Genomic DNA, 63100 nt, shown 5'->3' with positions numbered 1-63100 from the left:
TGATCAATAAAACTACATTGTACTAATAAAAGCGAGGAAAGGTCGCTGGCTATGGTAGCATTACCTGAGAGAAAAGGTGGTAGCACATATCAAGCATAAAGTTACTAGTCAATCACGTCGCGAGAAATACATATCACTAGTTCACAACAATTGTACCTATTGGCTCACTATAATTCAAGAAAATAAATCAAATACACAGTATTAAGCTACACTAATATTGATTGAAATCGAATAAACCTTAATTGGGAATTTTGGGATCATATCAGTCGATCAAACGATGGCATATGCATGAAGCACGGCTGAACCGTACATATGTTCATTAGGATCTCAACAATACTGAATAATAAATAGGCTAGTTATCAGTTTAATTTCTATAATTACATACGAGTTCCGTTCTAATTTCTATATAGGGAATTAAAAAACTTAAAACTCATGACTTGGATCGACTTGTAGTGAGCTCGCCTCGGACCAATTTTAACTTGTAGTAAGCCAAGCTAGACGTTTTGCTCGTGAGCTTAACGAGCTAGCTCACGATCGAGCTTCACGTTTAGATCGTTAATACAAAAGATCATCATTTCTTCGTCTAAGTATGGCTGATGCATAACTAGTGCTTTATTTACATCCAAACTAGTTGTATTTAGTGAATCTCCATTAGTTAATGTTTATTATTAAGTTTATATATGAATACTAAATTAAAAATTGAATGTGGTATCAATGCATTAACAAATTACCTAACGAGTTTAACAAACCAGCTCGCAAGTCAAACAGAGCTAGGCTTTTAACGAGTCGAACCTAAGAGCACCCGCAATGGTAAAGTAAGGTGCTATCTATAAAACATGTATACCTCAACAATAGACTAGATTAATAGTAAACCACTTCAATGGTATGTCTACATGAGTATCTATAGCTCTCTAATCCATTGCCTCGTTTTTCTCTATAGACTATCTCCATGTTAGTAGATAGCTTTGCTCTCTCTCTTCATTTAATCTCTTCCAAGTAGGAAAATATGCTGACATGGATCTCTTGTAGAGAGCTTATAGATAATCATTGTAGGTGCCCTAACTAGCTCGTTAAGATAAGCTCGATCGAGCGACTTATTTCCTTAAAAAGAGTCTCTTTATCCACCCCTATTTGTACACATGTTTGTGCATGAATTTCTTGTGTGGTCAACGCAAAGCAACAAACAAAGAGTACAGTAGACAGGCTACATGTGACAAAGGGTGTATGGACCGGGTTCCTGCAGGTGCATCAGCAATCAGCTGGTGTGATTCGATCAGTGGAGGAGATCCCACGCGGGCGGTGCCCAATGGACGGCGCCGATGCACTCTCTCACTACCCTCTCTCCAATGCACATGTCCTCACCTCATAGGGTCCCAAACATTGTAAAATTTATACCATTTTATATATATGTATGTATATTTGTGCGTGCCACATATATATATATATGTACAGTGCACATCATCTCTGACCCACTTTGTTTTTCTTCTACTCCATTATTCTAGTCACCACACATATCATCCTTCCCTATTTTTTTTATTTGGACCAATTGGATTGTGCCACCTGTCCATGCCTTGTACTGTACAGCATTGCCTTGTTTTATGGGCACAGATTATATGTGATGGTCTTCATTATTGTGTTTAAGGAACTGAGCTAGAGCTTATTATTGGGCATGGGTTTATATATTACTTTCATAGTTGAGTAGAGGAGGGATGTGTGTACAATAATTAAGTTACTACATTAATTATATTTATGCGTGGTAATCGGGATGCATATTTTACTATAATGATTTACCACATTAATTATAAGTTACAATATTAATTAAATTGTGATACAGACAAAATGGTACTAGAAGGAGATATGTGCAATAATATACTACATTAATTATATTTATGCATGGTAACCGGAATATACATTTACTATATTAATTTACTACATTGATTAGTATAAGTTTCTATATTAATTATATTAATTGTGATACAAACAAAATGGTACTAGGAGAGATGTGCAATAATATACTACTTACATTAATTATATTTATGCATGGTAACCAGAATATACATTTTACTATATTACTTCTTTCGTCTCGTTTTAAGTGCATTTGTGGGTTTTTGTGTTCAACGTTTGACCATATGTCTTATTTGAAAAAAAATTTTAAAAAATAAGCCATGCATAAAGTGCTATTCATGTTTTATGATCTAATAACAATAAAAATATTAATTATAAAAAAATTAAATAAGACGGACGGTCAAACGCTATACGCAGAACCCACAATTACACTTAAAATGGAATGGAGGGAGTAATTTACTACATTGATTATACTATATTAATTATATTAATTGTGATACAGATAAAATGGTACTCCCTCCGTTTCATATTGTAAAACTTTTTGGTCTTATCTAGATTCATCCATCGATCAGTGTGTATGTTTTGTATATGTGTTTAGATTCATTAACATTTATATGAATTTGGGTATTTCTAGAAAGTCTTACATTGTGGAACGGAGGAAGTACTAGAAGGTGAGATGTGTGCAACAAGTTACCATAGATTGATTACTGGCAATAATAGTAAAAGATGTGTTTGATCAAGTATATTTATGTATATGGTACCAGCTGAATGTATATAATAAACAGTATGGTAAAACATTTGTTTGGATATTAATAAATGGATGAAGATGAACTAAATAATTGTAAAAAAATTTAATTAACATGCTGTTCGAGTATTACTAACAAGTGGTAAATGATATAGCAGTTCCGCCCAAGCAATATATATATAAGGTGCGGATGACTACAAAGACTACCGATTAAGATGTCGATATCGAGAATCTCATATGATGGAACTAAAAACATTTAAAGAAATACAAAATGGAGTAGGATGACCAATCCTAGAATACCATCAAACTTATTAGTATTGCAGTAATATAATGAATTTATCTAGGCAATGTTGACAAAAGAATGAAACGCTCCAATCCCAGAAATGAATACCCAAGGGCGATTAATTGCATTGAAATCCTAATAAGATCATCTAATCCCAAAAGGCAATCAACCCCTAGCTTATTATTCCTCCAATCATATAGAGACATGTACTCTGGACATATCGATATGGTCTTCAAAATACCACATTGTACACTAGCTTTGATTATCACATATATTAGAAAAAAATCAAAAAATTGAAATTAAATTTATCATGAAAGTGCATTTTTTATATAAGTACTAACACAAATGACTCTCATGTATCCAATGAAGCAAAATGTTTGAGAACATATCGGTATGAAATTGTACAAGAGTTTGATCAAAGTCATATTCAAATTAATGAATATTATTTATGGGCTATGGCTAGAAAGAACATTATTATATACACTAAAAGCCCTCATTCATGCTAATTATCAATAGATTTATTGACATGTTAATTAATAAGAGATTCTACATGAAAAAAATAAGCTCTCTTCTTAATCATATTTTGTACCACAAGGTGAGTTCCGACCTAATTGAATCTCTAGCTATAAACCAGAATTGCTGCTTAATTAATTTGTGCACCATGTCTAATTCAACAATTGAACAGAGAGCTATCTAGCTATAGCTATATACATTGAATTACTAGTGATCCATGCCATGAAATAATTTTTCAGCACTAACCTTTTACTGTTTAATTAGATGACAGCACATCCACCGTCCTCAATATATATATTTTATTCCTTTTGAAAAGTCTCAAGAGACATGTCATCAAGATAGGTTTTGGATCCATGTCAACAAGTTAAATTGCAACAAACAGAGATCACAATGCCCCTCTTGCAGTTATATCAATTAATATATGAAAAAGGAGAGGGACCCCTGCCAATATGATAACAATAAAGCAAGAAACGATAGAGACTTGCCTCCCATTTATCCTGAATATATCTCATGTAAATTATTCATCCATTTGCTAATTGTTTATCCTTGAATCCACTCATCCCTACGAGCCTACTCGAGCTAAGAGTTGACTAGTTAGCTAGAAACATTATTTGCTTTGTTAATCCCCATACACACATCATGATGTAAAGAAAGGGATGCACATAATTAAACAATAGTAATACATCTTGTTTGTTCTTGCGTCACATATGTGTGCATCATGAAATATACTGTTATTAGGTGCGTAAGGCCCCTACCTAAGCAACGATTTACAAGCATGCCGGAGTTGGTTATAAGTTAAGTACGAGAACTGTGCGTGTGATGTGGACACGGTACCATTTAATGATAGTTGCAACTTACAAACTTAGAGGAAAAAGAAAAGAAACAAGATATAATTAGGCTGGCTTTAATTTGCAGTGGCATCTTAAATGTGTTTATGAATAAATTAAAATTGGATCATCTATATACCCCCGTACAAGTTATAAGCAAAAAGAAATTGTGGGTAAAACCTTTTATATATTTCAAAGACAATGCTGAAAAATAAACTGTGATAAGAAAATCTCAAAATCAACTTCAAAATTTAGTTTTAAATTCAAAATTTGGCATCGGCGATCATGAGGCTTTAAAGTGTATGGTAGGTTTTTTTATTCTCGTTGAAACGTACAAGCATTAAGCATTTAGCTAGTAGTACGTAAGATCTTAGTGAAGTGATGCATACACAAATATATATATCAAACTCAAATGATATCTAGCTACAGTCTTACAGATTGATGGAAAAAGAAACATTATAAGTCAAAGGCAAATATATTTTTTATAGAGTTGATTAAACATTAATAAAACATATTTACCACGCATTAAATTAAACATATTAAACACCAGTAAGTAAAACCTGAGATTTTCCACTATTATGGCCAAACTCCAAAAGCTAGCACAGAGAAATTAAAGAGAGAGATAAAGAGCACTGAGAAACTTGGAAGCCATGGATGGATTTGATTAATTTACTTTAGTTTTTCTCTGCGGGTCACAGAAAGTGACACCGGCTGTCACGAGAGAAAAGGAAATGAAGACGAAAGAAAGCAACAGGTCACTGTACAGGAAGACATATGACACGGCTGCACAAATTAATACTACTAGTTTAATATTTAAAACAACAAAAAAAATTAAGCTTATGAATTATTATCACTCCCTCTGTCCCACTGAATAAGATGCAGCCAAACATGCCACGGTTTCCAAAATTAGTACATAACTATATAAATTTCTCATATATTACAATGCTCGTAAGTTAATTTGGAAACTTAAGATGCCGCTTAAGATCAAGATCTTTATGTGGTATTTGCTTAATGGAGTTGTGCTAACCAAGGATAATTTAGCAAGACGGAATTGGAATGGTAATTTAAGATGTTGCTTTTGTACGAAAAATGAGTCTATCCAATATTTGTTCATTGATTGTCATTTTGCAAAGTTTATTTGGAGAGTATTTCAGTTTTCTTTTGGTTTATATATTCCTACTAGCATATCTCATATTTTTTATGATTGGCGTCAGAGAGTCGTAAATAAAAAGAGCAAACTGATACTTGTTGGAGCTTTTGCCTTGTGTTGGGCTTTATGGTTGAGTAGGAATGATAGGGTTTTGACAAATCACCTACAGTTACTTATATGTAGGTCATTTTCAAGGCAACATATTTGCTTCGTCTATGGGCACAGTTATAAAAATGTGATGAAGATGGAGATTTCCTAATTGTTGCATGTCGTAAGCTTGAAACGACGGTTATGCAACTGTTTACCAATCATGGATGGATATTTACCAATATACTGAAATAATGTTATTTTGTCTAGTTTGGTTTCCTTTTTTACAAAGTGCTAGTTTGTAATAATTGGCTATAACTCTTTTGAGTAAAGGCCGAGATGTTATTTTATTCCAATATCTAAAAAAATATATCACAATGCTTGTTGCAACAAAATCATAATTATAGGAAAGGACATTCAAATGCTAATTCAATGATATTATTTTCATCAAATAAAATTTAACTTGTAATAAAATAATTATTGGTCAAATATTTAAAGTGATAAATATTAAATTGCCGATGCGTCTTATTCAGTGGGACAGTGGACAGAGGAAGTATTACTCATCATGATACAGTATGCAAAAACAACAAAACTGTGTGCTTGGAATTCAGGGTGTTCTTCCGGTATCTGGGCATGGGGCTCTCTAGTTGCCGTGCAACTTGTTTGACCCACTGTGTCATCACTGAATAGAAACAAATTGCATGCAGGAATAGAGGAGCATATTATATACTCCCTCCTTCTCTGAATGTTTGACATCGTTGACTTTTTTAAACATGTTTGACCGTACGTTTTATTCAAAAACTTTTGTGATATGTGTAAAACTATATGTATACATAAAAGTATATTTAAAGAAAAAGAATTAACAATTACTTAAATTTTTTGAATAAGACGAACGGTCAAACATTTTTAAAAAAGTCAACGGCGTTAAACATTTTGGGATGGAGGTAGTATTTGTGTACATGTGGTCTTGGATTTTTCTCTGCTATTTATGTGTCTATATATATATCTAGCTGAATGTTAACGTTTTTAGATATTTGCGTGGCCATAAGTTAATAAATTAATACCGGTTAGTTGGCGTGTGTGTGTATATATATACTAGTCTCTTTTGCTCTTACAACATGTCACAGCTCACATGGCTGCTATATATCAATATATGGTCAACTATTTTTATTTCTTGTGAGAACTATTTTTGTGTTTTTGTAAATATTTCTTATGGAATGTTGTTTTTGCAAATAATTTGTTTTCATTGATTTTTTTTTGTTCAAACTTATGATGATGAGTAAATTTCACATACCCCGTTATATGCCCGCTTGTAAAAAAAAACATATATCTCTCAAAAATCCTGCCTTTCACATACATAATCAAGTTGTTTTCTCGCCTAGCTGAGCACGCCAACTTGCTATTCCACCATACCACCATCGTTGGTTGCCTACTCCGCTAGGTTTTAGTGTGCATGATGGCAGCTGGGGCGGTTCCCCCTCATCGAAAATGGAAACCCACACCACGAGCAAGGTAGGGCGAGCATGGTGAGGGAAGGGTACTCACAAGGTCACAAGGTAGCTGTTGACAGAAAACACGAGGCCTGGGAGATCTGCTTAACTCCAGTGCAGGTCCAAAGCTCGTCTTCGAATGTATGAGCGTGACAGTTGATTTGATCCTGTAATCAACAAGAAATAGAGACAAAGAATTCGTGGTTAAATCTATAAATGATAGCCGATCTGCTAGGTGCCGATGACATATCATTTATCTTTGAGCCGATGCCATATATGAATCGATCGCGGTTATAAATAGACAGTAAGGAACTAAATCTATTCGATCGGCTGTAGATATTAACGATATATAGTTCTTATATTAATATATACTTAAATCAAGTGATTGGGATAGATCGATCAGCATGCCGAGACAATATAAATCACTTAGATCGAAATATATATTAATAATAGGATTATATATGTTTATAGCATAGCCGATCAGATAGATCTAGCATGTATCGGCTAATACCCCGATACTACTCTATATAAAGATATCAAAACAAGTATAATATACCAAACAAAAGCTTAATATACTTAAATACAATAAGATCTTGAAATAAAGGGCAGATTTTACATGTCACTGAAGCATATAGATCGAATATGGTTAAATCAGATAAGATCGGCTGAAACTCCGATACTACCCTAATCGACAACCAGAGGACAGGCTAAAGATTGATATTCTAAGTACGACTTAATAGATCAAACTCAACTGATACAGCATTAAGTATGAAAAGAAGAACAATATCTATACAATCAAGCCGCTGGATGTTTCATAAAGTGGTAGATATCTTATATAATATAGGACAACGTCTCTATTTAACCTAATCGGCTGCCTTCTATTAACAGATGTTAGCCGATTGTAGGTTAGATGACGATATTGCCAAAGATTATGTAAGATATATGATAACTCGACGAATTATATAGACAAGATTAGAGTGTCATAAAGATGGAAGCACTAATCTCGAGAACACAAGTCGTCATAACAAGTTTTACCTCTTGTTGAAGATTGAAACCGATGCAGCTCAACCCGAAAGCAAGAACTCGTCGAAACAAAACTAAAGCAAAAAGGTGGCGATGCGCCGAAATTGTATTGAACGTGTGTGTTAAAAATTACATAGGGTTCGGGGTCTATTTATACCCGAGGATTACAAGATATGTCCATACCGGACACGACCACCATCTCTAACAAACTCTAAGATACCATAAGTCTTTGCGGCAGACTTTTGCCCAAACATATCTCTAAGGAAGTTACATAAAACATCCTAATTAATAGATACAATTGCCTTCTCAGGACTCTATCCATGTGCGGCAATCATCTTGAAGCACCTCAATTCAACCCGATGTCATACACCAAATTATACTGTCGGAATCGGCTGCATCGGCTTACCTAGTCCGACTCAGACCCAGCCGATCCTAATCGTAGCCGATCTAGACTTCAGCCGATTCTTGCTCTGTTCTCGGATCAATCTCCGCCTTCGACTCCACCTCGATCTAATCTGCTTTTCCGATGTTGATATTACCAAATTTGGTCGTTAACACATGCCCCCCAAGTCCGGGATATTTGATAATGTTCCGGATTTGCCGTGTACCGACTCCGAGCAAGTTTCGCACTCTGCTGTTTTTCGACCGTTATTCTATGTCACGTCCCAAAACGATCCTAAAATATATCCTCTAAATTATGCCTAGAATAATTAAAATCCGTGTGAAAGCCTCCAACAATTAAAATGTGCAAAGTTAAAAGTCAATTAAGGCTTAGAGGATTTTTGTATATTTCCTAAAAGCCTAAAATACGTAAATAAATTTTAGTGAAATTTTCAGAGCACAAATAATAATTGTTAAGGAATAAACGAAGTTAAAAAGGTTTTATAAAAAGAAAAAAAAACCCTAAAAAGTCCCCCTTCCCTCCCTTGGGCCGGCCCGGCCCATCTCTCCTCCCTCCCCTCTCTCTCTTCTCTCCCCGCGGCCCATCCGGCCTCTCCCCGCGCGAGCGCCGCTGACGGGCGGGCCCGCCCGCCACCCTCACTGACGGGTGGGGCCCACCCGTCATCCCCTTCCTCCCGCCGCTCCCGCCACCTCGCCCGCGCCCTAGCGCCGCCGCCGCCGCGAATCCCGCCGCCTCCCGTCGTCCCCGCGTGCAATAAAGCGGGGGGAAATATTCCCCGTGATCCCCTCTCCCTTTCCCCCCATTTTTCCCTCCCTCTCTCCCTTGGATTCGTTTGGAAACCCTCCCCTAATCCCGCCGGCGCCATTGATGGAGCCCGAGAACGCCGCGCCGGTTTCCTTCCCCTCCGGCCGCCCTCTCCCCCTTCCAACCCTATTTAAACCCTCCCCGCACCTCCTCCGTCCGTTTCCGCCTCTTGCCGCCCTTCCTCCTCGCCGGAATCGAGCTCGCACCGTCGCTCTCTCTCTCCGCCGTCGCCGCCGAGCTCCGGTCCGCCGCCGTCGTCACCCCGGACCGCCTCCCACCTCGGCGCCGCCTCCTTCAGCTTCGCCGCATCCTCGCCGACCTCGTCCACCTCTCCGTTTCGGTCGCCGACCGCCGGAACACCGTCGACCCCGTCGACCCGAGCCGCGCCGCCGCCTCCCTCCGCTCTGGCCGCCCCCTCCGTCGCCGCTGTCGCCCCGGGGTGAGCCGTGGACCGTCGCCTCCTTTCCCCCTTCCCTCCCCTCTCTCGGCCGCCGCTCCGCCGCGCTGGTGGTCGCCGGCGGCGACCATCGGGGCGCGGGCGCGCCGCCTCCCGCCGACCGCGCCGGCGTGGCCGCCCTCGTGCGCGCCGAGTGGCTGCCGCGTGGGGCCCGGCCGTCAGCCGCCCGCGCCCTCGGGTGCGGCTGACATGTGGGGCCCACGGCGCCGGCCGGTGCGAGCCGGGTGCGCCCGGTCCACCGTGGACCGTGAGGCTGCCGCGTGGGCCCCACTCCCGTGGACCCGGTCCGCGCGCCCCTCCCCCTTGGCTGACGCAATAAACCCTTTCTAAATTAAAATTTAAATGAAGAAATTCGCAAATATTCATTTAAAGAGCATATAAACTTCAAATGGCCATAACTTGGCCATTTGAACTCGAAATTGGACCGTTCAAGTCTCTAATTTTTCCTTAAGAAGTCAAGAACCCATTTTTGTGCTTGCTTGTTATATGGAGTTTATTAGAGTAAAAGCCTTTTCTTTTCCGTTGGTCGTGTAGACGCTGCAGCTTCGGAAGATCCGCTCTCCGTGGAGGTTGAAGCCGACGTTTGGGAAAGCGAGCAAGGCAAGTCACATCATCCTTGAACATATTGAATCCCAGTTTATAAAATTATTTTGATTTAAATTATTGCATTATCGCTTTACTTAAATGCCCACGTTATCACTGTTTTATTTAGCCATGCCTATTTACCTTTGTTATGACCTTATTATTATTATTATTGTTATTGATATTATTACCTTGTTCACCCTAGATTAAACAAAACCCCAACTAGTGGACACTCTACTCATGGTACCACTAGTATGATTTTAGGTAGATGCTTCGCTGGTTAATTAGGCAACATTAGGTGGTTTTACAACTCTAGACTTTGGGAATATTCTCATCACCTGGACACTATGGAATGGTTGGATTATTGTGGAATTGGATTCACACCTCCCTCTCTATTCAAAATCCTCAAAATGGTTTTAGGCTGGGCTCGGGGTGCATGGTTTTGATAGTAGCACCTCGGCCATATAAGGACCGGTCTTCAGGCCTCTGTTGCAAAGCACTATCGTACTTCCACATGTCTAGTGGGTAAGGCTTAGTTTGTGGCTCAGTCTGGTTATAAACAAAAGTACACGGATGGAGATGGACGAAGTCGGGGGTCGATGGACATCTCTAGGACAAATGAAGGCTACACGAGCTGCGGCCCGGTAGTCGAGATGTCATGGCACAGGGCCGGTGTCCTGCTGCTAGGGGCTCAGTCCTGCCTACCTGTCCCGGGGGTTCCGGCCGTAGGTGGAGTTGGGTCGGTACTCTTGTCTATGGCTAGGATGGGTTGGAAACTATGTCACGTCTTCCGTCCGTATACCGTGGTGGTATGTGGCACGTGGTTACACGTGAGGAAGATGTGTCTTGTGGGTAAAGATGTACACCTCTGATCAGAGTATAATCTATTCGAATAGCCGCGCCCTCGGTTATGGGCAAGCCGAGCAATGTACCCAAGTTAGTGTTTTTAATTCTTAAAACCTGCCTAACAACTAAAATGTGGAATGGTTGGCCTGGGTTGGCTTGGGATGAGCTGGGACCCAGGGTTGGGTTGCCAGTTCGGTCTGAATCATAGTAGGCCTTGGGTTAAGGCAGGTTCGTGTGGGTTCACGGCCTTGATTAATAATCTTGTATAGCTCTAGGATCGTATTTACAAAATAGCTTTGAGCAACTAAGTGTCTTTTAATGCTGTTTACTGCAAACCCTAACACCCTATATTATGGCTCCCTTGTACTCCCTTGCATTTATTCTGCACTTGTGGGTGTGTCTTATTGAGTACGGTGGTTGTACTCAGTCTTGCTCAATTTTTCCCAAACCCATAAGAGGAGTTCCTGGAAGATGAAGGCTTTGGTGTCTAGCTCGTGCCTACCGTCAAGCGCCTGTGGTCGTCGCCCTAGTCTTCCGCTGTTTTTCGTTTGTCTTCTTGTGTACTGGGCCTTCGCCGCCCATGTAATAAATTAATTAATTACGCTTCCGCTTGTTAAACTCTGAATTGTATCAACTTTTGGTGTACCTTGCCTCCTGGGACAAGGAGTAATACACGCACGTAAGGAACGCCCGTTGGGTTATTGCCAGTCGTGACGTTCTATCGCTTTAAATACCAACCGTTGCCCTCGAGAAACCTCACACCGTGACTTCTATTTTCACCGCTCAAGCGAAACTTTGTCCTTTCTCTCTCCGGCGATTCCTCCGACGCAAAAGCGATCCCCAGGCGATTTCGCTTTTGATCAGATCTCCGCGTGCGGCGATGTCGTCTTCCACTAGCCCGTCTACTGCGCCATCGGCCGAGTACGCTGAGGTAAGTTCTCACCGGCTAGATCCCTTTTCCTCGCATGAAATCGATTTCTCCTTTTCTCATTATGTTTTCTGCTTCCCGATTCCTTTGGATTTGCAGCACCTTTCCAACCTAGTTGCGATTCCCAGCCTATCGCACAAAAACCACTATTTTCTTGGCCCAATCGGCAATCTTGACCCCACTGATTTCATTATTGGTGAAACCAACAGAATCCCCTTTAGACTAGCCAACCCTAACCTGGGTCACTGGAAGAATACCTTCAAGTCTTGGCCATCTCTTGAAAAGCCTACCCCTGATAAGAGCTGGACCATCTGGTACCAACACATATCGGCTAGTAAGAAAGTCCACTAGAATGAGATTGGGATCGGCCAAGCGCTTGCTCTCACCATAGCCAATTCTGCTAAGAATGAACCTCTGATGGCTGCCGCCACCTATTTCTGGTCCAACACCATCAATGCCTTCTTATTTAACGAAGGGCCGATGACTCCAACTTTGATCGACATCATCATGATTACTAGATTAGATGTAACTTTATCGGGTAACCGTATGAGTATGAACACCAAGAACCACTTCAAGACCAAAAGCATAGGAGGGTGGTCTGGTTATGTAGCGGCATACATGGGCAAATGGCCTGTCACTCCTCGGGAGCACGTAGCTTTCTTGCTAATGTGGCTAGAAAAGTTTCTCTTCTGTGGATCCAGCTGTGGTCCCACAACCAATTGGCAATTTGTAGTCGAAGCCTTAGGATCATAGAAACAATTCCCCTTGGGCAAAATCCTTCTCGGCTATCTATACCAAATGTTGAACAATGCATCGGCTAAGATAGCCGTCGGCTCAATAGTTGGAGCAGGTGGACCATGGTGGCTATTGCAGACCTGGCTAAACCTGGTAGTCATGAAAGTTGTCAATCGATCATCTGTAATAGAAGCTGAATTCCCAAGGTTGGAGCCAATTGTAGAAGACAATGGAGAAGAACATGCATCCACACCAGCCGATGCTGGGGCAAAACTATCGGCTGAGCTGCTCAAAGATTGGTTCTACAACTTTTATGAAGGCTTCCAGAAAGATGCCCGGGTTTGGTTTCTTTATGAAGACTCAGCAGACCTTGAGCTCCCATCAGACTTCAGATTTGAAGACATCAATCATGAAAGATATCAAACGTCCAGGGAAGTCTTTACAGCTGCAATCAGCCCATGCATCCTACTTGTCGGTATTCACCAAGGAAGAAATATCCAAGTCTCCTACGAATTCTATCACCCTATAAGTTCAGCTAGACAGCTTGGATTAGGCCAACTCCCAATCGGCTTATTCTTTGCTGACAAGATCCAATGCCGAGGAGAAATTTCTTCAACTCAAATGATGGATCGACTGCTTAACCTCCAAGGACCTCCCTTAGGCAGTATCGACAATATTGAGTTAGCAGGATTCAGGAGCAGGAACTTTGACATATGGTGGGGTGAATGGAAGTTGCATCTATTTCATCAATCGGCCACAATGTACATGACAGATCTATTCCCTGATGTCATACCCCAGGTAAACTTTGTCATCACTAAATTTCATAACGGTTAGCCGATTCATTACTTGACTAATCTTTTGTTCCTGTTTCGCAGACAATAGAGTCCTCCCCTCCACATCAGAGCAATAGTGGTAGGAACATTGAATATGCCCCATGTCTGATTCCTAATGGAGGCGGATTGTCTCCCCCTGTCATCGGCTATCATGCCCCCAAGGTCTCAACCCTCCTCCAAGGCGCCATCAGGGAACCAACCGATGTAACCATGAAAAGAAAAACTAGATCATCGGCTGTGAGCACCTTGACTCTAGCTCCAAAGAAAAAGGCCAAGTCTAAGAAAACCAAGCCAACCGACGACCTGCCTGCTTTGCATCCATCCATTGAACAAGCTCTGGATGAAGAAGATATTAAGGATGATGTTGATCAGGCTGCAGCCGAAGTAAGTGATACTGAAAAAACACCATCGGCTTCGCCTATGCAGATACCTCCAACTCCTTCTGCCCCCACTCACTTCTTCAGAGTAAAACATCTTTCCTTGCAAACCCTTTTATAATCATTATTTTTCAGCCGACTACTCATAGGCTTTGTAGTTGCAAAAGAAGAAAACTACTATAAAGAAGAAATCGGCAGCACCAATTCTCAAACCAGCTCCACCAGTAAGACACTCTCAATTTTACTAGTTGATTCCAGCCGATTTTGTCTAACACTTGTCTTTTTACAGCCTCCTCCTCCTCCTTCTTCCCCTGTACAACAATCATCGAGTGACCGAACTCCATCGGCCATGGGGAGTCATCATATTGTGGAAGAAGAACAACCAGCTGCTCTTGCTATCCCAGTAAGTTTTCCTTTGATGCAAGAATTTAGATCGGCTATATTGACTTAGCTCTCAAACTTTCTGAACTTATACCTGCAGGTTCTAGCCGATCTCTTCTCTTTTGATATCAAAGATTATCTTGATGAGGCAGAAGAAGATACTTCAAGCAAAGCTCTAGCTCCCTTATCTGACGATGCAAAGAAAACACTTGAAGATATCTCGCGTCGGCTAGAGGCCTCTTCTCTGGATAGCTTAGTGGTCGACTGTGGATCGATTAGGACACGATTACACGAAGTTCAAGCTCTAATTCCTGAAGAACTGGCCGATGTCTTAATTCCAGCCGCTTATCTTGAGCAACATCAATTTAAACTAGAAAAAGCCAAGCTAAGATTAGCCGAACGCCGTGAGCGCAAGGAGATTGAAGCCACAATCCAGGTCAATCGACAGCTTGTGCATGAAGAAAAAGTCAAACTCGATCAGCTATCCGAAGGTCCGATCAAATCCAATATCGATCGCCTTGAAGCCCGCAAGATCGATCTCTTGGCACAGCTTGAAGAATGCAATGCTGAATTGGATATGGAGCACAAAAAGCTAGCCGATTTCCCAAAAAGCTATCAAGAATGTTGTTGACCTAACCAAGTCCCTGAAGGTTATTTCTGGAACTGATGCTCAAGATGCCCAAGCCATTGAAGAAGTCGAACAAATTAGGCAAAGAGCTATTTCGGCTATCCAGCAGTACTTGTCTCAATAACTTTTGTGTAATAGGACTTAGAAATTCTTGTAATCGGCTAAGATACCTTAATACCCTGCTGTTTTAACAATCCTTTGTGCCGATTAACATAACTTCTAATTTTCACTTTCATTTTTTTGTATATATGTGCCCCCCAATTTTATAATGTCAACAGCATTGATAAAATTAGAAAAACAACTAAGGGCGATATAACAATATCGGCCGTTATATATCGGCAAACCATAACCGATTACAATTGGAAAAACGACTAAGGGCGATATAGCGATATTGGCCGTTATATATCGGCAAATCATAACCAATTATAATTAGAAAAACGACTAAGGGCGATATAACAATATTGGCCATCTCAAGACGATGTAAAACACATCGGCTGTCATGCATCAGCAACATTAGCCGATCATGAGTCAACCCAAACACTTGGGTAATACTTCTTCAAGTATTTGCCATTGAGCGTCTGTCCATAAACCTCACCATCAAGCCCTTGCAACATATATGTCCCTTTAGACACAACCTTGTAGATTTGAAACGGTCCTTCCCAATTTGGTGACCACTTGCCGAACTTGTTATCCCGAGTTCCAATCGGCAAAATCAACTTCCATACAAGTTCACCTTCCAAAAAATCCTTAGGCACTACTTTCTTGTTATAATGCCTAGCAACTCGTTCCTTATCTTTGGTAACTTTAGCAAGGACTCGTAAACACGATTGAACCAAGTCCTCCCTCTCATCGGCCATAAGGTTATAATACTCATCGGCTGTCAAACCGTCTTGCAATTCTATCCTTCTAGAGCTGATTCTAACTTCCCATGGCAAAACAGCTTCATGTCCATAAACAAGCTTATAAGGAGGAACTTGAATTGATCCATGACAAGCCATCCGATAAGACAATAATGCTTCGGCCAACCGGGTATGCCATTGCCAAGGATAATCAGAAATCTTCCTCTTAATTAATTTGATCAAGCTCTTGTTAGATGCCTCGACCTGCCCATTAGCTTGTGCATAATATGGTGAAGAATTCAACAATTTGATACCCACGCTATCGGCAAACTGAACAAACTCATCGGACACGAAGATTGAACCTTGATCAGTTGTAATAGTTTGAGGAATACCAAATCAGTAGATTATATGTTCTCGAACAAATTGAATTGCATCCCCAGAATCAACTTTCTTCAAAGGAATAGCCTCCACCCACTTGGTGAAATAATCAGTCGCCACCAATATAAACTTATGCCCTTTACTTGATGGTGGGTTTATCATACCGATCATATCAATTCCCCAACCTCTAAATGGCCACGGTTTAATAATAGGATTCATAGCCAACGCCGGCGCTCGTTGAATTGCCCCAAACTTCTGACAATCTTGACACCCCTTATAATATCTGAAGCAATCCTCCAGCATTGTCGGCCAAAAATACCCTGCACGCCGAAGTAACCACTTCATCTTATGGGCCGATTGGTGAGTGCCACAAATTCCTTCATGAACCTCGCCGATTGCAACTTTAGACTGATCGGCACTCAAACACTTAAGTAACACACCATCAATCGTCCGATAATAAAGCTCATCATCCAATAGAGTGTACTTCAACACCTTATATCTTAATTTCCTAGAAGCCGATTGAGATAGATTATGTAAATATTGATGCACATCATACCTCGAATCATCGGCTGTTATTGCTGCAATTTCAACCTTAACATCTTTGATCATCGGCTTATACCCCGATGCCCCTTGAGCCAAATCATTAGCTTCAATATTTTGTTCTCGAGATACATGCTTTAAAGTAACCAGCCGAAATTCCTTCATCAGTTCTTGGCACTTCTCATTATAAACCATTAATGTATCATTCTTGCATTCATACTCCCCTGCCAATTGACTGATTACCAGCAAAGAATCCCCCATGATTTCAATAGCATCGGCTTCAACTTCCTTGAGCAATTGCAACCCTTTAAGCACTGCTTCATACTCAGCTTGATTATTAGTCGCATAAGGTTTAATAGCATAAGCAACCTCGAAACATGTCCCCCTAGGGGAAATTATAACTAGGCCGATACCACAACCATGAGTATACACCGATCCATCAAAGAATAAAGTCCATGGAACCATTTCAACCGAGCCGATTGAATCATCATGATGTTCCACAATAAAATCGGCTATAGCTTGTCCCTTAATCACCTTCGGTGACTCATACCGAAGATCAAACTCAGTTAAGGAAAATATCCTCTTTCCAACCCTTCCTTTCAATATTGGAGCCGATAACATGTATCTAACAACGTCAGCCTTGCATATAATAGTACATTCATTAGACAGTAAATAATGCCTTAACCTCGTGCATGAAAAATATAAACAAAAGCATAACTTCTCCACAGGAAAATATCTAGTCTCTACATCCAAGAGCCGACGACTGAGATAAAATACAACTCGTTCTTTTCCATCCAATTCCTGAATCAAGACTGAGCCGATTGATTTCTCACCGGCCGACAGATACAATCTAAAAGGTATCCCTTTCTATGGAGAAATCAAAACAGGAGGGGAACTCAGGTATCCTTTAATATTATCCAAAGCCTTTTGCTGCTCTGCCCCCCAAGTAAACTGCTGATCGGCCTTCAATCTCAACAATGGTGTAAAAGGTTCTAATTTTTCGGAAAAATTAGAAATAAACCTTCGAACAAAATTAATCTCGCCGATCATCTCCTACAATTCGGTCTTGTTTTCCGGGGGCTTAATCTTTTTGATTGCATTGATACTTCTCTGAGTAATCTCAATTCCCCTCTCATGGACAAGAAATCCCAAGAACTGGCCAGCCGATACACCAAAAGCATACTTTGTCGGATTCATCTTCAAGCCATATTTCCTGGTCCTCTCGAAAACTTTTCTTAAATCGGCTATGTGGTCTTTTATTTCCTTAGATTTAACAACCACATCATCAATATAGACTTCAACCAGCCAGCCGATTAGATCATGATAAATATAATTCATGGCCCGTTGATATGTAGCTCCAGCACTCTTCAAGCCGAAAGTCATAACAACCCATTCAAATAAGCCGATTGCACCAGGACATCTAAAAGCTGTCTTATGGATATCTTCTTCAGCCATAAAAATTTGATTATACCCTGCGTTTCCATCCATAAAACTCAAAATTTTGTTCCCTGACGCAGCATCAACCAGCTGATCGGCTACTGGCATTGGATATTCATCTTTCGGTGTAGCTTTATTCAGATCTCTAAAATCAATGCATACCCTCACCTTACTGTTCTTTTTGATAACAGGAACTATGCTAGAAACCCACTCAGCATATCGGCAAGGACGAATAAAACCAGCATCATATAAACGCTTATTCTCAGCCTTGACAGGTTCAAGCATATCGGCTTTGCATCTCCTCGGAGGCTGCTGGTGCGGCCTAACCCCTGGTTTGATAGGTAGCCGATGTTCCACAATTAATCGGCTAAGTCCAGGCATCTCATAATACTCCCAAGCGAAGCAATCTCTAAACTCTTTTAAGAGCTCTATCAGCTTGGTTCTAAATTCTAGAGACAAATTCTTACTAATAAATGTCGGCCTTGGCCGATTGCTTGGACTTATATCTATTTCTTCCAAATCATCGGCCGACATAAAACCTTGACCTTGCTTGTCATCGATATCATCTACCGTATCCTTTGTGTAGACATTTGAACCCTCCACGACGCCCTCAAAATAATAGCTTGGGTTCTCCATCTTCAACTGGCTGTATATCAGAATCGGACACTTTTAGAAAATCTCCATCCCAAACTTTTCCAGATAAACAATCAAGGCCATCCATCTCCCAAAGAGCTAAATCGGCACTGGCAACATTAACTGACCTGTCGGCTGATACGATCTCAATTTTGTCGCCTTGCCACTAAATCAAGCATTGATGCATAGTTGAAGGAATACAACAATTGGCGTGAATCCAATCCCTTCCAAGCAACAAGCTGTAAGAACCCTTCCCATCAATGACAAAAAACGTGGTAGGAATAATCTTATTGCCGATTGTCAGCTCCACATTTAGAACACCTTTGGTTTCCGATGGATTGCCACCAAAGTCCTTGAGCACCATATTTGTCTTGATGAGATCCTCGGCATTTCTACCCAACTTCCTGAACGTAGCATAAGGCATCAAATTTACCGCAGCCCCACCATCAACCATCATTTTAGACATCGGCTTCCCATTGACATAGCCATTTATATACAATAGTTTAAGATGCCGATTCTCTGTCCCCTCAGGCTTCTCAAACACCGCCTGTTCTGGTGATAGAACCAACTTAGCCGATTCCTCTTCCACCTCGTCGACATCGGCTTGATTGATCCCGAATTCGGCTAGCAAGGTAAAAAACCATGTTAACTGGTGCCGTCACAACACTCTTTCCTTTTGCCAACCTCTTTGCCTCATCGGCTGCAATATCATCGGCTATAGGAGCCTGATTCTTAACACGCCACTCTTGCCTCGGTTTTGCTTTCTTCAGCCGATGATTAATTTCTTGCTCGACCTCCTGGAAGCGTTCCCTACTCCTCAATCTTTGAACCCTTCTTTTCTGATTCTTCGTAAAAATACTAGAAGGACACCATTGAGTCTTCCTATTTTCGTCATCTTCCGAATCACCACGTTGGTTTACTAGGCCCAATCTTTGATGAACAGGTACTCTTGTCTGTTTTGGCCGATTACCTCCATCGTACAATCGGCTTGAACCCCCTGCAACATCACTGCATCCAGGACAATCCTCGATAGATGGTAGCCTCATACCTTCATTCCAACAGAACCTGAAGAACTCACAGCCCCAATGAGGATCAAAGTCACCATTATCTTCTTCATGATGCCTTTCCTGTTGCTTTTCGTATTTCCTTTGATATTTGTTTATAATTCTAGCCGAACTTACTTGATAACCCCTCATGCGCCCCGTATCAGCTGTTTGGTCAGCTGTGTGTACCATGTTAACGGGAAATGGGTTACCATCGACCCTCATCGGCTTTTTGGAATCATCAAACTTAATCTTGCCTCCCTCAATAGCCACCTGAATCTGTTGTCTAAACACCTTGCAATCGTTAGTAGAATGGGACCCAGAATTATGCCATTTGCAATATCTCTTTTTGCCTAATTCCTCAACCGATGGAATCGTATGACCAGCAGGGAGTTGAATTTGCTTCTCTCGGAGTAGCAGATCAAAAATCTTGTCAGCTTTAGTAATATCAAAATCATACTTCTCTTCCTTTCCAGAACTCTTTACCCATTGGCACGGTATGACCTTTTTACTCCTCACCCATTCGGCTGCAGCTATTTCAGAGTCATCCTCATCGTCATCCGACCCATACATGTAAGGACAAACATGATTAACCTTCTTAGAGCTTTTCCTAGCCTCCGCAGACCTATGCTCGTGCAAGGTTAACTTTTGTATCAGATGTGACAAGCTATCAAAGTCTTCAGACGAGAATTTCTCCCTAATCGGAGCAATCATACCCTGAAAGGCCAAATCGACTAACTGAGCGTCAGTTAAACTCAAACTGAAGCATTTGTTCCTCATCTCCCTGAATCTCTGAATATACTCGTGCACAGGTTCATCATGCCGCTGCTTAATCACCGTCAAGTCAGATAACTTCATCTCATGAACCCCACTGTAGAAATAGCTGTGGAATTGCTTCTCCAAATTGGCCCAACTATTGATCGACCCATACGACAGAGAAGAAAACCAAGTAAAAGCCGATCCAGACAAAGATAATCGGAACAAGCTAACCCTCAGAGCGTCCACAGCCGATACTTCACCACACTGAGCTAAAAATCGGCTAATGTGTTCATAAGTTGACACACCATCTTGTCTCAAAAATTTGGAGAAATCCGGAACTTTGAACTGATTGGGGAGAGGAACTCTCTCAAACCACTCAGGGTAAGGCTGCCGATACAAGCTTTCAATCTCTTTTGGTTTAAGCCCAAACTGTTCCCTCGTTACATCAGCAATCACATCGGCCCACGGTCGTTGCTGAGCTGCTCCCTGTGACTGTTGTTGCATGGGCTCGAACTAACCATACTGAGACGCAAACTGAGGTTGAGCCAGTCCCCCCGACTGATATTGGGTTTGCGGGGAAGGAGGCTGATATTGATAATTCAAGTTGCCCCCTGGTAATTATGAAGGTTCGGCTGAATATTACGTGCCAAATGCTCGGGAACAACTTGAGGCATTACTGTGCCATCCGGCTGTACGTGGCGAACCAAGTGTTCTGGGACGACTTGATTTAAAAATTGTTGTACAGGCTGTCCACCAGGCGTCACAAACCCGGCCGATGCACTCATTGAGCATTGGTGCTGAATCGGCTGAACGATTTGCTGTCTTAACGACGTCTGCTGAATCGGCCACGGAGGTTGTTGCCTTGGTGGCGTTTGCTGAACTGATTGCACAACTTGTTGCTGGATTGGTTGTACAACCTGCTGAATCGGGAGTGTCTGTTGAATCAGCTGCTGCTGTATTGGATCAACAGCAGGTTGAGGCGGCAAAAACGTGGCAGCAACCTGATCTTGCGTCAGCCGATTTGCAACCTGCCCACTATGCTGTGGCTGTTCTCTCATTAACAACCGAGGGTTCACCAGCTGGCCTAGTGCCAATGCTGACGGAGCATGTAAGGGAGTCGATGCCGGCGCCGTCGGCTGAGCTGATGGTGCGATGGGGGGAACTGCCTGAATAGATGGCTGGGCATCAGTGATTAAAGGCCGATAATTTGGAAAGACACCTCCTTGCAAATAAACTGGGCCTGCAGCCTGATGCTTAGCTATTGATCCATCGGCTATTGACTTCATCATGTTTGATAAGGTATTGACTAACACCCCAGACTGATTGATCAAAGCATGGTACACAGCATAGTCGACCCGGTCTTGGAAATTATTGAAAAAATCTTGTGCCGCATCACTATTCTGATTAAGATTTCCCTTTGCAACCCTTGAGCACCATCACCTTGAACTCCATGCACTCCATCGCCTTGAACTCCATGGACCCCTTGAGAGTTGTCACCTTGACTTCCTAGAGAACCGTTGGTAGCACCTTTGTCACTCAGTTGAGCCGAGCCATCTGGAGCTTGTTTCCCGTCTTCACCTTTGGAAGAACTGGTCCCAGGATCATCGGCAACTACCTTTACTTTATACTTCTGAACCAATGTTCCCTTGCAGGTCTGCATGAATGAGTTCAAGAACTGATCCCGGGCTTGCTGCAACATTGCTTCAAAATCCTTCTTCTGCTCAGGTGTGAATTTCTCTGGATCGATGGGCACGACGTTTCCTTCATTGACGTCAGTCAACCCCAACTTCTGGATCTTTTCTTTAACAGTGCTTGGGCTAGCCGAGGATGGCGACAGCGGTGGCTTCTCGGCCATGAGGAAGAATTGCTTGCTGACTTCTAATCGATCCCACCGGGCGTGCCAAAAGCGTGTTGACAGAAAACACGAGGCCTGGGAGATCTGCTTAACTCCAGTGCTGGTCCAAAGCTCGCCATCGAATGTATGAGCGTGCCAGTTGATTTGATCCTGTAATCAATAAGAAATAGAGACAAAGAATTCGTGGTTAAATCTATAAATGATAGCCGATCGGCTAGGTGCCGATGACATATCATTTATCTTTGAGCCGATGTCATATATGAATCGATTGACGGTTATAAATAGACAGTAAGGAACTAAATCTATTCGATCGGCTATAGATATTAACGATATATAGTTCTTATATTAATATATACTTAAATCAAGTGATTGGGATAGATCGGTCTCCATGCCGAGACAGTATAAATCACTTAGATCGAAATATATATTAATAACAGGATTATATGTTCATAGCATAGCTGATCAGATAGATCTAGCATGTATCAGCTAATACTCTGATACTACTCTATATAAAGATATCAAAACAAGTATAATATACCAAACAAAAGCTTAATATACTTAAATACAATAAGATCTTGACATAAAGGGCAGATTTAACATGTCACTAAAGCATATAGATCGAATATGGTTAAATCAGATAAGATCGGCTGAAACTTCGATACTACCCTTGTCGATGACATGGGACCGGGAGTATCGTGACTAGAGGCTTGAGGCAGACACAATCGCCCACGTGGCCTGGCACCCTCGGGAGGGGCGTCGGGCCCGAGGGTGGTGTGTTCGCCCTCCTCTTTGTCTCCCCGAGGGGGTCGGACCGCTCCCGCCTTGGCCCCGAGGGCTGGGGCGCCCCGACCCCTTGTGGATTTTGCGCCGCGTGTATGGGTTAGGTGAGCACAGCGGCGCTCACCTAACCGCATTTATTGCGGTTTGGACGAACGCGTCACGCCGCGTGTAATGCGGTGCAGCGCGCTCGTTTATCCGGTCTGTGACCAGTCACAGACCGGTCAGATCGCGGGTTAGGTGGCGACAGGCGGTCTGACGCACGCCTCGCCCCGTCCAGTCAGGACGAGAGCCTCCAAGCACTCGTCCCTAGCCGGAGCCGGCGTGTTACCTCCTGGAGATGACACGTTGGTTCCGGTCAGATATATACCAGGCTTCATCCTAACCATTACAGGCAAGATGTTGTATGAAGAAGGGCGAACATGCAGATTGTTAAACTGACACGTGATCGACAAGAATGACCGATTGGTGACCGGTCTGACAATGGTCATGTCGTCAGCAGACAGCCATCTCCCACGTCGCGCCTGCTTCCGGCGGAAGTGGAGGTAGGTATGGGCCGTCCCGTCAGAAGGTGATTCGGATGGCAGCGATGCAAATCTCCGTCCATTAATGAAGAAAAGTCAAGTTGAAAGAGAGGGAGGGAGAGATGGTGCATGTGGGATCCCCTTGAGATATAAAAGGAGGACCTTGCCCACTTAGAAAAAAAAAATAAAACGATCCCAGAAGAATCGGGGGCTGACTCGCACTTTGTAGCTTCTTCATACGCGAATCCGCCAAAACACAGGAGTAGGGTATTACGCTTCTCAGCGGCCCGAACCTGTATACATCGCCCGTGTCTTGTGTGTTTCCAGTCTCGCGAACCTTCCACAGATTGGGAGCCTAGAACCTCACCCAGGGTCCCCGGTCGAACCGGCAAAGGGGGGCCTGCGCGGTCTCCCGGTGAGGAGCCCCACGCTCCGTCAACCCTAATCGGCAACCAGAGGACAGGCTAGAGATTGATATTCTAAGCACGACTTAATAGATCAAACTCAACTGATGCAGCATTAAGTATGAAAAGAAGAACAATATCTATACAATCAAGCCGCTGGATCCTAATCCGACTCAGACCCAGCCGATCCTAATCGTAGCCGATCTGGACTTCAGCTGATTCTTGCTCTGTTCTCGGATCAATCTCCGCCTTCGACTTCATCTCGATCTAATCTCCTTTTCCGATGCTGACATTACCAAATTTGGTCGTTAACAGTAGCCCACTTCTCTGCTCTGTCGGCCTCCTTAGAGTCGTCCCTTCTTAGCCTTCCCACCACCAGAACAAGGAGATGGGAGAGGTCAACACAAATCTTTCCCCCAGATGTATGGCGAGCAACAACACGTCGGTCGAAGGAGATGCTTTGTGATGCATTGAGGCTAGTCGGTGGAATATGGAGAATGCGGTGACTACATGAGCACTAGAGCACAAGGAGGGCGACACAACGGCACTAGCTAGCCCTCCACGTCGCATCTCCTCCTTCAGGCGGCTGACGTTAACCAAATTAGCTAGAGAATGGACTAGAAGGGGGTAAGGATGGGGACAACGTTAGATCCGTACTAGGCATGGGGCATCAAGCTAGTGGTGGCGGTGGCCTAGCCAGTGCCCTGACAATCATCATCTCTGATCAATTGGTAAAGTGATGATGCCACCAGAAGGGAGAGGACATGCCACGCTTGTTGTTGTGGGCCAATGTAGTCACCTTCTATGATCCCTCCCCCATCCCGCTTCGTTCTCTCCTCTGTGATTTGTTGATGCAGTCACAACCACTAGGGCTGCGTTCGAAAGTCAAGGTTCCCAACCTCTCCCCCTCGTTTTCCGCACGCACACTTTTCAAACTGTTAAACGGTATGTTTTTTGAAAAAAAAATGTTTCTATATGAAAGTTGTTTAAAAAATCATATTGATCCATTTTTAAAAAAAAAATAACTAATACTTAATTAATCACGTGTTAATGGTCTGTTTCATTTTCCGTGCGGGAGGGTAGTGCTCCCAACCACTGGGAACGAACACAGCCTAGATCTAGTTAGGATGACTCCTCCGCTCCAAGGCTCGCTCGCGGGATTCACCCACACAAAAAACCTTGCGGAAAAGGAGATCAACGACGGAAAAGGAGATCACCCACACAAGATGGTGCGCTCAGAGTGCCAACGTCGGAGGTTGGCCTGGAACGGTAAGAGGGCATTTAGATTTTGTAAGTGGTGAATTAATTTTGTGTTACTTTCTTATGTGAATGGGGTTTCCAGAGAAGATTTTTAGAACCTAGGCGTTCTTGATAAAAGTGTGCATATCTATGGGGTATTTGAAATTTACTCACTAATTATATATGCAATGAGAAGATATATAATTATTGAACCTGAACATGTGTAGCTTATTAATTGGCCTTAGATAAAAGAACATTCAATTTAGAGTAAATTGCACTGGCGGTCCTAAAACTTGTAAGCGGGTTTTATCTAGGTCCATGAACTTGCAAAGTGTGTATCGAGGTTTTTAAACTTGGTTTATTGTATCATCCCGGTCCGAAGTCTCATTTGACCGTGGTCTTGCCTATGTGACATGACATGTAGACGACGACATGGCACGTTATTATTATTATTTCTTTTTTTTCTCCCTTCTTCCTCTTTCATTTTTCTCTTCTGCGGCCTCTTCGACACAGGGGAGCTCGAGGTGGCTTAGTGGAGGAAAAAGATAAAAAAAATAGGAGGAAAAAGAAAAGGGGAAAGGAAAAAAACGCCATGTCATAGTCCACGTGGCGTGCTACATAGGTAAGACTGTGGCCAAACGACGCTTTGGACCGGGATGATACAATAAACCAAGTTAAGGGACCTTGATATGCGCTTTGCAAGTTCGTGAATCTAAGTGAAACCTCATGACAAGTTTAAGAACCGCTATTGTATTTTACTCAACACTTATATCCTTAATTGAATATGTCTCTTGGTTGAAAACTTTCGTTTTAAGGCAACTAAATGTGTGGCCTAGACTCATGGATTTTATCAGTGTGATCATCGAGCTATTGTTGCAACATGATTGTGACCCGTGGAGTTAATTTTGATACACCGGGCCGGTCCAAAATAAGTTAATTTCCCAGATTAATTGTTTCTAAATGTACTTTAATTTTGACGATTTTCACAAACTCGAAGGTATAAATTGAGCACTTACAAAATACTAGTACAAGCATTAGTGAACCAATTGACTCAAAAGCTTTTGCTTAATTCCAACAATTGGATTTCCGGCCCTAAGATTAATAAATCAGGATTAGTAATAAGAGCAAGTATAATAGTGAGCTACAAGCCTACTACAAGCTTAAGTGGAGGAGAGAGGTAGCGAAAAATTAAGGATGTTGGCTCTTATGCAAGAGCTAGCTTATCACTAGCTCCAAGACAAATGCATTAAATATATAAATGAGAGATAGAGAGATAAGAAAAAAATTATAGCCAATCTTATAGCTAATCTATTATATATGTTGGATTTAAGATGAGCTAATAGTAGAAAGTGTGCTCTATTATTATCTTGCTCTAAGTACAGTAATTAAGAGATGCACGGTTAAGTGTCTACATATCTGATGCATGCAAACATCCTGCTAGTCATGTCAAAATACAGATCAGATTTCGTACAACGACGTAAATGCCTTGTCTCGTGTATGCAGTTGTGTCGAATTGTCAACCGTCCATTATTCTTAGGGCACCCACAATGGTTATCTATAAGCTCTCTACAAGAGATCCATATCAGCATATTTTCCTACTTGGAAGATATTAAATGAAGAGAGAGAGCAAAACTATCTACTAACTTAGAGATAGTCTATAGAGAAAAACAAGGCAATACATAAGAGAGCTATAGATACCATGTAGACATACTATTGAGGTGGTTTACTATTAATCTAGTCTATTGCTGAGATGTACATATTTTATAGAGACCACCTTACTTTACCATTGCGGGTAGCAGTTGACAATGACTCGTCACTCATCAAAGTCCATGCATGCTGTTAATTACTCCACCGTACTAAAAAAAGACCAATCCTGATTTTCGTGCACAACGTTTGACCGTCCGTCTTATTTGAAAAAATTATGAAAAAAATTAAAAAGATAAGTCACGCATAAAATATTAATCATGTTTTATCATCTAACAACAATGAAAATACGAATTATAAAAAAATTTCATATAAGATGGACAGTCAAAGTTGGACACGGAAACCTAGGATTTGCCTTTTTTTTGGACGGAGGGAGTACATCGCAAAATAAACCAATCTCGTATCGAATATGACATATCCCAGTACGATGAATCTAAGGGCCTGTTTGGCACAGCTCCAGCTCCAACTCCACCCCTCCTGGAGCTGGAGCTCAGCCAAACAGTTTCAGCTCCACCTAAATTGGGAGTGGAGTTGGGTGAAGCTCTCTTATAAAATGTACTAGAGTTGTGGAGCTGGGTTTAGACAGCTCTACAACTTCACTACAGACTCAACTCCTGGAGTTATATTTAGGAGTTGGAGCTATACCAAATAGACCATAAACAGGATGTGCCACATTCGATACGAGTTATTTGGGTGCAAAGGAGTATGCATGGATGGGGTTATGATGTTCATCTTAATTAGCCCAGTTCCGTCAGTTAACTACTTTCTAAGAAATTAATCAATTCGATGCATGCATGTAGCTGATCGATCATGGTCGAGATCTGACATAATATCCGGGAAAAATCTAGGAAGCTGCCGATCGATCGGTCATAACGATTCAAGTTCTTTTCATGTATGTTTTTCTTTGCTTGGACTTTAATTATTTGTAGCCACGTACTCTTTCCGTATCAAAATAGTTGTTACTTTTATATTTAAAATTTATATAAAAAAATACTTGCTCATCTGACATTCCAAAACGTTTTTAGGGGTATCTTTCCCTTCTCACCCATCATAAACATTATAATATTTGTTTTGGAAAAATAATTATGATGTAATTAATGAGGATATGGCAATGTAGTTTTACACATCTCCTAATCTAGTGTAAGATTTGAATAAATTGAGACGGAAAGGAATACATTGTACATTACATGGTAATGCATGGGTGCATTTATATGTACTACTAGTGTTCATAGTGTCCATTGATCATTCTGCATTATGCATGCATCCATATGCTTGATCATGAATACCACGGGGTAGGTAAAAGGAAAACCGCCGGTAACCGTACGGTTACCGTGCTTATCTTGAGGTACGATAAAAGGAAAATCACGATAACCTCCTTAAATTTAAATAGATTCAAAAAATAATACAAAATTTTGATAAATTTTACACGGTTTCGTATGGGTTGCCACGGTTACCGCGGTTATCATGCTTACCGCCGAGGCATGATAACCTCTGCCCCGGAGGTTTGGGAAACCCTGGAGATGAGGCATCACTACTACAATAGTTATTTTTGCGTGCGGTAGATTCGCCCGTCTGGAGCGGGATGTCTAGGAAAATCACTATTTTCTCGTGCGGGTGGCGCACCCGCACGTGGAAATCGGATTTTCGCGTACGGGTGCTTATGTCGCCCACACGGGAAAATAAATATCAGAAAAAAAAAATCAAAAATTGGAAACCCTAACCCTAGATCTGGGCACCCTGCCGACACCGCCGTGCCGGCTGCCATCGCCACCGGATCCGGGCGGGGGGCAGCCGCCACCGCCGGATCTGGGCGTGAGGAGGGCAGCGCCCGCTCCCGGTCGCCTCGCGCGAGCATAGGGAGGATGGGGAGGAGTGGTCGAGTGGCGGCAGCGGCGGCACCGCTCCCCGGCCGCCGCCTCGCCGTGCGGGGATGGCCGCCGCGTGCGCAGCCCGCTGGGTCCACGCCTCCACCGACGAATCCGACGACGGATCCAACTCCCCCGAGCTCACGGGCGACGGATCCGCCTCCCCTGAGCCCACCGACGATGGATTTGTCTCCTCGAGGCCGCCATTGTTGTCGCGAGCTCACCAACGTCGTGCTGTCGTCGTCGTCATCGAGTGGGCGCGGCCGCGGCTCCACCACTCGCCGCGCCACCTCCTGTGTCGTCGCCAAGCCGCCGCCGCGGCGCGCCTCCACCAGCAGCCACCGCGTCGCCTCCCGCGCCATCGGCGGCATCGCCCGTGGAGCCCCGTGCGCTCGGTGAGGAGAGGAGGGGAGGAGAGGAAAGAGGCAGAGAGAGAGGAGAGAGAGAGAGGGGAGGAGAGGAGAGGAATATATATAATAGGGAAAAGGAAGAGAGAGGGTTGAAAATTTTGAATTGGGTGAGAGGGAAAATAGGAAGGGATATTTTATTTTTCTGTGTGGTCCACTTAAAAAGCCCGCACGCGAAAATCGATTTTCTATGCGGTCCACTTAAGTCGATCACACGGGATAATGAGGATTATCCCGTGCGGTTGGATTAAGATGCCCGCACGGAATAATCGATTTTCCCATGCGGGCGTCCGCCCGGCGTCGGTCGCCCGATTATCCCATGCGGTTTCACTGATAGCCTGCCTGAAAACAGAAGGGCCCGGTGTACATGAAAATTCATGTAGTACGTATAAAAGATAATCAATCGCGCGTTCTATGTTTTGTTCAGCTTAGTTAATATCCAGTAGTTTAAATCCATCGTATTCGATCCTTAAGCTAGCAAAATGAAATTACAAAAATTAATATTCCTCGAGGAAACATGCACATAATCGATCGAAAAAAACAACATTATTAAACGGATTTGCTATATATTGAGTTAATGAAGATTGTATCCAGGCTTAAATTACATATCAGTAACATACATGCATACTCCCTGTGGTCACGGAAATATATTTGTTTCGGGGAGTACATTATATAATTTATATTGCATGCATGTTCCGAGTCAAACACTCAATGCTTTGGATTATCATATTTTGAAGATCGATGCATCAGGACCCATGTATGATTAAGTGATTTTATCACAAAAAAAAACTAGTGTCATCAGGACCGTTTGAAACACATAATTTTTATAGAAATCAGTCCCCTTCTTCTTTTGAAATTACTTTGAAGATCCTCAATTCGGTTAAAAAAAAAAGAAAAATAGCCCTAATTAAGTGGAATCGATTGATCGATTGGATCCGGTCTCGTACGTGAATACCGAGGCAGATTAAATCAGCCACGCATGCATGCATGCAAATCGCGCGCTTTAATTAATTTTTCTTAGATTAAAAAATAATCGCTGAATCTTTTGGTTGAATAAGCGCTGGCTGGCGTGTCGGCCGCCCTGCCTCCCTCCTCCCAACACCCCCTCCAATTTAATTAATTAATTAAACTGCTGTAAAATGCACTGCACTGCCTTGCTTGCTGCATATATATACGCGTGTTCCTTTAATTTGTTTAACTAATTAATTAACTATGCACTCCCATGTCCTGAAAAAGATAAGTATTTCTAGATTATTTATCAAATTAGGTTAAGGAGAAAAAAAATCCTCATGATCAGTCTTATTTGAAATTTGAATCACTTTGATTCTTCTTCCATGCACCTGATTGGTCAAAAATATATGGATTTGGAATCAGTATAACGAAAATGCTTATATTGCGTATAAACCACGCGTGAATTCTAAAAATCTTTATATTTTGAGCGTGTACAAGCGAACTCTATGTATGTATGCATCATGCTCTTATACATTAATTCTTAATTTGGCATGACTAAGTTAATCATGATGTACGCTGTCAACTGAATAGTTCCGCAATAACGTACGAACTCGCGAGTTTTAATTCGTAAATGTATAGATGACCGATTATATATATACTCCATCTGTTCCATATTGTAAACCGTTTTAACTTTTTTTTTTACTCAAACTTCTTTAAATTTAACAGAATTTATAGAAAAATATAGTAACATTTTTCACATAAAACATACATATTATCAAATATATTCAATATCACGTATAATAAAACTAATTTGGTGTTCTAGATGTTTTTTTTAAGAGACTAATATAATTGGTCAAACATAAGGAAGTTTTATCAGGAAAAATGTTAAAACGACTTATAATATAAAACAACGGAGGCAGCATATATCTAGACAACAAGTGGGGAAGGTACATGCTTCCGAGGAGCCAAGCAGGAAGGGCACAAGTTACCATCATTATCAACTTACAAAAGCTCACTCGCCTTGCAAAGTTGCAATTTGCAGTGACACTTGACAAACAAGTGCAACTTTCTTTTTCGGTGTATGGATATATATGGATGTGGCAATGTTAACTCGATCCTCACTCAAGGCCAACCAGCTAATTGCTTGGGAGAGGTTCTGCTCGCAGCTGTGTTTAGTCGACAGCATGAATGAGGGCAGTGGTGGAATACATGATGGTTTAAGAGAATTTAAACTTGATTATGAAGGCAAGCCTAGGTATACTCGGCCCTGTTTTTTTCTCCAACAAAAGTTGAATAAACTTTTGGATACTCGTGGCACGCTTTTCAAACTGCTAAACAGTGTGTTTCGTGTGAAAACTTTCTATATGAAAGTTATTCCAAAATATCAGATTAATACATTTTCAAGTTTGTAATAATGAAAACTTAATTAATCACACGTTATTACCATCTCGTTTTACGTGAAACACTTAATATGTATCTTTATCTTCATCTTCAGGAGATTCAAACACCAAGTCACTTTAAGCTTTGCCTCCGCTTTGCATGAGAGCACATTAAATAAAAAAAAGAATCTTGTTACAAATGCCGCCGTCCACAAGATATATATAGTACATGATCTTGATATATGTAATACTCTCTCCATCCCATATTGCTTGATGTTTTGTCTCCTAACACTAGTCCCTAAATACTTGACGTTTTGGCAATGAAGTAGTACTATTATTGCTTGCATAATTAATAAGTGGCACTAATTAACTTTATGCTTAAATATTCTTGTGTGACTTGTGTGGCTGGCGCTAGCGCTAATTGTGCTAATTTCCTGATTGAAATGACTACTGCAACTAGTACTAGTAATAATTTGGGGTAACCTAGTAATTTTCATCTTCTGCTAATGTAGCTCACCAATCTTAAAACAACCAGCATATTGGCACAGAGGAGGGAGTATGTATTACTAATATGTTTTTGCTGATAAAATGACATAAGAACTAACTGGGTAGGGGGACGGATCTGAAGACGTATGCGAAGGCGAGAAGGTAGCGGTTGCTACGAAATCTTGATTACAAGCATAAATATATAAAGCATAAATATATAAAAAAATATATGAATAGTAGTGAGATATGGTCATATGGATCATGTGAGTGAGTAAAAATAATAGAGGAGAAATCACAAGATCAATATGTTATGACTTATTGAATCCAATATGAAAAATAACATGAATTTTAAAAACAATGTGTTTGAATCTTATGTGTGGAATATAGGGAAATAAAAATTTCGAAATCGATTCACTATTATAGCTAGAGAGAAGGGAGAAAGAGAGGGTTTGCATATTGTGGAATACACAAAAGGAATTTGTAAGCATGCTAGAATATCTCTCTAAAATGTGGATTGATTTTTCCTAACTCACAAAAATCATTTGAAACAATTGATTCTACAATCTATAGAAGACCTCACATAGGAATTTACGTACCCCACAAGAAAAAAATCCACATTATCCTACCAACTCTATTTTGTCGTTTTAGAAATTCATTCGTATATATGTTCTTGAGGAAAATCCATTCGTATATACTATAGTTTCTTCTATCGTACCAAAAAAATTTCATCAATTATGTAGCAAGTACACCTTTGACTACCAATACACCAGGTCAGTACTTTTTTTTTTGCCAGTAGTATACTAATTTTTTGCTCGCCTCTCCCAAATTAAGTACCTGAAGAAAAGATAATACATATGTGTGATGGTATAATAGCCAATTAGATATATGGGGTATCTTGATTCTTGATCAAAGCACAAATGTTAAACTCCACCACATGAAAAATCAGGTTAGCTTTGAACATGATTTTTTTGTGAGATTGTAGATATGTCGTTGATTTTTGTATAGAGCATATGTTAGGAGACGTATTTTGAGAGTGTTAGTGTGGTGTTATGCGTGTAGTGGTGTTATCAGTTGTGTAATCGTAATAAAAAAATACATTAGAGAAAAGAAAGGAAAAGACATTTTTTTTTCATTTCGGTAGAGAAATATACGAGGAAAAACCGGTGAGAAGTGAGATCATGAAACCACTTATATTGGGCCTTCATCATTCCATCCACCAAATTGGGCCCATGTCCACATACACGGTCGAAAGCCCATTTAGGCCCAGCCAATCAATACCGTCTCAGAGACAACATACCCAGCCCAGCCGAAAGCCTGAAAGAGAGCACCAGACGCGAGCCGACGGATTTTCCCAGAATGGCGCACGCGCGCGCCCAGGCGATCCGCGCGCTGCTCGCCAGGTGCTCGACGGAATGCCCCCGCCGCGCCGCCGCCTCGTCCTGCATCCGCCGCGCTTCTCTCCCTTATTGTTCCCCAGGTTCCTATCCCCGGAGCCTCCTCCCTGCGGTGCGCGCGGCTGGCGCGGATTGGACGCGCTCTCTCGCGAGCAGGGCGCAGGGCGGCGCTGGCGCAGGCGAGGCCGGCGCCGAGGAGGGTGAGGCGCAGGAGTGGATGGCGGAGTGGGAGGAGGAGGAGGAGGAGGAGGAAGATGTCGAGCCCGAGGTTTGGTTGTTCGTCTCCGCAACCGCAACTCCTCCGCGTGGAGCACGCCCAGTGCCCGCTCTGTTCGGCGTTGTTCGTGACTGTTACCTTGGTGCGTTTTCAGATCGGTGACGGTGGCGACGGCGGTGGGGTCGCCCTGAGGGGCGTCGAGTGGGGGAAGCGCGCTCTGGCGGCGGCCGAGGAGGTTCTTGGCGAGCACTTCGGCGACGACGTTGCGATGTTCGCCTTCAAGGTGTCGCCCAAGGGATACGTCTACGTCAGGCTTGACAAGCTCACCAACAGGTGAGGAAAACTTGGCACTTGTACTAGTTTGAAGCGTTGCTTCATCTGAACATTTCATTTAAACACTTCACTCAGTACTGGAACATGGAGAAACTGGAGAGTGTGTGTGTGCGCGCGCGCGCGCATGAATCAATGAATCATGAGTAGACTCTGTTTGTTCTTATTGTGTCATGTAGCATCTGTCTGAATTCTGATACATATGCAACATCCCGAGTCACACACTTCTCACATTGAGCTCTTCAAAGATCCTTGTTTAGTTTGTTTCCTATAGGTTACCCCTGATCCTGAAGAGTTCCAACATTTTGGGGTTGTTTTAGGGAGATCAATTTGTATGTGCCTTGTAGGCCCGTCTCATTGCTCCCATTAGTTAATGCCTGGAAAATGCCATGTCAAATTGGCCATGATTTTAGTTTGAACCGTTGGTTGATCTCATCTGAACATTGCAACACCGCACTTAGCACTTGCACATGGAGACACTGGAGTGTGTGTGCATGAATCATAAGTGGACACCATGTATTGTTATTGTGTCATGTAATGCATCGGTCTGATTTGTGAGACATATGCACTATCCAGAGTCACATAAATCTCACATCAAACTCTTCAGAGTTATTGCTTGATTTGTCTCCTATAGGATGCCCTGGTCCCTGAAGAATTCTGATGTTCATGCACTTTATTGGCTCATCTCATCACTCTCACATTAGTTAATTAATTAATGCCTGAAAAATACCATGTCAAATTGCCTATCATTTTAGGAGTAGCATGCTTTCCATTCTTCAGTGGTTCATTGTATATCACATGCTAGTTCACAGCATGATTGGATCATATCTCCTTTTTGGGCCATGCCATATTGCATCGCAATTCTGGAACCTCCAGATACCACCAGAAATGTCCTTATCATCTGACCTGATCTTGATAACCAATGATATGACAATTATGCTCCTTTCCCTTTTCTTTGTCTTGAAATTCGACAGATATGGGTGCCCTGGTATCGAGGAAATCGAGAGTTTTAATAAACTCTACAAGCAGAAACTGGACGAGCTAATCGAACAAGGCGAAATACCGCTGGACCTGGCAATTGAGGCAAGTCACCCAATCAAATTTCTTACTCAATTGCTGATTAGTTCCATCTGCATTTTTCTGAATGACTTACTGAGAACCGATTTACTCAATGCAGGTCTCATCACCAGGAGCCGAACGACTTCTCAAGGTGCCCAAGGATCTGGATCGTTTTAAAGATATGGCCATGAGGGTGCAATACCTTGTTGAAGGCGATGATGTCGTCCCGAAGCAGATCCTGCAGAAGGATGGAATCTTCTTGCTCGAGTCTGTTGACATTCAGGCAGAACATTGCATCTGGAAGCTGGCAGATGTCAAGGAGAACCGAGCTGCAGCTGGGAAAGGAAGGCCATTGAACAGGAAAAAAAGGGACTGGAGGCTGCAAACTTCGTTCCAAGCAGTGAAGAAGGCAACACTATACTTGGACTAAACCATGATGGCATATGTTTGGACAGAACTGATTTAGAACCAAATCCAGTATTAGTTTAAATTGGAACGGAATCTCGCATACTCTCTGTAATACTTGCAATACTGGCAAAGGATGTTCAGTTCTGCAGTTAGATTAGCGTCTACTTTATTTGTGGAACTGAATGAATTTTCTGGAGGCAAAATTCATTGCAAGACACAGTTATTATCTCTGAATTACATGCTGAGTAGAACACAGAATAGCATGGCAAATGTATCTGGGAAGCAATACATTATATGGAATCACTCATTTTGGGTACTGAATTTTTCTGTGTATTCTCTATTGTTTCATGCTCATGATCGTACAGAGTGTGATGAATTCTCTGCAGTTGACAGCATCTGAAAGCTGTTCTCATGCAAGTGTTCATGGTTTACTTATTATTCATCAGTACAGTACATTGTTGTACATATTTGTTCTCTCAGTCCTCACAAAGGAATGAAGGATACCAGCAGACAGAGAACAAATTTATTCATCCAGACATGGCATCAAGGAAGCAAACTCATCACAATCTACACTAAACTCCACGCTTACTCTTCTTCTTGAGAAACCTTGCTGGGCTGAACGGCGCGAGATCGACGATCTTGGCATCGCCGTCGAGGATGAGCTCTGCGAGAGCGGCACCGGTGGCTGGAGCATTGAGGATCCCCCAGCAGCTGTGCCCGGTGGCGACATAGCAACCCTTCACTCCAGGCATCTCCCCGATCACCGGCAAACCGTCATCGGTGCACGGCAGGTAGCAAGCCTGCTCCGCCACCACCTCCGCGCCTTCCTCCCTCTTCAGCTGGCCGGAAACCCTCCCGGCGATCTTGTGCAGCATCGCAATTGAGTCCGGCTCACCGGTGATCGTCTCCGGGTCATCGGGCACCTCCTCATCCTTGGTCATTCCACAAATGTACACCTCCCCTGTGCAACACAAACATCAATGGTGGGTAAATAGGCAAGATGCAATTGGGAATTTGGGGTTAGTTGCTTGAGTGGGCGGCGGCAATGGCGCACCGGTGGGCCGCGGGTAGACCTCCGGGTCGAGCATCTTGGCGCCGGGCTCTGGCTGGTAGCTGAGGAACAGGGCGTGCGGCGTGATGTTTTCGGGCTCACGCGGCCGGAGCACGATGCTGTGCGCCTTGAGGCCGGACACGTCGAACACCTCCCTGACCATCTCGAACCTCCCCGACCAGGGGACGAGCGCGAGCACCACGGCGTCGGCGTCCACCTCGCCGCGGCCCCTGACCACAACCCCGGCGACGCGGCCGTCCCGGACGACGACGCGCTCCGCCTCGCCGATGACCACCTCGGCGCCGGACGCGGCGAGGACGGCCTTGGTGAAGAAGCCCGGGTGGACCTGCGCGGTGGTGTCCGTCGTCCCGAGCTCCCTCGGCGGCGCGGCGGACGCGGCGGGGTCGACCCAGGCGGGGAGCAGCGGGGACGCCGCGGCGGCGGCGGCGGCGGCGGGGTCCGGGTCGGTGGGGAGGCAGATGGAGAGGGTGTGGACGGGGCGGAAGCCGTAGGCGGAGCCGCCGTCGAGCGTGGCGGCGAGGCGGCGGTGGAGCGCGAAGGAGGCGCGAGCGAGCGCGGAGAGGGCCGGGGTTTTGTCGCACCAGTCGAGCGCGAGGAAGCCGCCGGCCTTGCCCGAGGCGGCGCAGGCCGGGGACGACTTCTCGACGAGGGTCGGGACAGTCGGGGAGGCCGCGTGGGTGGAGAGGAAGTAGGCCGTGCACGCTCCGACGACCCCGCCGCCGCAAATCACCACGCGCCGCGGCGGCGCCGCCGCCGGCGAGGTCGCCATGGGATGGAAGCGTGTGTGTGTTTGGAGTGGAATGTGGTGAAGGAAGGCGAGTGTCAAATAATGGGGGGGATATTATAATTATGAAATGACTGTACTACCCCTCCCCATTCGGCTTCCCAGTTGGACTGCTCGAAATTTGAGCTCAAAGTTAAAATTTGAATTGGAAGTTGTCTAATCTGGGTAGAGTTTTTATAAATATTCATTAGAAGAGATATTTAAATGTTGAGTTGAAAGTTTTTAAAATATTTTGTAGAAAGTTTTAAAAACTGAGTACAAAGTTTACTGGAATTTTTCAATTTTTTAATTAGACTCTATGTTCAAGAATAATAATATCTAGTAGTAGTATCACCCAACTTTCAAAGTCAAATTATATTCAGCTTTCAAATTCAATCAGATACTTTTGAATCAAACAGGTACTATTAATAAAGGAATAAGTTCATCAGAGATCCCTTAACTTGTCAATGAATCCGATTTTCGTCCCTCAACCGAAAAACCAGATACAACGGATCTCTCAACTATCAAAACCGGTGTAGATAATGTCCCTCGGCGGTTTAGATGGCGGTATTGGTTGATGTGGCGCATACGTGGCTAATTTGACTTCGTCTTCATCTGACGTGGCAATTTGATCCGGAAAAATAATAAAACTCGTAGGGCCAGTTCCCCACACACACAATAATTAAAAAATAGCGGGGCCCACGTGTGCCCCGCCTGTCATTGTCAATCCCCTCTTCTTCCTCTCTTCATCTCTCTCCTCTGCTCCCTCCTCTCGCCGACGGAGATAAGGACCGTGGAGAGGCGCGGCCTCCTCCACTCCCGCCCCCTTGGCCTAACGCCGGCGGCCGCCGCCCCTCTCCTCGTCGCCTGGCCTGCAGGCTGTTGAACACGAGCTGCGCGAGCGCGGTCTTCCCGACGCCAGCCATGCCGACGATGCCGACGCCGGTAAGTCCTCCGGCGCCGCACTCCGCCATGGATTCCAGCTCGGCGAGCTGCTGGTCGAACCCGTGGACGGTGCCCTCTTCGATCCAGGAGGAGGTCCACCGGCTGAAGCCCGTGGCGGCGCTGTCCTCCTCCTCCAAGGCTGCGGCGACAGCGGCGTTGCCGCCAACGCCGCTGGAATCGCTCTCGACGCACCGCAGAACTCGGCGCTTGACGGCGATCACCCTCTTCTTCAAGCTGTTGGAACGCCACGCTTCGGACGGGGAGAAGCAGCCCGGCCGCATGTTCGTCCGGCTGGCGAGCGCAAGCGGCACACGGCGAGCAGGTCATTGAGCTCGTACAGACACTGCCGGAGCTCATCGTCGTTGGTGGAAGAAATGGCGGCCTTCTCCAGTTCGGCCTTGACGTCGTAGAAGTGCGCGCGGAAAGGGAGCTCCGCTGCTGCCTCCTCCTCCACAAACTTTCTTACAAGAAACTGGACAACTTCCACCGCCATCAATGGCTCTGGCCTCTCCAACTCACTAACAAAGGAAGGAGTTTAGCCAAATCAGTAGTAGACAAGCTACACAAGTACACAGTATGCAAGACTTCGAGATGGTTGAATCAGTTTAGCCAAATCAGGTCAGTTTTCTTGGCATGTTTCTCCTTTACGCGTTTTAAGCTTTCCATCGAGAAAAAAAAATGCGTTCACCGAGGGAAGACGAGATCAGTGTTTCCGAGAGGATTAGGCAATGACCGGGGAGAAGAAACGCTGGAATCGTGCTACAGGCGGCAGATTGGAAGACGAAGATGGAGGGATCCATGGCAAGCGTGGTGGCCTTGTGGAACGCGTGGGAAATCCGCGTGCTTGTGCTCTCCAGCCTCGCGCTGCAGGTGTTCCTCCTCTTCTCCGCCGTCATCTGCAAGCGCAACGTCTCCGCCGTGCTCGGCCTGCTCCTCTGGCTCGCCTACCTGCTCGTGGACTCCATCGCCATCTACGCTCTCGGAGAGATTAAGAGAGGGGAGATGGGGATAGAGGAGGAAGAAGAGGAGGTGATTGACAATGACACGTGGGGCCCACGTGGGCCCCGCCACTTCTTTTATAATTGTGTGGGTGGAACTGACATGTGGGTCCCACATATTTTATTATTTTTCTGGATCGAATTGCCACGTAAGTGCCACGTCAATGCCACGTGAGATGAAGACCGAGTCAAATCAGCCACATATGTGCCACGTCAGCCAAAACCGCCATCTAAATCGCCGAGGGACCTTATCTGCTCCGGTTTTGATAGTTGAGGGACTCGTTGTATCTGGTTTTTGGTTGAGGTACGAAAATCGGATTCGGTGACAAATTAAGGGACCTCAGATGAACTTATTCCACTAATAAACAGAGAAAAAGAAATACTAACAAGCCAACCCATATGAGATGCGGCCCACTACTGAAAAGGCCCAACACACACAGCCCATTTCACCTGCCCTGCTACGAAGCGTCGAAGTCCCCTTCCCTTCTCCGCCGCAGCTGGTTCGAACCGGAGGCGCAACGTCGGCGGCGGCAGCGCTTTTCACGGCGACTTGGGCGGCGGCGGCGGCGGCGGCGAATAGGGTGAGCAATCGTGTGAGGTACCTTCCCGTTTTGGGTTTTTGCTATCTCGGGTCTTCTCGCCTTCTCCCACACTTTGACCTAATCGCGGGAGCCACTCTGATGAACAGAAGGGGCGGCGGCGATGGCGATGGCGACGGCGGCGCTAGCCAGGGCGATGCGCGGCGGATCCGGCGCCGGTGCGGGACTGGCGGCCGGCGAACTCCTCTCGAAGGCTCCCGCTACCCGGACTTCCTCCCTCCCCGCTATGGTAAGCTTCTTCCTTCTCTCTTTTTTTTTTTTTTTTTTGAATGTTCTCCACCATCTCGACTGATGTTTGCTGTGAGGCCAATGTCTCTCTAATTTCTTCTAGGTTAGACGCGTTTTACAGATTTGCACTGGAAAAATTAAGTGACCTCCATTCTTTTGCACATAAAGCATTGCGTGTCAAACATCCATATCCCTCCTTTTTTAAATTACAACACAGGACTAGAGAGTTGTGAGCCATCCTCCACATAAAGTGTTTAATTCTGTTAGGACATCTCATCTTCCAAAACTTCATCTGCTACAAGGGCTGGATGGCTTGTGGAGGCTGTCCCTTGATGACTTAAACGTTGCCTTTCACCGAGAACATACCCTTTTGCATCCAAGTGCCATGCCAGGATATCATCCATGCGACCATGCCCTCGTGTAGAAATTTGATAATAAGCCATTTAATCCGTGCGCCTTTGATAATATATCATTCAATCCGCGCGCCTTTGATAAAATACAACTGGGCCTGCGATTTTTTTGATTTCGTGTCACTTTCGCCGGAGGAGGGCAGGAGACGGTAGCTGTTGGCAGTGGCAACGGTGGCGCGGGCAGCAGCGGGGTGATGTAGTGGCGGCGCGAGTAGCAGCAGCAGCCGAGGATGTCGTTGTCAGCCTGCAGACGACTGGGCGGGGTGAAGGAGACGCTGTGACGTGCTGCGAGGACGACAAGGAATGGATCCGGCGACCCCGATGCGGATCAGGCCGCTTTCTCCATCAAGCGAATGGCGCGGCGACGATCACGAATGAGATGAGCTGCTGCTGCTCGTGGCTTGCTTGATGGTGATGCTTGCTGCTTGGTTGACGAAGAAGGTGAAGGTGAACTGCAGGCCGACGATGACATCGGCTGCTGCTGCTGCTACTCGTGCCGCCACTACATCGCCCCGCTGCTGCCCGCGCCATCGCTGCCGCTGCCAGTGGCCACCATCTCCTGTCTTCCTCTGGTGAAAGTGACATGGAATCAAAAAATTCGCAGGCCCAGTGGTATTTTATCAAAGGCATGCGGATTGGATGTTATATTATCAAAGGCGCACGGATGGGATGGCTTATTATCAAATTTCTCGGTCCGGGGTATAGGTAGAATAGTTTCTGCATCTTCTGTCCAGAAGGTATCTTGCACTAACTCCTTGTCCCATTGTCATGTTATTGGATCTACAAGATCATAAACAGTGGAAAACAAGTTTTGACCCTGTGGTGTGACTGGTTTTCGAGATGTACTCCTAGGCAGCTATGGGTCGCCCCAAATTTTAACATTATCTCCGCTTCCGATCCTCCAAATGACTCCTTGCTTCAGAACCTCTGCACCTTGTTATAATGATAGCGGCAACTTGTTCCTGGCTTGGAACTTGTCAATATTTTTCTTCCTCCCCACTTCTGTTAGTAGCTTGTAGTCTCTGCTTCAATTTCCACCACCAAACTTATTGCAGCTCAATCCAACCTCAACCTATATGGCTTCTACTGGATTTTGGCTTATTTGGAATGAAATGATTTTGAATGTCGTATGCGATTAATGTACTCTAAGTTTTTTGTTTGTTTATTTGTAGGTCGCGTCTCGTGGTTGCTCAAACGGAGGTGGGAGGTGCGCCAAGGTGGCAGATTTGGCGGAGATGAACGGCAGGATAAATATGGTGGAGTTTGAGCTGAAGCGGGAGGTGCAACTGATGAAGTTCGCAGTTGAAAAACAAAGAGCAATGGCAAGGTTAGTTTTTTTTTTTTGTGATGCGCATTTTCTCAGTTAACTAATGTGTTTAATCATTTTTTTTATTTTTATGATTGAACTTGTAGGGTTGAGATGATGGAGGCTGAGGCAAACAGGATGCAGTTTCGCTTCAGACTCATGTGTGGTCTTGTATGGGGTGGATCGCTGGTCTACATAGCAAGTCATAGGTATTAGAGGTGGCTACTGTCTTGTTTGCTGCATCTGTGAGGTCAAAACATAGCACTGATGGAACTATGATCTTTGATGTAGCCAACAGGCAATTTATATTAGCTAGGGCCTAGAAAATGCCTTCAGTAATGGATAGCGCTAGACCCGTGAGGAACTACTGTGCACATATGTGTGTGATGCTAGAGTGTGCTCCTACACATTAGCCTATGCATCCCTCTGATGGTTTTTTGTCTGTGAGAGTTCATCTGCCTGCAATGTGAGTCTATCCAGTCGTGTTGTTTCTTCTTCTTGCTGTGGTGGCCCTTTTGCTAGATGATTCATGGCCATACTTACATAGAGTTTGTGTGTTGTAAACTGAACATTGATGCGTAGGGAGTAGGGTTTGCAGCTAGTATGGATAACAAAGTCCTTATGCTTCATTAGGAGTACTCCTTGTGGCAGAAGAAAAAACAAATCTCTCTGAATTACTCGAATCATCAGTGGAAAGAAGTCACTGACAATCTGATACTCCAATCATCTGTGGGTTGGGAAAAAAACTCTCCTTGTGAAGAATGCATTGCTTCCACTCCTTGTCTGAATATTGAGCAGTGCAACCGTTGTCTGAAGAATGATGCTCCTGAACACCTTTTGTCATGGCAGAGGCACTAAACCGATCAAATTTCAATTTATGCTCCACGTACGACAAGAAATCTGTCGCACATCAGAGATTTAGCTAGCTCGACTCTATCAAATGTTCAGAAATCAAAGATGAACTCGTGATGTCAGGCCAAAACTTATCGAATGGCTTCTTCTATCAACCCAAACTGTACCGTGCAATGTTACTGAAGCTGAAACGCCAACTAGCTTGAACGCAGGCGAGAATTCAGAACAGCAAACAGCACCAAGTTTCAGTCTTTCTCGGATCATTCTTCAGGCTCTGAACATTCAGAATTTTCTGCACGTTGCAGTGCCTCTCCGCCGACCGCCGCCGCATTGAGCCTTCCTCAGGCGAGCTCGAGCTCCACCGTGGGTGATCTCCCCAAGCGAGAGCTTCCTTCGCCGGCTCGCCGCCTCGTTGGGGAGAGACGTGTTCGGCACTACCTATTCCCATCCTCTCCTCCTCATTTTCTGTGCACACGTTTCCTAAACTGGTAAACAGTGTATTTTTTTAAAATATTTTCTATAGGAAAGTTGCTTTTAAAAAATCATAACCCATTTTTAAAGTTTTTTTAGCTAATACTTAATTGATCGTGCACTAATTCATCGTTCCGTTTTCCGTGTGAGAGGTGAGGGTTTCCAACCCTTACCCAAGAACATAGATGGGAAGAGGATGGGGAAGAAAGGAGAAGAGGGTGAATATGTGGAGAAATTTTTTTTGGAAAAATATAGTACCGTTCATCTTTTTTTTAAAAAAAATTATACCGGATGAAATTTCTTTTACACAGCGAATAAACAAGCGGTATCGATGTACAGTAGTGCGTAGGGGTGGATCCAGTGTAGTGCTGGGGGACTCGAGTCCCCCCTACCCTACTGGATCACTATTGTTAAAAGGGGAGATGAAAGGGAAAGAATAGAGAGAACATGAATAGTAGGGGAACTGAAGAAAAAAGAAGGAGATGAGTCCCCCCTAAATCTTGTTCTGGATTTGCCCCTGGTAGTGCTATACCATGATTCGTAGGGCGGAGCCATGAAACGAACACGATATCGTAGGGTGGAGTCGCAAAACGGATACAATATCATCGGACCTGATAAAGAAGGCATAAAACAATGCTGGTTCTGTTTTGCAATTTAATCGTAACACTGTACAATCCTCTCCTTTTATAGGCGCGTCAAATTACCCTTTTCAAACTGGTCTGTCTTTTTTCTTTTGGGAGCAAAAAACTGGTCTAGCTATCTCAACGGACAAACTGTATTCTTTTTTTTTTCTCAACCATGGAAACAAAAATAGCATTGTCCTTAATGGCATATGAATATATAGCTGCATGCAAATTTTAGTTCTGTACAAAGTTTATGATCAGATTCATGACAATTATTTGCTTTTGCAGGGGAAATGAAGGAGATATTATAGAAGAAATGGAAAGAGACAGACGTGTCCTTATGTTGCTTTTGATGCCATATGCATTTTCAGGGTTCCTTATAGATCCATGATGGATGACTTACAAGCTCGCTAGTATTTACACACCCCTCTCTCAATAATAATGTGCTGTGAAGCATAGTTGTTAGTTTTCTTAGTTTCTCCTCTCTAGTAGAGTAGAGAGAGGAGCTTGATATATACTCCCTCTGCCTCCAAAAATAGCGATTTCTGATGCCCGAGGCAATTTTAGCTTCTATTATCAAAGACCAAAATACCCTTGTTTAAGTACAACATCCATTCCATTATTCAAATAAAAAAACAAACTTATGTGCATAAGTACTACTTTCGTGCACAGAGTGTATGTGTGAATGAGAGAGGGATGAGATGAGAAAGAGGAGAGAGAGAGAGGAGAGAAGTTTGCGTGAGTGACTGTTGTCCTGTTGATCTGTTGGGACTATGCTGCTATCTCATTCAGTGCATCACAAATCGTTTTTTTTTCTGGGACAAATGCTCCTCTCCAGAAATCGATTCTTTCTGAGACGGAGGGAGTATGCGAAGTGTTAATTCTAGATGGAGTATATTACTCTGCACAGACTTACTTCTCTTGGGATCTGTCAAGTTTAGTTTTCCTTCTGTCTTATGCTTATTATTAGTACTTAAAAAAATACCAATGCGTTGGAACGAGTTTACATAAGGATGATGCTACAACAACAGCGAAAAGTGCAGCTTCAATGTAGGACTTGTTTAGTTTCCAATTTTTTCCCCCAAAAAGTCACGTCGAATCTTTCGACACATGCATGGAGTATTAAATATAGAAAAACAAAAAAAATTTGCGAGACAAATCTTTTGAGTCTAATTAGTCCATGATTATTCATAAGTGTTATAATAACCCACATGTGCTAATGACGGATTAATTAGGTTTAATAAATTCGTCTCGCGGTTTCCAGCCGAGTTATGAAATTAATTTCCGATATCCGGTGAAACGTTCGATGTGACACTCAAAAATTTTCTTTTCGCGAACTAAACAAGACCGTACTCACTAAATTGGTACATGATCATCCGGCCAATTTACACTTCCATCGCAGTGAAAATTGCACCTTGGACTATAAAATTATATACAGCAATCAAGTGGCTGTGTACATCGCAAGGATGGAGAGCAGAGGGGTTGGTTTCATTTACACGTGGGGCCTAATGTATTTGCTGACTATAATGGTATGTAAGTGTTACATACATAAGATGAAGAACACTAAGTCAATGCACCGCTTAGACATCTCTTATGACTACACTGTCATGTTAATCCTATTAAGAAGAAATATTGTCGTATTAAATCACTTTAGTTTAAGAGTCGAAACAAGCTAGTTTTAGCTAAGGTAACAATGTATTTTGTTTTAAAGATTAGCGATGCGAGATCATACTGGGGTGCGGTTTTTAGGAGAAAATTACATATTTATCATTGTTAAAGAATAGATTTGCTAGATACCATTATTTGAATGGGCTTCAATAGAATACCACTCTCAATCAGAAAGTGTTTGTTGGAATACCAACTTGAACTATTTTATCATCGTGCTTATTCGTCCTTATTTCAACTCCTCATCTTCCAACCCGGCGCCATCAATAGACGACGACGGCTACTCCAGCACCAACGGACATGGAGGTGGCAATGTACAACGACCGCTACTCCCACGCTAGCCTGGTGCCATGGCGGCGGTCGACGACGACGCCTACTCCAGTGCCAGCTGGTGCAGAGGTGGCGGTGGACGGCGACGGCAGCCGCCGCTACTCTCTTGCTGGTGCCCGCTACTCATGATTGCAGAGCTCCTCTCCATTGGCTCGGCTCTTCTCGTAGCCATGGTCATAAGTGATGGAGATGGAGGAATAGGAGGTCGAGTGAGGAAGAAGAAAACTAAAGGGTAAAATGGTTTAGGATGACATTCTACACTCCACAGCTAAGACGTTCTAGTTGAAAGTGGTATCCTGTTGAAGGCCGTTTAAGGATGGTATTTTAGTGGTTGCGAGGGTAGATATGTAATTTTCTCCCTTTTAAGGGTGGCATAATGGACTTTGTCGTAGCGAGAAATCGTTCAGTCTATCCTCCTTATCCTAATGCGATTTGGTCGCCGGTTTGATCAGTACCATATTTTAATTAACCGACACACCTCTTATGGGCGGTTTCCCCTGCGCGCGCGAGGAGCCAGGAGGGGTTAGCAGCGACGTGTAAAACAATGAGATAGCCCAAAAAAATTCAAAAAAAAAGAGAAAATCAGTGGGGTTAGAGGAGTTATTGATTGATGATAACCTACTGTATATATATGCTGTAGCCCTCGCCACCGAGTTGATTCAAAAATCAATCAATCAAACCACAGTCGAAAATCCCCAATCCTCCCCAGATCTCGGTATTTGCGTATTCGATTTGTATTTTGGTGATTAATCGGTCGCCGATGGCGATGGCGTTGCGGCGGCTGTTCCCGCCGGTCACCACCGCATCAGCTGGGATCTCGTTCCGTGGAAAACGGACTTAGAAAAACCCTCCCAAACATCAATATCTTCTGTCGAACGGTAAGAATTTAATTTCCCCTGTCTCTCTCTTTCTATATTATCCTATTAGGATGATGAATTTACTCTTTATTACGATGTTTTTTAAGTATAAAAGCTTAATTAACTTGCAAATATTAATCTGCCTGCAGACAGCAAGGCAGTCTTTCCATCCTAAGGATTACAGAGGCTTATCCTCCATGACCAGAACTACTGCTTCGATTGCCAATTTTTTCAATGCCAAGGCCAGACAGCTGTCTTTCTTCTCCTTCAGCAAAGCCGCTAAGCGGCGACTTTATGAGTAAGACCCTGTTTGTTTCAGCTTAAGATTATTGTAATCTAGATTATTGTGTCAGATTATTGTAAGCTGAATTATAATAAGCCGGCATAGAATAAGCTGTGAGCTGTTTGTTTCCCTGGATTACAAGCTGTTTGTTAGCTGTTAGCCACCTAATAATAAAAAAACACCTTTAAAGTAGCTTATAGATTGTAACAATCTATCGTAATAAGCTATCTGTTTGTTTCAGCTTATTTCTAATAATTCAGATTATAATAATTCTAAGCTGAATCAAATATGGCCTAAGTACCAGTGTTTTAGCGCCTACTGTTTACTCAAATCTACTTCACACTAGAAGTTTTCATGGCGCTGCTAATACAATATACACATACACAATTTGCTACAGCTCCTATACAAATATACAAAAATTATCTCATCTAATATCATATAGTTTCAATAGTTATGTTTGACACATGTAAAACCTATTCCATTTAGAAGCCAGTTACAACTACCCCTTCTATTCAATTGCAGCTCATCATCCACATATATTTGTAAAAATGCCACAAAACTGCAGCATCCAACAATCAATTTTAATTTTGTTTCTTTTGAGCCGAGGCGTGATCTTAGAGTGTTGCACTGCGTGAGACATAGGCATGTTGTATTCATAATTTCGACCACTCAAGTAACTTAGAAAAAAAACTATCTTTTTTCCTTAGGAATAACATCATGTCAAGGCTTTGAATACCAGTTCTCGGAAAGAAAATTAGTGGTCCATCTGGAAAACCAGTAGTAATTAACTGGTTGACACTGGATGATAAGTTTGATTCTAGATATTTCAATTCAAAATTAGTTACCGCCAGTTACTGGCTTTTGAATTACAAATTTTGGATCAAGACTTTTGGCATCCCAATGCATAGTTTTTCATAGATCTAACGTATAAGTACTTCAATCATCTCTGCTATTTCGAATTTGAATCTGAATTGTCAATGCCGGTGCAACATCACCGCTGAGATTTGCATCCTTGGTACATATATATACTTGCACTTATGCCTACATTTTGTTGTGTAGTCCGCTCGAAGAATTCAGAAGAAGTGAGATATTCTTTTGGCGTGCATATTGGATTAATTGGTGGCTTTTCAGTAGCCATGGGGATGCCTACAATTGTTTTGTCATGCCGACTAATAAATTCCGGTGTTCCGGTAGGGTTTAAAGAAGTATGCAAGCTATGGGGGGAGATTATCATAGTCTCTGCCCTTCCAACCATGATCTTGATGAGTGTTTAATTAAGTGGAGTCTAAGATCCAATGCAAGTACTCCCTCCATTTCCGATTATAAGATGTTTTGACTTTGATCAAAGTCAAACTGCTTCAAGTTTGATTAAATTTATAGACAAATATAGTAATAATTAAATAATTAGTTTTATTAAATTAATAATTAAATATATTTTTAATAAATTTATCTTGGATCGAAAATATTACTATTTTTTCTATAAACTTGACTAAATTTAAACCAGTTTAACTTTGACCAAGTCAACCCATCTTATAATACTGTTTAAGTAGAGTTTGTTTTAGCTTTCGACAATTATGAGAGTCTGTCACTGGTACCTGGATGTTCAATGCATTTTGCTTTCATTTAGCATGCAAGTTCTACGCGACGTGTGTTCCTTTCAATTGTGGTGTTTCTTCCTGTTGCTGTGGTGGTACTTTACTATGCTGGGAAAATTTTTGGTAGAATTATATGTCGTTCATTGCGATGACGATGTGCCCAAAGAGGCTAGCACAAGGGAAGCAAGCCATGGCTTAGTCACACTTTTAGTTATACTGACAAAATGCATGGGTGAAGGTAAAATATATAGTGATGAATTATTTTCTTTTCTAGATCGCAGTGCATTCTTGTCTTTTTTCCACTATATTTTTTCATATGGAATCACTAATCTCAAAGCTAGCGGCTTGCCAGCTAGATGATTGGACGACTTGTCCTGGTTAAATTTCATGTTAAAAATACAGGGTTTTACTATGTCCACGTGGTTAAATTTCAAGGTAACATTGGTGGAGAAACCATCTTTCGTCGGTCGGCCGAATTCCACGATAGTCCCGGTTGCAACAAAAACCGGGACTAAAGGGTAACGGGCATATTTGATCTTTAGTCCCGGTTGGTAACATCTTTAGTTCCGGTTCAAATGTTGTCAGGGCTTGTCAGACCCCCCCCGGGATCTTTAGTCCCGGTTGGTAACACCAACCGGGACTACAGTCTTCTTCCAATGTTGGTAACACCACCCCTTTATATATGTCTTCTTCCTCCTCCAGCCCGAGCAAGCTTCAAAATTTCTTCAAAAAAGAGGGGAGGTCATGCCAAAATTTATATTGAATTTACTTTGGTGATTATATACAAATAGGAGGTGCCTAAAAGGTTAGCAACTTCATCCTCTAATGTTTTTTTTGGTCATATTACATTTGGAGCTATGTTTTGCACACTTTTTTGTCTCAAAAATTTTGTTGTAAGTTGATGAGAGAGAAAATTTATGTGGGAAAAGAAAGAATATATAGAAATTTTGTTTATTTGCTAAATAAGGTTTTATAAAATAGTTGAGTAGGAAAATATAGTGAAAGTTAATCTTAAATAAAAGAAAACAAACTAAATTGAAAATTAAAAGAATTTAAAACTTAAAAAATAATAAATAAGAATTATTTGGTGGAATATTTTATAATTTTTGTATGAATAATAATATGTCATTATTGTATGACTGTTGAAAGAGTTTGTGATTATTTTATCATTATTGTATGACTGTCATTATTGTACGAATGATTATTTGTGTACGATTTTTTTTTCATTTCATGTAGATGGATCGGCAATGGATGTACGCTGACCGGCGGTCCGAAGAGTTTATTGACGGCGTGCATTATTTTTTGAGAGTGGCCGAAGCTAACAAGCAGAAGGGTTTTATTTGTTGTCCATGCAATAAGTGTAAAAATTAGAAGGAGTATTCTGCATCCAGGACTATTCATTTCCACTTGTTTGAGTCGGGGTTCATGCCAAGCTATAATTGTTGGACATCCCACGGAGAGCAAGGGGTTGAAATGGAAGAAGATGAAGTGGAAGACGACAATATTCCAGACTTTGCTCAGTACGCTGGATTTGAAGGAAATCAAACGGGCGAGGAGGACAGAGATGCTGATTATAACGACGTTGCGGATGATCTTGGTCAGATGTTGCAGGATGCCAAGGAGGACTGTGAAAGTGAAAAGGGGGCCCATAAATTGGACAAGATGTTAGAGGACCACAGAACGTCGTTGTACCCAGGTTGCGAGCAGGGGCACAAAAAGTTGGATACCACTCTGGAGTTCTTGCAATGGAAGGCAAAAAATGGTGTTAGTGACAAGGCATTTGGCGATTTATTGAAACTCGTCAAAAACATTCTTCCGGAGGGAAACAAATTGCCCGAGACAACGTACGAGGCTAAGAAGATAGTCTGCCCTCTAGGACTGGAAGTTCAGAAGATTCACGCATGTCTGAATGATTGTATCCTATATCACAGTGAGGAGTACGAGAACCTAGAAGCATGCCCTATTTGTAAAGCACTACGATACAAGATTAGACGAGATGATCCAGGTGAGGTTGACGGGCAGCTAACGAAGAAGAGAATTCCTGCTAAGGTGATGTGGTATTTCCCTATATTAACACGGCTAAGGCATTTGTTTAGGAACAAGGGGAATGCTAGAATGATGCGTTGGCACGCTGAAGAACGTCAACAGGACGGGATGCTGAGACACCCCGCAGATGGTTCGCAGTGGCGAAACATCGACAGAAAATTTAAAGGCTTTGGAAAGGACGCACGAAACATACGGTTTGGTTTAAGTACGGATGGCATGAATCCTTTTGGAGAGATGAGCAGCGGCCATAGCACTTGGCCCGTTACAATGTGTATCTACAACCTCCCCCCTTGGCTATGCATGAAGAGGAAGTACATAATGATGCCGATTATTATTCAAGGCCCCAAGCAACCTGGTAACGACATCGGTGTGTTCCTAATACCACTGGTCGAAGATCTTAAACTGTTGTGGAAGAAGGAAGGTGTCCCCGTGTGGGACGAGGACAAACAGGAGGAGTTTAACCTACGAGCGCTGCTGTTCGTAACCATCAACGATTGGCCTGCACTTAGCAACCTATCCGGGCAGTCCAACAAGGGGTACAAGGCTTGCACTCACTGTATGGATGAAACAGAAAGTACGTATCTTAAGCAGTGTAGGAAGGTTGTGTACATGGGTCATCGTCGATTCCTTGCAGCAAACCACTTACGGAAGAAAGGCAAGCACTTTGAACATACGGCGGACCACCGTATGAAGCCTAAACATCGCAGCGGGAAAACAGTGTTTGATATGGTTAAAGATCTTAAAGTAGTGTTTGGAAAGGGGCCTGGCAGCCAGCCTATAGAGAGCGAAGATGGTCACGCGACGATGTGGAAAAAAAACTCCATATTTTGGGAGTTACCCTATTGGGAATTCTTGGACTTCCGCCACGCAATCGACGTGATGCACCTCACTAAGAACCTTTGCGTAAACCTTCTTGGCTTCCTAGGTGTATATGGAAAGTCGAAAGATACACTGGAAGCACGTAATGATCTGAAGCATATGGAACAACGCGGCAACCTTCACCCGGAACCACAGGAGAAAGGCAGCCATTACTTGAGTCCAGCCAGCTACACTCTTAGCAAGGCAGAGAAGGAAAGTATGTTTCAATGCTTGGAGAGCATCAAGGTACCGTCTGGATACTCCACGAATATAAAGCGAATAATAAGCACGAAGGAGAAGAAGTTCACAAACCTAAAGTCTCATGACTGTCACGTGTTGATGACACAGCTGCTACCAGTTATAATAAGGGGTATCCTCCCAGACAATGTCCGGGCAACAATAACAAGGCTATGTTCTTTCATGAACGCAATTTCGCAGAAGGTCATTGATCCAGATAGGTTAGAAGCCCTTCAGAATGATGTGGTGCAATGTCTTGTCAGCTTTGAGTTGATATTTCCACCTTCATTTTTCAATATAATGACGCATCTGCTTTGTCACCTAGTGAAAGAGATCGGTATTCTCGGGCCTGTGTTCCTACACAACATGTTAACTTTCGAGAGGTACATGGGCGTTCTGAAGAAGTATGTTCGTAACCGTGCTCGTCCAGAGGCAAGCATCGCCAAGGGGTATGGAACAGAGGAGGTCATTGAATTCTGCGTAGAATTTATTGAAGACCTTCGCCCAATCGGGGTACCTGAATCACGCCATGAAGGGAGACTACGGGGAAAGGGGACTCTCGGAAGGAAAGCAATAATGACGGTAGACAACAATTTATTCCGTAAAGCCCATTTCACGGTTTTACAACAATCTTCATTGGTGGCTCCTTACATCGAGGAGCACTTGGCTCTAGTTCGCGCCAGAAACATCGGTAAGTCCGATGCATGGATTACACGGCATCACATTGATACTTTCCCCGCATGGCTGCGACAACATCTCATGGGTAACGAGACGATTAACTAGCAACTGGCCTTCCTGGCGAGGGGTCCATCTGGCTCGATCGCGACATTCCAGGGATATGAGATCAATGGGTACACATTCTACACAAGAGCCCAAGACATGAAGAGCACGAACCAGAACAGTGCTGTTCGTATCGATGCCATGGGACACGATGGTACAACTGGCACGTATTACGGTGCCATCGAGGAGATATGGGAACTTGACTATGGACCTCTCAAGGTCCCTCTGTTCTGGTGCCAATGGGTTAGGTTGACTGGTGGAGGCGTAACGATTGATGACAGTGGGATGACAACGGTTGACCTTAACAACGTTGGATACTCGGACGAACCTTTTGTCCTTGCCAATGATGTAACGCAAGTTTTTTACGTGAAGGACATGTCTAGCAAAGGAAAGAAGGGCAAAGGGCCTGACGAGCCGAAGCGCCACGTGGTTCTCCCAGGCAAAAGAAAAATCATCGGAGTAGAGGACAAGACTGACGAGGATTACGATCAGTTTGATGGGCAACCCCCTTTCACGGTGACGGTTGACCCTAGCATCCTCCTATCAAACGAAGACACCCCTTACTCACGTAGCGATCACAAGGAAGGAACAACAGTGAGGAGAAAGTACATGCGGACAACCGTCACCGCCGATCTATTGCCGTAATTGTTGTAAACTATTTTGGATGTATTGAATATGCTAGTTATATATGATTAATTACAATTTTTAACAATTTAATGTCATGCATATACGATTACTAGAATTTTTAAAAGTTTTAAATCATGCATGTGATATATAAATATGTTAGTTATAATTTTTAACAATTTAATATCATGCATATGTTAATTATATACGATTATTAGAATTTTTAAAAGTTTTAAATCATGCATGTGGGATTTACATATGTTAGTTACATATGATTAATTACAATTTTTAACAATTTAATATCATGCATATACTAATTATATACGATTATTAGAATTTTTAAAAGTTTTAAATCATGCATGTGGGATTTACATATGTTAGTTACAATTTTTAACAATTTAATATCATGCATATGCTAATTATATATGATTATTAGAATTTTTAAAAGTTTTAAATCATGCATGTGGGATTTACATATGTTAGTTACAATTTTTAACAATTTAATATCATGCATATGCTAATTATATATGATTATTAGAATTTTTAAAAGTTTTAAATCATGCATGTGGGATTTACATATGTTAATTAGAATTTTTAAAGCATTATTTACTATTTTAGAAACATATATGCAATGATATTCAATATTCAGTGCTATTAACTTTAGTCCCGGTTCTTAACCCTAACCGGGTTTAAAAAAGAATTTGGAAATAGCGGGAAAATATCTTTACTCCCGGTTGGTGAGAAGAACCGGGAGTAATCTTTAATCCCGGTTGTTGTTAGGAACCGGGAGTAAAGATATCTTTACTCCCGGTTCTTCTCACCAACCAGGAGTAAAGATCCGGGGGTATATATATTCCCGGTGCGCCCTCGTCTTCTCCACCAACACTTAGACATTTTTCCATCGAGATCGAGCATCGGCTTCTCCTTCGCCGCCACTGCCTAGGGCAACCCCGCGCCGACGCCGCCGTCGTCTCTCACCGTCGCCTGGCGGTCCTCGCCGCCTCCGCCGCAGACGCCGCCGCCGCGTCTCTTGGGTGAGAGCCCCCGCCCTCTCTCTCTATCTCGATGTAGCTCTCTGTCTCTCTCTCTCGACGCCGACGCCGGGCCCCCATGCCGCCGCCGTGGCCCGCCGCCGCCGCGCCCCCCCGCCGCCGGGCCCCCACGCCGCCGGACCCCCATGCCGCCGCCGTGGCCCGCCGCCGGACCCCCATGCCGCCGGACCCCCATGCCGCCGCCGCCGCGCCCCTACGCCGCCGGGCCCCCACGCCGCCGGACCCCCACGCCGCCACGCCGCCGCCGCCCCCACGCCGCCGGGCCGGCCCACGGCGCCGGACCGCGCTCCCACCGCCGCGAGACGCCGCCGCCGCGAACGAACGCTTAACGAACGCGAAACGAACGTGACCAAACGCGAACGAACGTGAACGAATGTGAGCGAACACTTAACGAACGCGAACGAACCGTTAAAGAAACGTGAACGAACGTGAACGAACGCGAACGAACGTGACCGAAACGTGAACGAACGTGAGTGTTAGTGAACGAACTCGAACGAACGTGAACGAATGCGAGCGAACGCTTAACGAACGCGAATGAAACGTTAAAGAAACGTGAACGAACGCGAAGGAAACGTGAACGAACGTGAACGAACGCGAATGAACGTGACCGAAACGTGAACGAACGTGAGTGTTAGTGAACGAACTCGAACGAACGTGAATGAAACGCGAACGAACGTGATTGAAACGTTAACGAACGTGAATGCACTTGAACTAAAAGTGTGAGAACGAACGCGAGCGAAATGTGTATGAACGAGATAATTAAACTATTGTTGAACTTAGCATATATATATATAATTATATATACTTGGAAACGTGAAATACATTATATGTTCCTTTGCATTTAGACTAATACATTTTTTTTGCATGTTGCAGAGAAGACGTCGTTGTCGTCGTCCCTCAAGCCGAAGTGGTAGCTAGCCCTCGAAGGAATTCACGCAGGCAAGTGATGTAAAGATCTGATTGTTAGGGATATAATATAAGATTGTTAGATTTCTAATATAATATTATTACATTATTAGAGTTGGCATATGTGAGTGTTAGAGATTATTAGATTATTAGACTTAGCATATTTGAGTGTTAGAGATAGTTAGAGATTTAATATAAGATTATTAGAGGTTTAATATACGAAACTTAATTAGACTTAGCATATGTGAGTGTTAGAGATTTAATATATGATTATTAGAGATGTAATATTCGAAACATATTTGATTGTTAGAGATTTAATATAAGATTATTAGAGATGTAATATTCGAAACTTAATTAGACTTAGCATATATGATTATCTACCGTACAAATACACGACACTTAGACTTAGCATATATGATTATTTGAGTTTTAATACAAGATTAGTAGAGTGTTAATATTACGCTTAGCAAATATTTCTTCTATGAACAGATGGCTGATCGCGATGAGGAACAGATACTGTACGATACAATCGCATCGGGAAGCAGCCAGTACTGGAACGAAGAAGAGGAGAACGAGGATCCAAACCAGTACTTGAACGAGGAGGGGAACGCGGAGAGGGATGCAGAGGGGAATGAGGAGGGGAACGTGGAGAGGGATGCGGAGGGGAACGAGGAGGAGGCTAGTGGAAGTCATCCCTCCGCTGGACAGAAGAGGGCACGCGGACAACGAGGTGCCGCGAAGAAGATAGAGGGTCGGCACATCATAACTGAGGTGGACGCAGACGGCCGACCTAGTGCCCCGGCACAAACAGCCAAGAATTTTGTACGCCACAGCGGTTGGGTTGTGAGGGATAACGTGCCTGTCAGCAAGGTGTACTGGCGCAGAACAAGTGCACGCGGGGATGATGACAGCTTTGTCCCGGAATCAGAGAAAGAGATGCTGTGGACCACAATGCTCGAGACGTTCACGCTCCCTTCGGGTATAGAGAACATAGTGAAACAGTGGACTCTTAAGAAAATGGCAGAACAGTTCCAGACCTTCAAGGGAGATCTGTACCGGAAATACATCCTGAAGGGGCAGACACCGAACTTCGACGTATTCCCGAAGCTAAGGGATCACTGGGACGAGTTTGTTGCTTACAAGACAGGTCAACAAGGGCAGGCGATGATGGAAAGAAACAAAGAAAATGCCGCCAAGAAGAAGTACCATCACCACTTGGGGTCAGGCGGCTATAGCGTCGCGATGCCGAAGTGGAAGGAGATGGAGGCAAGCTTGCTTGAGAGGGGTATCGAACCGGCCACCGCTAAGTGGCCTGATCGATCGAAGTTCTGGTACTATGCTCACGGTGGAACGCTCAGCCCAGTTGATGGCTCCTTGGTCTTCAGCGATCAGATACGCGAGGCTGCGAATCGACTAACGGACGCAGTGGAAGCCTCTTCTCAGGGCACGTTCCGACCCGACAGAGAGAAGGACGAGCTGTCACTCGCCCTACAGACTCCCGAGCATCCAGGACGAACACGAGGGAAAGGCGTAATTCCCTGGAAGATGGGATTCAAGGAGGACATCCACACGTATAGGAGTCGGATGAGGAGCAAGAGAGATACCGAGGCGAAGATTGCAGATCTTGAGTACAGGGTATCGAGCTACGAGCTCAGCATGCAAGAGGAGGTGGCCCGAAAGGTGGATGAACGCATGGCAGCACATCGGTCACACGATCCCCAGCCGTACATACCTCCTCCAATGGTCAGCCCATCAGGCAATCGTAGCAGCTGCGCCTCAACGGGGCAGGTAGTATCACATAGCATGGACGCCATGCAAACCCAGGACGAAACCACCTGCCCCGTTGATGAGATCACGCATCGGACACCATGTGAGCTGCATATTCCCTTCAAGAACTTATTAATCAAGGTATGCTCGATGTAATATATGATTTTTGACTCGTACGTTCCGCAAGTTGCTGCTTAGGTTGATTACTAATAGATAACCTCTCATCACGTGAAGGTGGCGTCGGGAATGGCCATCCCAACGGACATTTCAGGGACTTACCACTGCAGGCCGATTCCAGCAGGATACTCGAGGGTCGAAGTTGAGCTGGTGGAAGCCGTGTACGAGGACCTCGAGTTGGACTATCCAGGAGGAGACGGTGAGACGCATCTACGAGACACAAGCCACGCCATTATACTATGGCGCAAGCGGTACATCATCCTCCCTGGGCGACAAGCGGCGTCTCGTGCACCATCTCCTCCGGCTCCGCCGTCTCCTCCTGCACCATCTCCTCCGGCTCCTCCGCCACCTCCTCCTGCACCATCTCCGGTGCACCATCTCCTCCGGCTCCTCCGCCACCTCCTCCTGCACCATCTCCTCCGGCTCCTCCGCCACCTCCTCCTGCACCATCTCCTCCGGCTCCTCCGGCTCCTCCGCCTCCTCCTCCACCGTGTCCGCTTGCACCTCCCAAGACAAGGTCTCGCCAAGCTCCACCTCCTGCCAGCACAAGGGCAACGAAGAAGGCCAAAGTTGAGACCACCAAAAACAAGGAGCCGCCGTACGGTTGCAGTCAAGAGGAGCTTGACACTTATGTGGCAGGAGAAGTGAAGAGGCAACTCAAGCCTCGGAGTCCTGAAAAGAAGATACCTATTGACCCGAGCGTGAAGAATTTCTTCAAGGGAATGTCCATCGCAAACAAGGAGGCCTTAAAGCTATCGGACTATGACCGAACACTTAGGAAAGCCTATTACAAGAAGTCCAAACTAGTTCCTCAGCTTGGAGAACAACCACACCAAGTGACCGGCGAAGACTTTGGCATAACGGATTTCATTTCGGACACCGGTCTAACCATGGCTCAGTTGGTTGGAGGCGCACCAATCCCGAAGGCGGAAGTGGCATACAAGTTTGAACTCGGTAAACCGCTTGTCAGGCCTGAGCAGCTGCAGTCCCTACCGACACAAATGTACAAATTCCATGAACGGTACATGGAAATGAGCGCCAATGGTAGAGAGATATTTGGAGCGAGGATCAGAAACCCCGACTTCTTGCAAGGAGAAGATGTTCTATGGATCCATTTCAACGATGTCTTCGATCTGTACCATCGGGACGCCCTCGACGTCTCTCTTCTGAGCGCATGGATTTTGTAAGTATCTTTGAGTTCGATTTGTTTCGTTCAATAATTAGCTCCTGGCATATATGTAAGCAATAATAATTTCCTTTCATTGTTGTAGAATGGAGATTCAAAGGGCCCGACGGCGGAGGGTTTACAATACTGGGTTCATCGACCCTCGGAAAATCAACACCGAAATGCTCGACAAGTACGAGAAAGACACAGAGGACAATCTCGTCCATCTCCTAACGCAGCAGCATTACAAGACGTTCATACTATTGCCGTACAACACAGAGTGAGTTTTTATTGTCGTTCGAACAAATTTCATTCCCATACATATCACATGTACATTATGATATTTATCTCATCTCACGCATATTCCAGATTCCACTGGGTCCTGTTCTTTTTCGACTTGGACGCATGCAGAGTCACTGTATACGACTCAATGAATAAAGAGGAGAAGGTTTTTGACAAGGTCTTCCAACTGATAGACATGTAATACAATGCCATCTATTCCAAAGTCGCGGGACTCTGTTGCTATTATGTTGATCTCGGGTAATATTTAATTAATCATAGCTTGCAACTACACATGTAGGGCTTGGGATCGGTTCCGTCAATTGGTCCGCGGGACTTGGAAAGAAAAACTTGGACGGAGGTTTCATTTTCCAGTGAGTACATGCATGATCCAAAATTATATTGAATTGAATCTCTAGTTACAGTTAATATAAAGAGTATATTAAATCTCTCATCGTTTCTCATGTAGTGTGCAAAGCAGGACAAGGGAACTAACTTATGCGGCTACTACGTATGCGAGTTTGCCCACTGCCTATCAAACCAAATATACACCACACGAGAGCTCGATGTACGTATACATAAACCATTTAAAATTTCATTGCGTATCGATTTGTTAAGTTGTTTATTAATTTCATATATTGATATGTCATTATTTTTCGAATGATAGCATATTCACATGAGGGAAAAACTCCCACACAAGGATTTTATCATGGCTGTTCAAGAACAACTGATGGGGTTCATCAACGAAGAAGTCCTTAATCCCGATGGTGAATTCTACTACGACGGATCGACAATTCGTAACGTCGGTCCTTCCTCTTCTGACGTAACGCAGGCGTCGAAGTCGTAGCTATAGCTAGCGAGCAAATGAATTGTACTATACATGCATGTATATATATATATATATTTATATATGTACGTACATTTACTTTAGTGTTAATATATATTTTGGTAACATATATGTGCATAAAATGTTAAGTGCTTTAAATTATAAATATGTGTGTAATATATGTATTTATACATATATACATACTTATATATATATATATATATACATATATATATATATACATATATATATATATATATATATATATATATATATATATATATACATATATACATATATATATATATATATATACATATATATATATATATATATATATAATCAACCATGCAGCAAACAGGGCCATGCAAATAAAAAAAAATGGTACATAGATCTTTAGTCCCGGTTGGTAACACCAACCGGGACTAAAGATGGATCAGCCGGCCACGTGGCTGACCGATCTTTAGTCCCGGTTCGTGTTACTAACCGGGACTAAAAATCGATCTTTAGTCCCGGTTATTTCACCCGGGACTAAAGATCTCTATCTTTAGTTCCGGATTTGTAGTCCCGGTTGGACAACCGGGACTAAAGGGGGGTTACGAACCGGGACTACAAACGATTTCTCCACCAGTGTAAATACATGATTTTACTAGGCTAATTGGATTCATGCCATCGTAATTTTACCAATTTAGAAAAATGCCATTACAATTTACGATATCGGTTTGGTGCTATTAAAATTTTATAAAATTGAAACCATGCCACTCCATCATCTTCTCCATGACGGGCATGCCGGCGCAGATGTAGCCTGCAATGATGTCCATTGCGGAAGCTGCTGTCGCACTCGTTGCCAAGGTGGAGGAGACACGCGTGCCGTCGCCGACGAGGCCCGAGGAAGCCGTCACACTCGTTGGCAATTGCTCGACACTCGTTACTGTTTCATGAAGGGTGAAGGATGCGAACTGTAGGGTGGATAGATATATTAATTGTTTGATTGTACTCGTGTCAAAAAAAAAATGTTTGATTGTACTTTTGGGAGGTTCATCTGGCTGAACATTACCTCCATCAGCCACATAGACATAAAAACCCTTTATTATCTTTCTCTCTATATTTTTTTCTGAATGAAGAAATATTACCATAGTCAGAGATAAGAATGGCATGAAAATAGGGAAGCAATTCTGTCAAGATAGGCCTTCATCAAATGAACAATATGAAATTCACATACCATGTCCTTTCTCCCAGTACTACATCTGCAAATGATGTTCCATGCATGCAAAGATAAAAAATAGCTGATGGCCTTGCCACCGGCCGGCATGAAATAATATCGATGCTATTACCAACACTAAAAATAAGGAGGACATAAATTTTGAAGCATCAATCAGCACTCAGCAGCCCACTGATTTGTGTTCTTCTTCGGCGTTCCTGCATGCAATGTCGTCAAGCAACAGGCAGTAGCAGTGACATCTCACGATCGTTCCCATCAGGCCGATCGAACCGCGCTACCCCGCTCCCATCGCTTTCCTGCGATTCGGCAGCCGTCGTTCGTGGCGATGCGCACGATCTCACTGTTATGGGAGCTGCATTGCCAAGCTTGGCCATCTTTCCTGCGTTTCTTGGGCGGTTGAGGAGCAGATCGACAGATTCTTGGTGCACGGATCGATCCCAGATCCTACCTCGCCGGCGGTGGCCGCAATGGAAGCATGGCCGTGATGTGGAGAGATGTACTCCCTCTGTCCTCAAAAACATGAATCTAGAACTGGATGTGACACATTCTAGCACTAAGATGCGTCATATCTAGTACTAGTACTGGGTTGGTTTTTTATGGGACGGAGAGAGTAGCTGGAAGGGGCTAGGAAGATTTATGCAGTGGGAGTCGGAGTAAGTGCCAAGCTTCTTTCAGTTCTTGAATGTGATCTGAATAGCTAGGTTGCATGGTTTATGGTGACATGATCTTTTGTTATGCAGCAGCACCACCACCGCCATGCCTATGCCACCTCTCCCCGTCCGCCGCCGCCATGGCCACCATCGCGATTCACCGCCGCCTCCTCATCCACCCCCTACTACTCGAGCACGAAACGGCGGGGAGAGGCGCTGTTGCGTCGGCGCCAGCGACCTGCATGCGGCGGCCGCGGAGGGGGCAATGGTTGGGGCGGCGGTGGGGTTGGCGATTGATTATTGTCGGAGGAGGAGGGGAGAGAAGCGGCAGTGCGGCGGTCAGGGATCAGAAGGGTGAGGGGAAGCTGGGGAGGGGGATGGGTGGGAAGTGTGTGGAAAGGAACTCAACGGAAAGCGGTTTGGGAGTTTGCGCGCGGGGGGCGGTGGATCCACCGCCGGCGGTGGTCATCGGAGAGGAGGAAGAAGCCAGATCTAAAACGGTAACATTTGTGATGTCCTAATGTTTCAACTAATGTTTTCTTAATGTTCTTGGGGTTGGGACGGGTACTTTGATATTGTTTCATTTTTTGTTTCTTTTTTTTTTCATATCCATGGATGTTTCATTAGTGAAGAACAAAATGTTTCAATCTTTGGTCTTTGTTTCACTATTTTAATATATTAAAACATTTTTTTATGTTAGTGTTGAAACATTTCTTTAGGCCTGGTTTAGTTCCCAAAATTTTTTCCCAAAACATCGTATCAAATCTTTGGACATATGCATGGAGCATTACATATAGATTTAAAAAACTAATAGCACAGTTAGGGGGGAAAATCGCGAGACGAATCTGAAAGTGTCAATTAGGCCTAGGGGGGGTGAATAGACTAATTCAAAAATCAATCTAAAAGCGGAAGCAGTAATTTTCGGATATTTCCGAAATTTTCGGATATATCCGAAAATTTTCGGAGACAGCACAACTAGCAAAGTGAATCCCAGATCTAGTCGCCTACAACAATGATATGCTAGCACAAACAGTAACTAGACCTATGGCGGCTCAAACAAGCAAAGCTAGTGGAGAGGGAGAAAGTAAAGTCACCGAAGATGAAGCTCACAAGGTTGTTCCCGAAGTTCGAATCCTTGAGGGGATTCTACTCTCCGTTGAGGAGCTCACTAAGAGCCGGGTCTTAGCTAACCCTTTCCTCAAGAGGTTGCACTAAGCACTCCTCCTTCCACTAAGGGTATGTAGACCCCCGTTTTTATAACAGGAATCAATCGTGTAAACAGTACCATTTCCCTGGATCAAGTAGTCTGGTACACACGAATTCATAGCTGAAATACCAAGTGCACATACATGAGTGTCTAATATAAATTATTACATCATAAGCCCGCAGGCGTAGTCTTAAATCATCGGACCGAGCGGTCCGAAATACATCCAAAAGCAGAAATAGATAAGGCAGCGGAATTCAGGCAGCGGCATGCCATTGCCACAGGCAACGACCGTACTAAGACCTACTGAGCGTCATCGTCTTCATCTCCCTCCTGGTTGTAGGCATAGGGATCCTCCGAGGCTTCATCTCCCGCTTATGATTAATTTTATATTTGCAAGGGTGAGTACCAACCGTACTCAGCAAGCCACCACAGCAATGATGCACATGACAGAGGAATTCAAAGGATGGCTATGGTTCTTTTGCGCAAAGCAAGTTTTGTAATTCTTTTCATAAGCCTAAGACCTAGCATAGATGTCGCGTCCCAAAACGGCTCTAAAATACATCCTCGAAATTGTGCATAGAATAAGTAAAATCCATGTGAAAGCCTCCAACAATTAAAATGTGCAAAGCTAAAAGTCAAATAAGGCTTGGAGGATTTTTGTATATTTCCTAAAAGCCTAAAATGCGTAAATAAATTTTAGTGGAATTTTCAGAGCACAAATAATAATTAAGAAGAAATAAAC

General features: G+C 43.5%; 3 protein-coding genes, 1 long non-coding RNA gene and 1 pseudogene across 5 annotated transcripts; 4 read left to right on the top strand and 1 right to left on the bottom strand.

The window, feature by feature from the left end:
- Positions 1-33483: 33483 nt before the first annotated feature.
- Positions 33484-35881, top strand: LOC4342430 (uncharacterized). The gene is made up of 4 exons (XM_015791901.3): positions 33484-33819; positions 33923-34101; positions 35073-35181; positions 35276-35881. Exons 1-4 carry the CDS (start codon positions 33514-33516, stop codon positions 35585-35587), a joined length of 906 nt encoding a protein of 301 aa, XP_015647387.1. The 5' UTR covers positions 33484-33513; the 3' UTR covers positions 35588-35881.
- Positions 35882-35934: 53 nt separating this feature from the next.
- On the bottom strand, positions 35935-37434 carry LOC4342429 (D-amino-acid oxidase). The gene is made up of 2 exons (XM_015791900.3): positions 36620-37434; positions 35935-36526 (listed from the first exon to the last, which is right to left on the bottom strand). Exons 1-2 carry the CDS (start codon positions 37404-37406, stop codon positions 36138-36140), a joined length of 1176 nt encoding a protein of 391 aa, XP_015647386.1. The 5' UTR covers positions 37407-37434; the 3' UTR covers positions 35935-36137.
- A 2402-nt stretch (positions 37435-39836) lies between these two features.
- On the top strand, positions 39837-42328 carry LOC4342427 (uncharacterized). Of its 2 annotated transcripts, none has more exons than XM_015791903.3 (4): positions 39837-39924; positions 40032-40171; positions 41753-41907; positions 41994-42328. In XM_015791903.3, exons 2-4 carry the CDS (start codon positions 40046-40048, stop codon positions 42100-42102), a joined length of 390 nt encoding a protein of 129 aa, XP_015647389.1. In that variant the 5' UTR covers positions 39837-39924; positions 40032-40045; the 3' UTR covers positions 42103-42328. The 2 variants fall into 2 exon arrangements, with proteins under 2 accessions (XP_015647389.1, XP_015647388.1); XM_015791902.3 differs by having other exon boundaries at positions 39837-39941.
- A 3949-nt stretch (positions 42329-46277) lies between these two features.
- On the top strand, positions 46278-48271 carry LOC136357368 (uncharacterized). Its single transcript, XR_010742693.1, has 3 exons — positions 46278-46705; positions 46834-46982; positions 48027-48271. It is a non-coding gene; the product is annotated as an uncharacterized lncRNA (long non-coding RNA).
- A 1542-nt stretch (positions 48272-49813) lies between these two features.
- LOC107281748 (uncharacterized) lies at positions 49814-53107 on the top strand (annotated as a pseudogene).
- The last annotated feature ends 9993 nt before the right edge of the window (positions 53108-63100 follow it).

This window comes from Oryza sativa, chromosome 7 (genome assembly GCF_034140825.1).
Source record: "Oryza sativa Japonica Group chromosome 7, ASM3414082v1".
Classification (NCBI taxonomy): domain Eukaryota; kingdom Viridiplantae; phylum Streptophyta; class Magnoliopsida; order Poales; family Poaceae; genus Oryza; species Oryza sativa.
This window is presented reverse-complemented; position numbering and strand designations above follow the sequence as displayed.

Excerpts from the sequence above, each read along its gene's own strand:
- LOC4342427 (XM_015791903.3), top strand. The coding sequence starts at position 40,046 with ATGGCGATGGCGACGGCGGCGCTAGCCAGGGCGATGCGCGGCGGATCC. Across the intron at positions 40,172-41,752 it reads CTTCCTCCCTCCCCGCTATG|GTCGCGTCTCGTGGTTGCTC; the intron begins GTAAGCTTCTTC and ends GTTTATTTGTAG. Across the intron at positions 41,908-41,993 it reads AAACAAAGAGCAATGGCAAG|GGTTGAGATGATGGAGGCTG; the intron begins GTTAGTTTTTTT and ends TTGAACTTGTAG.
- LOC4342429 (XM_015791900.3), bottom strand. The coding sequence starts at position 37,406 with ATGGCGACCTCGCCGGCGGCGGCGCCGCCGCGGCGCGTGGTGATTTGC. Across the intron at positions 36,527-36,619 it reads GGTCTACCCGCGGCCCACCG|GGGAGGTGTACATTTGTGGA; the intron begins GTGCGCCATTGC and ends TGTGTTGCACAG.
- LOC4342430 (XM_015791901.3), top strand. The coding sequence starts at position 33,514 with ATGGCGCACGCGCGCGCCCAGGCGATCCGCGCGCTGCTCGCCAGGTGC. Across the intron at positions 34,102-35,072 it reads CTTGACAAGCTCACCAACAG|ATATGGGTGCCCTGGTATCG; the intron begins GTGAGGAAAACT and ends GAAATTCGACAG. Across the intron at positions 35,182-35,275 it reads CGCTGGACCTGGCAATTGAG|GTCTCATCACCAGGAGCCGA; the intron begins GCAAGTCACCCA and ends TACTCAATGCAG.